This window comes from Falco biarmicus, chromosome 2 (assembly GCF_023638135.1).
Source record: "Falco biarmicus isolate bFalBia1 chromosome 2, bFalBia1.pri, whole genome shotgun sequence".
Classification (NCBI taxonomy): domain Eukaryota; kingdom Metazoa; phylum Chordata; class Aves; order Falconiformes; family Falconidae; genus Falco; species Falco biarmicus.
This window is the reverse complement of record NC_079289.1, coordinates 52,178,707-52,250,795: the sequence shown is the minus strand read 5'-3', so window position 1 is coordinate 52,250,795 and position 72,089 is coordinate 52,178,707.

Sequence of the window (72,089 nt, the reverse complement as noted above, 5' to 3'; positions counted from 1 at the left end):
ATAAAATATGATTCAAAGTTTTTTTCATATTTTTACAATATACTCTGTTACTTCAGTGTTGTTAGCTTCTGGGTTTGTCTCTCTCTGTTTTATTTGTTTGGGGCGGAGAGCGGGGGTGTGCCGCACAACACTGACAGAGGTAAATTTCCAGTAATTAATTTTTTGAGAAAAGAGGAGAAAAAATCTTGAAAGAAACAGCAGTTACTAGTAATAAAGTAATGATACAGACTTGAAACTTTGGAAGGTCCAAAAAATGTTAAGACTGAAATAGTAAATCTGTATTCTATCTAGCACAAAATAAAGTCACTAATGAGTTCTCTGTTTCTTGCTCACATTACCAAACATACCCAGAGGAAAAAATGAGTGTATGCACTGCAGCCATCTCCAGGTCCCTCAGAGGTTCCTTTTTCTAAGTCAGCCTACTTATTTTTGTTCTGTTTAAAAGAGATCTAGTTTCTGTAGGTGCAAAAATTAATAGTGATATAATACTAGGAAACATTTGTAGTTAGACCACACTATATTGGTTGTAACAAGCACTGAAGACTTACCTGAGAGATTTTATTTCAGACTGATAGTCCTTTCATTACAGTATTATATTGAGCAAGAGAATTTTTTTTTTTAGCAATTTTATAAGGGGGTTGTTATTATTATTATTTATCATTATTCTTAACTGTTATTGTTATTATTTTAAGAAAACCCCAGCTTGTTTGGCGATGGGAAGTGGAAATGTTCTACCTTTTCCCTTTAATTTGGGCTGATGAAAAATACTGAAGGCATATTCAGAGGTAAACAGGTTAAGAACCCATATTTATTAAAAGACAACTTTTTATATAGAGAAAACTGAGAACTTCTGTATCAGACAGATTATATTGGAAAATCTTGAAAATATATTTCTCCCTTAATTTCTTTTTCTGTATTTTTTTCTTGTTAGAACTCTAGTTTTATTTCCTGTTCCAGCAACTTGTATACTCTCCATAGTCTTTTCTAAGTCCCCAGGAAAACATTTTTCTGTCTACCCTTTCTTAGGCTTGGCTATAAATCTGCTCCCTGCTGCAAGTAGTTCCCTTGTCATCTAGAGACTTTCCTTTTTTCCCTCTACATTTTAAGAATCTTTCTTTCTCTCTCTCTCTCTGTTTTTGGGGGGTTTCTTGGGTTTTTTGTTTTTATTTTTATTTTTTTTCAGAGCAATGCTAAGCAAATGAACTTGCAAAGTAAGAATTATATGTAGGATAAAGTTTAGTGTCATATGATCTAAAGGACAAGGGTGGCGTTGTCAATCTTACTGTCTTTTCAGCAACACTCTCAAATACAAGACAAAATTTTCACAAGGGCCAAAAAAGCAGTGAACAGTATTAATAGGTATCAAAACTCTCAGCCAGCCCCACAATGCTGTTTTTGAAAGTGGCTTTTTAACCTGTATTCTATTTCAGAAGTAAAAGGACTGAGGAAGTTCTCTTTCTTTTTAATACAGAGCAAGGGGATAACCATGGTTCCAACATGTGATTTAGTATGGTTTTTGACAGCTCATTGCCTTCATATTCTGAATCATCTCCCTACCATCAGCGTGAGAAGTACTTGCTATGCTGAAAGTGCCACATATAATTCGTGATAAAAAGTTTATTTAAAAGAAAAAATGATAAAATAAGGTGAAATTCAGTTACAGTATGTAATGAGTTCCCTTTGAAACAGAATGTGACAACAGAAACCTCCCACACCTACCTTTCTCTCTTTTGGCAAACTGCAAAAAATGTGAGAAAGCTGCTTTTGTTTACAGCTAAATTTGTAAAACTATGTTCAGTTATAGTGATTTCTTTTGTTAGCAAAAATAGTTGATAGCTTTCCCTTGAGATACAGATTCTTTTTTTCCCCTGCAACTCAATCTATTACCTCACCTGTTGAGGAATGTCCAAGGGCTTCCTTTATATTTTTCTTGCATTATTCATGTATGATCCTAAGCTGAATATTAATGTTTATACACTATATGAAGAACATGTTTCTCAGTCTGCCAAAGCTGAAGTGCAGAACACAATATGAAGCAAGGATCATCAATAAAGGGCAATGAACATGCTGATGCAAGAAACTAATTATTATTAAATTAATTCCCTTGGTGTAAATACTGCCTGGAAACTTGATTGTGGTATTCATACACAAATATTTCTACTGAAATTCCTAGAGCAAATACTGAAGAGAGGCGTATTTCAAGAGCCTGAATTTGCCTAAATTTTGAGTCAGAAGTTTGGTGTCTGAGTTAGGACAGTTAACCAGGCTGCTTCTTTCCTTATACTATCTACCTTTAAGGCATTTAAAATTCTATCTTTTTGCTGAGGCTTAAGTTCCTTAAACATTAAATGCTAAGCTTCTGATCATGTTTAGAAGCACCTAGTTTGAGAAGATGGAGGGCAAGTGGTAACACACATGTCCCTCTTGAACTGCAAGACATACTTAGGTAGACAGATACCCTGCAAAGTTCTCAGAGGAGCCCGGTCACGCTCAGTGTGAGACTAACAAAATTCAAATAGAATTAGATCATTACTAATGTCAAATCCTGGTTCTCTTTGTCCCATTGTTTTAACAACTGGAATATTCTGACTTTTTCACAGAAGTACAATTTTTTTTCTATGGTTCAGTGCAAAACCAATATTAAAAAGTTGAAGATTTTACCTTGCAAAATGGACTATTTCTTCCTGCTCCTGGGCCAGTCCTAAATCAGCATCTGACAGCAGACAAACATTGTGATTTTTTCCCAGGAATCAGACAATTACTTAGTAAGCCCTCTGTGAGAATATAAATTAGGGAATGAAATGATGAAATTGGGTTTTGAAGAACATCTATTTGAACTTTCTCTTTTGCATTAGTAAATCAATAGAGACTAGTCCTATTCATATATATTTTTTTTCTTTTACAAAAACATCTACAATTATTTTTTAATGGCTTTGCAATTTGTCTTCAGGCTGAAATGCAGCCACAATTTATTAGCTTGAATGAAAACATAACTCCATCTTGTAAAATATTATAAAATTCTTCAAAAGTTTCTATGCAATCTTATAAAGCTATCTGTGATGTATTATCAATAAACTTCACTTTTAAAACAATAGTCAACCTAAACATTTCTTCTGAGTCAGCAATAGAAAAACATTTATGCTTCTTGCAGTTATTATGATGACAACTCTGCACTAAGACTCCAGAGTACTCTCTATTTTGAAAATATAGTATAAGTGAATCAGAACTGATGCCTTTAAAGCCATATGTCTTAAAATACTATAGAATTGGATGCTTCTTCCGTAGTTGAAAGACTAGACTAGCAAAGAAGTATTGTGGCTTTGATTTGTGGCTGAACATATTTATCTTGGCATAAATAACTATGGATGTCTGAGGGTTATTAGTGAACATCATAGTTTATACTGGTTTGATGTAGTTTGATGTCCTCTTTCTATTAAGTCCAAGAATAAATGGATGAAGAACATATAGTAAGGAGACTAGTTTTCTAAGATTCTCTTCTCTTTTGAAATATATACCAGAATTTTTTCCTTTTTTTTTAATTCTTAAAGTTTTCAGTTTAATAAGATTTATTACTCTTAATTTAAATTAATTTTATTTCCTGCACATCAGTTAGGAAAAAAAGAAATTGATAGGAAAACAGGAATTAGTGAGAGGATGTGAAAGGGTTCCGTGGATGTTTTTGAGTTACATATTCTCATAATTGGTGAACTGCTATTGAAATGTGGTTTGGTTTGGTTTTGTTTTTATTGTTGTGCTAATGTGAAAGGAAAGATTGATAGTAAGTAATATTCTGTGGGAAATGGAAAAATCTGCCTCTGGAATGCCACTTAAGATGGGAACTAAGAAAGGTTTGGAGAATTTGCACAAATGAAAATATTTTCACTCTTTTTAATGTCTAAGGTTTGAGAAAAACAAAGCAAGCAAAACCAAAACAACGGAAACAGTAAAAAACAGTAGTATAGGTAATCTACAATTAGGTGCATCACAGAAGCTGTCTTTTCGAAGAGTAACAGTTATAAATCAAATCCTTGGGAGAAAATACAGATTTACAGTAGGCAGAAAATCCCAGTTATATTTCTGGAATAGAGAAATATGCTTCAATAAATGTTGCTTTCCCCTAGCAATATCTTTTATTCTCAAGCTGCATGAGACAATGCATAAGAACACATTGACAACATTTCTTGTTTATTGGTTTCCAGTACCTAAGGATGTTGTGAGTCCTGACTAATAAATGATATCAAAGCTTGTTGATCTGTTCTTTGATAGAATCATAGAATCATTTAGGTTGGAAAAGACCTTTAAGATCATCAAGTCCAACCATTAACCCAGGACTGCTAAGTCCATCACTAAACCATGTCACTAAGCATGACATCTATGCATTTTTTCAATACTTCCAGGGATGGTCATTCTACCACCTCCCTGGGCAGCCTGTCCCAATGCTTCACTACCCTTTCAGTGAAAAACTTTCGCTAATATCTAATCTAAACCTCTCCTGGCACAACTTGATGTAGTTTCTTCTTGTGTTGTCACTAGTTATCTGGGAGAAGAGACCTACCTCCATCTGCCTACAACTTGCTTTAAAGCGGTTGTAGAGAGTGATAAGAACCCCCTTGAGTCTCCTCCTCTCCAGGCTAAACAACCCCAGTTCCCTCAGCTGCTCCTTGTAAGACTCGTGCTCCAAACCCTTCATCAGCTTCATTGCCCTTCTCTGGACACGTTCCAGCACCTCCACATCCCTCTTGAAGTGAGGGGCTCAAAACAGAACAGAGTATTCGAGGTGTGGGCTCACCAGTGCTGAGTAAAGGTGTGCATAGTTCCCTTCTGCATAGTTTCCTCTTTTAACATACACAACTGCAAATTTTTCTGGCAAATGCATGTTAATATTAAGTGGTTTTCAAAGCCTGGAATCTGAGTCCCTGAGCTGAGATACTTTGGTTCTCTAAATGACTAAATTACTAAATTACTAAATTACAATGCTGTATTTTAGTGTCTCTTGCCTTTAATCCTTCATACACACAGGCATGTTCTTTCCTCTGCTTCAAGACAATTCCTGCCAATCTTTTTTTTTCCTCTAAAAAAGATTATGATAAGTGAATGCATTAGAAAAAATAAATATATAAATAACGATAGAAATTATTTGAAACAATAAATTGGTATTTGAGTAAAAGCATTATAAGGAGTAATAGAAATTCAGACTATGTCAATGTTGGTATGAGTCGTATGTGGAAAAAGTAGTGTTAAGACTGAATTAAACCTCAGAGTAATACAAATGATTCAGCATATCCTATTAGATGTTGTTTAGTCTAGATTTTAAAAATACCAGCCAGAGTGCACTACTAATGCCTTTAAAGTCCTAATCTTGAAAAACTGTTAATGAACAGTATGTTCTGTTCAATGCCATTATATATCGTCAACTTCTTTCAAAACAAAAATCTCTTCCACATAAACTTCAAGGCTGGTACACGTTCCACCTGATTCTCAGCTTCTCTGGAACTAATATTGCCGTAAGTGCTAATATAGACAACACTGAGAAAATCTGGTTATTTCCAGTTCAACCAGGCAGAGATTTTAAAAATAGTTTTTTATAATACAGAAAATGTCATTTATTTCTATTGTGAGGGTTTCTTTCTCTTCACTGACAATATTAAAATAAATACTACAAATTCATTTTACCATAATAAAGCTGTAAAATGAGATATGGTTGTGGTGACACATTTTTCAAAACAAATAAATGTATAAAATGCCAAATTGTATGATTAAAAACTATGACATTTTGAAATATCACTTTATGTCTTCAGAATGCTGTTTTTGCAAAGCAGTAAAAAACCCCATTTATTTCACTGCCAATTTTAATTCAGTTATATGAAATTTTAGTTTCATCCTATACAGACCAATCCTTTTGGAATAGTTGTTTATTCATTTTCAGTATTGATTGTTCATACTGATAGCATGTTTCAAACACTTAATAAGAATTGTAGTTTGTCTGAATTTTTATTTTTGAGGGAAACATTTAAAGGCTCTGTCAAGATTTTATCACTGAAAGTGTTACCAATTTTATTCTTTAATGTGCCATATAATACCGTTAGCATTCCCAAATTACAGCCAGAAAGGAAAATCTTAAAACTGGATTTTGTTTTTCTCCTTCTTGTAAGTCAGATATCTATACTGCTACTGGTTCATTTCAGCCTCAGAAATTTTTTACCAGCTGGTAATTAAATCACATTTCTAAACATTCAAGTCCTATGCATTTAATCCCTAGAGCTGCAATAATCTTCAGTAGGCAAATCCCCATAACTTTTACTGGGATGTTTTGAAGACCACGTAGTCTATTAGTTAGTTACAGGATAGGATTTTTAACAGCACTTATTTTCTGCTTTTGATTTGCAAGAGATGCATGGAAAAGAATTATGATTAGTTTATGTAGATAACTTACATGGTAGTACAGATAGTAGCAAAAGTTTATTTATTAAGGTGAAAATGTACTACACTCATATTTGCTCCCTGAGATCTGAAAATATCTTTATTTCAGGCACTGGTAGCTAATACAGCAGAACATTTTCTAGCAAACAAGGTGAGTATTTGGCTATGATGTAATGTTAATTCAACTGTTGTTTGAGGGCTGAACCAAAAATTAAAATAAATACTATCACAGTGGCTTGTGTATAAAGTTTGGTCTAATTCCTTTGGGGCAATTTTAAATTGTTTTCAACATTCAGAATTTTGTGCAAGATCAATTACATTTTCATCAGAAAAAAAAGTATTTTTACAGTAGTGGATTTGGAATTTACTCTCCCTCCTCCTGCACCCAGCATTGAGACATAAGGGGGATTTAAAGGCACAATACGCTGAATACCCCATTAAAACTGTTAATAAAGTTTATCCCAGTCTCTAAATACATTAATGTGTTGAAACTTCAATACTATTTCTGCTGCCTGATTTGTAACACTAACCGTCACAAATAATCCTTTCTGTCTTTCTGAAATGATACTCTTGTGGCAGACAGTGCAAATAGCTTAGTGCATTTTGTCAAGGTCAGTGGAAAAAGTAACGGCCATTGTGTTAGTGTGGAATTCTTTCTGAGATGCCTTTTGGCACTGGTGGTTGCTGGGATTCATGCCTGCCTGTACTTCATTTCAGCTGCTAATACTGATTTGACAGTCCTTGACCTGTGGGTAATATGTGGCCCATCATCTTCTTACTTTTCTTTGTCAACTTCTACTCTATTTCCTTGCCCCCCCCCCCCCCCCTTTTTTTTTTGGCAGTGTAGCATTCTATCATATATCTTGTTTCAATGGAAACAATACTGCTGTAAGTGTGGCAGATATATACGTCTATTTTGTGTGAAATACTTCTAGCTTGTCAAGAAAATTAAGTTGAATCCTTTTTTAATAAGACAGTTGAAAATGCTAAGACAAAATTAAAACTTTGCAGGTTGATGTTAGTTTTCAAACTCCACACGTATAAAATTAAAAGAAAAAAAATTGGGAATAGAAGATATTTTTTTTTCAGGTCAGAAATGGGTTTAATTTAAAAACTTTTAAATTTAAAAATAATTTGAGAAAATTTTAAGGAAGCTAGGAGGGATGTTCCAGCCCTCTGATCATTTTTGTGGCCCTCCTCTGGACCCATTCTGACAGGTACATATGCCTTTCTCATGGAGGCCGCAGAGTTGGATGCAGTACTCCAGGTGGAGTCTCACAAGAGAGGAAGGGGGCAACCACATCCCTCAATCTGCTTTGATGCAGCCCAGGACCCAGCTGTCTTTCTGGGCTGCAAGAACACTGCCATCTCATGTCCAGTCTTTCATCCACTAGTTTCCCAAGTCCTTCTCTGCAGAGATCTTCTCAATCAGTTCATCCCCCAGTCTGTATTGTTACTAGGGATTGCCCAGCCCAGGTGCAGGACCTTGTGCTTGGCCTTGCTGATCTTCATGAGATTCACATGGCCCCATTTTTCAAACCTGACAAGGTCTTTCTGGGTGGCACCTCTTCCCCCTGGTGAATCAGCTGCATCAGTCAGCTTGGTGTCATCTGCAAACTTACACTTAGTCCCACTGTCCATGTTATTAATAAAGATATCAGGGTATGAGCCCCTGTGGGACACCATTTGTTACATTTTAATTTTCCCAGTGCATAGAGGTATTTTATTTTTATAAAAAATAATGACACAATCTCTGTAAATGTGAAAAAGAATGTAGGAGTTATACACCTATACTACTTTCAGACAGTGTTAATGGATAAGAAGAAAACCTTCTTTATTTCATTCTCCTCCAATAAAATATTACATGAACTGAGAAGGAGTTAACTATAACTAACGAAAACATTTTGTATAAGCAATATAATTCAATCCCAACCACTGATGTTGTGGGTGGGTGGGTGTATATGTATATATATATCTCTAAAAGAAGTAAACTAAGCATTGACAAACTGTATTTTCAATGTACTTATATTTTATACTCATATACTTATTTAACAGTTCTGTGAACCAGTCATTGGTCAATTAGTGGACAACTATAAGTTAGATAAGTTAAATGCTATTTAGTTTGCATGAATAAATCTCTAATAATGATTAATGGAGATTTAATCAAGTACAAGTTGAAACTCAAAAGTACAGCAGAAAAGGAGTAACTTGAATGTTCCTCCAAAAGCAAACAGGATTTTTGTTTCTAAAATAAAAAAAATTGCATGTTTTATATTAGAAGTCAACATTGTGAAAGAATGACTTAGAGTTCTGAATCTATTTTGAACTTGCTATATTACAAGTAACATTTCTACTGAATGGACAGAGTGAAAAGATTTTTTTTTTTCCATAAAGAGCATAAATTAATATTATATAGAAGAAACAGAAGAAATGAAAAGTTTGTATAAAGAAACATTCCTATGTTTTCGTTCTTCATACTTATGTTACCACAGGAATATGAAGTGCTTTCCAATATAGAGTGCTTTCCATTTTGCTACAGGTGCTCCTTCCTAGAACAGAGATTTTTTGGTTTTGCACTAATTGCCACTCCTTCCTTCATGGAGTTTTAATGAATCATTATAATGACTGTAATCATTGCTTCTTTATAAAACGTAGACACTATTTGGATTTGAATAGACTGCTACTTCTAAAAAAATGTCAGGAAATGTTCCACAATGAAGGAAAGATTTGGAGACATATTAAGGACATAGTTGTATTAACACACAAAGTTAAATAGAAGAACATTGTGATACTGTTGAAATGTACACTTACAAAATCTTTTGACGTTTCTTTAACTTAACCTTGACAGGATCTATTTGCCTTCTGGTTCAAACACATGCTTTTGACCTGAGTCACTTTAGGTAATACTTCTACTCAAAACTGACTGAACTTTTTTAATCTATTAAATTTATTATTTATTTCTGTAGTTATCTTCTTGATTTTACTATTTCCAACTCTCCAGAGAAACTTTGTTATCAGAAGGAAATCCTAATATACAATTTCTCAAATAATCCAATTCAGAAAAGTGTATTCCATTTTCCCCCCATAAACAAAACAGCTATTCAAGATACTTCTAAAAAGCTTCATGAGTAGGAATGTAAAGTAAAACATATTGACATCATTCTTCTCCTCATGTGATTCTATGTGACCCATAGAAGTACTCTTGTAAATTTGTCCCCAACTCTAATACGATAGTGAAGCAGTTCATGTTTTTATACATATATATTTTTAGTTTTGCTTTCATCATGTAGGCAATGGAGGGAGTGAAGTGCCTTCCCAGAATTTCAGAGGGACATTGGGTCTTTCTAAGTTCAGGTACCTAAACCAAGTGAACAGGTACCTAAACCAAGTGAACAGGATGATCCTGCAGAATAATTTGAAAGCATTTCTCTCTGTCTCCACTCTTTGGGATATTTAGGAAATGACTTTGGGAAGATTTAGTCACTTTGACCGAGCAGATTCTCTGTTAATAAACTTAATAATAACTTAAGTAGAATGTATTCCCACCAACCCTTCCCATCTTCAGACTTGGTAACTAAAGCATTACACTGGATTTAGAAGTACTAGCTTGCTTTGCCTTAAAAGCAGGAAACAACAAACTCATTCTTTCTCAACAGGATCAGAAGAAGGATTAAGCAGGACCAAAGATATATTTTATATTGCAACTGAAATACTGTAATCATATCTAAGCAAATTTCAAAGAGATGTGAAATCATTTGGGCCCACAAAAAACCACAAACAAAACCTACACCTTTTTAAACTTGAAATGTGGTAAACTACATTACAAATTTAAATTTATTTCTTAGATTTTTATGAAAATGGTAAAAGTATTTTCATAGTTGTTGTGAATTATTGGGATTTTTTAAATTATTTTTCTGTTTAGATTTTCATTCCTCTTATACAGTATTGAAGTATCTTTTCTCCTCAAATTAAACTGCATATTGGGACTAGTAGATTTTATTGCTGCAATATCTGAGTAGCAAAATATATTTCTAAGAGACAGGTTTCCATTTCTGTGTTTGTACATGTATTTATTACAACAAGCACTTGAGTGTTCCATGCAGTTAAAGGTGCAGAACTCTGTCAAGTACAACAATGTTACATGTTTTCACATCATAAAAATTCTCTAAAATGCTACCTCTGAACAGAATATTCCCTGCCTGAAAATTATCTAGTTACTTGACAAAATATTTAAGGAATTTAAAAGACCTTTTGATACGTTTGAGTGTGAAACAGGAAAGCAATAACATGTATAAATTCAGAAGAGCTGTACAATCATGAGTTGTATATTTATATGCACTGTCTTTAAAAATGTCATAAGAAGTTTTGTTAAAATAAGAAAGACATCACTTCCTTATTTCTCCTGGCATAACTGCGGACTACTATCTTATATCTTTCTCAGGATTTTCTTTCCAACTACCATTTGTTGTGTACAGCTCTTTGACACTGTGATCAAAACTAAAAAGCTCTATTTGAAAAGATTTCCTGATGAATGTTCTGTGATAAATTTTGGTTTGAATGTTATTAATTGGTGTTTTCAAATAAAATGCCTTTTCACTGACAGAATTCTAGTGTACATTTTTGTGTGGTTTCTCATAATTCAGTGCTGTGAATGTGAAATCACAGCTGAGTCTTCCATAATGCATATTCTACACTATGATAGGTACTATAAAGAATATCTAACCTTTATGAGGTTATCTTGTACTTTGTTTTTTTAATAAAAGCTCAAGAGGGTACTACTTTGTTAAGACGATGTTATATATCTTATGAACTCTGATATATATATATCTTATGAACTGCAAATATCTTCTGGCCATTCTGTACACTCAACACTGATATATCTCCCTACTTAGTGATTTAAATTTTTCTGGAATGTGTGTGATAGGATATCCTTGGCTAACAGCCAAATGCCCACCCAGTTGCATGTTCACTTCCCTCTTTTAGTGGGATATGGGAGGAATATAGTATGATAAAGCTCATGTGTCAAAATAAAAACAGGGAGATTCCTTGTCAATTTATGTGGCAGGAAAAACTAATACAACATATGGAAAAGTAATTGAATTTATTGCTAGTTAAAATAGATTCAAGTAGTGACAAACAAAGTCAAACACTGAAATAAAACATTAGTTCCTTCCCCACGCTCAACTTCACTCCTCTGTAGTCCTCTGTCCATCCCTGAGTAGCACAAGGATTATGTTCTTTGCACAGTGGTTTCTCTCTAACGCTCCTTGCTTCTCACACTTTTCCTCTGCCCTAGCATAGATTCTCTACTGGCTGCATTTGTTTCAGGAAATATCCATCTGTTCTGGTGTATGTCCTCTGCAGGCTGCAGCGTGTAAATCTGCTCCCGCACCATGAAGCCCCTTCTCCTTGGTGTTCCCTCTGTTGTTCCTCACTCTTTTCTGTTGCATCCTCCTCTCTCTGTCCACCATTTTCTGCCTTTCCTCAAATACATTTTCACAGAAGTGTCACACACTTGGACAATTGACTCATCCATGCCTTGCAGTGGATTTGTGGCAGAGCTTGCTGGAAGCAGCTGTGTCCAGCAAGGTTAGCCCTTGACCCCTTTCCACAGAGGCCACCACTTCAGCATTCTACCACCACTACTAAGACCTTGCCACCTACACCTAATACAATGTGTTATATATGCTTTTGACTTTCCTGACTTACTTTTCATTCTTTTTCTATTTGTGAAGTGTGTGTCCTAAAACTGATCTAAAGTTTGCAGTAATTTATCTTGTTCTTCATTTAAATGTAATCCATTTTATATTAAGAAAACACATAAACCAAAAAGGAACAAAAGAGGTAAATTTATTATTTTCAAGTTATGTGGAAAAAAGTGGGAAATCATGGAGTATTGCATTCATTTAATGTAACCTCATTTTCCACAAAATTGCTGTTGTTGCATAAGTGAAATATTAGGAGAAAAAAGAAGAAAAACAACCAACCCTTAAATAAACCCTAAAACAGCAAACCACAAACAAACAAAGGGAAACAAAGCAAAGAGTATGAACATAATTAATTTATGTGCATTTCTGGTAGTAGTTAAAGATGTCCCAGACTGTTCTGGCCAGTATGCTTAAGTCAGCACTGAGGCCAGCAAACCCATAATGTCCCATATCAGTGTTATTAAATACTCAAAGCCTCACAATACAGTGATCATATCTGAAGTACTTATTGCTAAAGGTCTCTAGCCATTGCTAATTCCTGCATCAAATTCAGGAATCATACAAATATCAGCTGGCACAAGGCAAAATATGTTAGAGTCAGTTTAAAGATTTCTGAGCACAGCAGTTAATTTCCAGTTCTGAGAAGCAGTTCAGCATCAAATTTATAGTCCTTCCAAAGTTGACTAATACGTTGGTTATGTAGTTCTTTTACATACTAAGCATTACAGGAAATATATTTTTCTTGTGTTCTTAAATACTTTCCAATGTTCTTTGTATGTATTTCTTTTTCAAAATCATGTTCTTATGTTTTTCTGTTTTACGGCTTCAAGAAATTTTCTGTTTCAGATGTATAATGATGCTGCTTTAGTAAAAATGAAGAGAGGGGTTTTTGCTATACAGTGGTAAGAGTTAGTCTCTTCTGTTAGGCAGAGCCAAACTGTATTTGGATTTGTGAACATTACAGTATGTGCTTTAAATAATGGAACTATTCCTATCCACCAAGTTAAATTTGAGTAAAAGCACTGACAGAAGTGGTGATGTTTCTCCCTTAGCAGACACAGCTTGAAATTAATTGTCGTGTGTTTTTTGACACACAGTTTAAATGGGTAGGAAGCATACAATATTGTTCAGAATGTAAGTGAACATTTGATAATGGAAATTTGATATATTTTTAAATTCAGCATGTCATAGATGTTGCTAAAAGACTTTTTAAAGTTATGTGGCATTAATCTACTTTGTAAAACAGTAAGTAAAGTGTTAATATTGTGATTGTTCTGCCTGGTTTTGATCTCTGCTAAAAGGATTTTACTAAATACATTGCTCTAAAATCATCTATTGCTTTATCTTTATTCTTTATTTAATATTTTGGAATCAAAATGGCACTTTAGTGTTTGTAGTCATTGAGGTGAAAGATAAACATCTGTTTCTAATCCAGATAACATTAGATGATTGGCATCTTATTATTTTAGGAAATAGTAAGGGACAGTAATTTAAGACAATAAGGATGATATCTGTGAGGAAAAAACTGTGTTGGTTGAATTATAGAACACTTTTATTGGTAATATCAATTTCCAATTATCAACTTAAAAGGTTTTGAGAGTAATAGTAATTACATTGAACTTACAGGAAGAAGTTTTGTTACAAATGAACATACTACTAATCATGACATAAGTATCCAGCACTTAGTATCTGAGAATAAACAGAAAATGGTTTGGGTTTTTTTCCTTTGTTTGAGGGTTTGTGTGTGTGTGTCTGTGCTCAAAAACCTCAAAGTTCTTTGGAGAAGTACTGAGGCTAGTGATACAAAATTCCCAAGTCTTCCTACTTAGACACAAATCAATATATTTAATCTCTCAATCAGTTTGGTTTTTCTCTCATACAAAAGGCCAAATGCTCTGCCCTCATCCTGTGAACCATGTAAAAAACATACAGAACTTATTTTTGGTGTATTGAAGTTTGAAATGTGAAAAATCCTGAATGTTGTCTGTCAAATAACATGAAGTGGATTAGTCAGTCCCCAGACAAAATACATCTAATGACCACTCCAAGAAGACAGAGATAAAAATAAGTTCCCCTGTTTGCCTGAGACTTCCAAATGTGTCCTGTAAAGTTTTGCATTCACTGACATCCCCTTCTGTTCCAGCTGTACACACACACACGCATATATATATATGTGTATATCGTGCATCCTTACTGTCATGCTGCAAAGGTTTTTTCAAGTATTATGAATAGTATGCCCAGACAATGCAGAGAGAATTATATGCAAAAACCTTTTGGTAAGTAAAAACTCACCTCAAGTATGGATGTGATCAGTATGCACTAGAAAGAATTAAATACAAAAACTGTTCATGTGAGGTCTCTTCCCTATACCAGTTGGGCTAAATAATATGAGTCACATCTTCTAAGTCATCACAATAACAATATAAACATAGTGATTGTAGTATTTAATATTAGATTAATACCTTATTGTAGGGATTCTATTTTCTATACTGTGCCAGGTATTTTTGACTCATATGTATGCTAAATTGACTTACAGTCTACTTCAAAATTATGTGCTTCAGAAGAAGATGGGTCAGATTCTTAGAAAGTGTTCTATACGTCAGAGAGGTGAAGGACAAGGAACTTCTTCTAACAAGGACAACTGCTTCTAACTGTAGGGAGCAATGCAAATCTTCCAGCTCATCTTCACTGATTCACCTGCACTGCAAGATATAACTAATATTTCAACTAATTTTGTGGATTCTTTACTATGATCTCAAATGGGTGTTGGATCTGGCACATGATAGTTTGCAAGTGCCATTTACTTATATGGCTCTTTCTGAATTTCAATTTGAATTATTTTGTGCTTTTTATTCTAGATAGCCATTATCACATTTTTGTCAAATGTGTTTTTTAACAGTTAAATAAAATACCAAGTCAATTTATATATTATCTTTTTCCATAAAACTGAAATTTTAAGTTTCATAATTATTAATTGTATAAACTACTTAATACAGTATGAATAATCAAGCATAGTAGAGAAATGAACCATAATGAACTGAGCAGTCTGAACATGTTTTCGTTAGTTTGATTTAGCTTTTATGATTTATATATATTCTGGATTAAGTTTTCAATTGTGTTTCATTTATTGATAAGACTGGGAGGGGCAGAACCCCATTTTTGCTGTATGATCAGCATTCTTAGGTTTCAGGACATTTCCTTAAAGATTTCATATTATCTTTTTAGTATGTAAAATAATTCTGAAACCGTCTGCTGAAATTTAACACTTAATAACTCCTCCTCCATATTTCATGAAGCCTAACAGTTATTGTGCTGCAAGTGTAAGAAAGAAATAAGGCAGGATTTCTAAAAAAGAGATTTTAAAAGTTGGTAAAGGAAAACCTGTTTGTTTTTTCATTTGTTTTGTAATTGGCTTGCTGATTTTGTTTTTATTTTTTTAAAAGTACATCTTCTTTGAATATTTGTCAACAAAAAAGTATTATGTATATCTTATCTACTGTTTGATAAATAATCCCATAAATAACTTAGTAGGCCATTCACAAATATATGTCATCACATGTTTAAATCCAAACAATATACTTAACATATAAAGACAAATGGTTAGATATAAGTAAATATGAAAATACTGCTGGTAAATACTACCATATTTATAAATAATATTTAGTGGAGTTTAGAGCCAAGATTTTCAGAAGGACTCTGTGCTAGTCTAACACACACTTAAGACCACTTGTTTTGATGTAATCTGAACATGTAAACTCACATTTCTAAGAAAGAAATAGAAAACACGTAGGTCTCATCATCACTGACTACAAAGTATCATGAGTCTATTGCATTGAACAAGTTTCAGAATCGTGATCTAAACCCCAGATGAATATTTGATTGGTAAAGTTTACATTTAAAATTTTACAGTTACATTTAGTCATGCTCCCTCCTGATGGTTAGAAATCTGATGGTGATCACTAAAAAGCCCCAAAAGATATTATATATGTTATACTTCTATTGGTGGAACTATAAGACTGCATGACCTTGTCTTTGTTCTAGCATGCCCTCCCTGGAAAGTAAATTTTAAAAGTGTTATTAATTTTAATGCATATCTAGAAAAAGCAGAGAAAATTACCAGAATTTTTGACACCATAAAAATTGTCTATTTTGGATTTGGGGTCATTGCTAAGACTGAGTACAGCCAGATGAGGACATCAAAGATTGCCTTTTTAATCACTTATACATTTAATGGTGTAGTGTATTTGCAGGGTGTAAATGTGAGGGTAGTTAGGGGGTTTTTAGATTGGTAAAAAGCCTTTGTATGTCTTCTGAAATTACAGTTGGGATTTATCTCACCTAATGTAAATGCTGCAAAGTTAAATATCTACATCTTAATTAGTCATCCTACATTTCTTTTATATTCAATGGAGAGAAAGAAGCACCTCCATAGCACAACTTCTGTGTCCCAATTTAGACACTTTTCTTGGAATTACAGGAATCTCACTGAAAAGCTATTTCTTTGACAAAATGGTTTGTTCAGACTGAGAAATAAGAACTTCTAGATGGCTATGTTATAGCCAAATCACTTGAATAAATTATTTTATCTTACGTGGGTGACAATGCATAACACTGTATGCTAAACTCAACAAATAGATCTTGTCCTAATGGAAGAACAGATATTTCTGAAGTTGATGTGGAATGAAAAGAAAAGTAAACCCAGCTGCCTTCCTCTCTACTGATCCATGCAGTTGTGAGCATGGCTAGAAGAAAAATGAGAAGCTTCCTCCTCCCCAACTCATTGTTTTGCATCCAGTTTCAGATACTGATTAACACACTACAGAAAGGATGAATGATTTAATGAAGATGGTATCTATTCGTTATGCATCAAAATAGATAAACAATAGGATTAGAGATCAAATTATGAGAAATAGTGCTTATTTGCTAGACATAGCACAATTTTTGTCTTTTTACAAATTAATATTTCAGTAGTTATTTAAGTGTTCTGTTCCACTCTACTGTTATGAGCTAGGAGCCAATCTCCTTTCCTACATAAACATGGAGAAAAAATTATGAAGATGATAAGGCATAATTAACTAAGATAAGAAGAAGAAAATATTTTTCACTTCCGAAATGCATCACAAACAGAAAAAGCTGCAACACATATTGTAGTCAGTGTTTGTTAGACATACAAGAGTTCCTTAGTTTACATAAAAACATACAAATGTGTGTGCCCACATATGCATCCGTGCACACATAAAGTATGTCTACTCACTCAGGTTTGCTCTAATAGTAATGTACAAGAAAACAGGAGGGAGTTGGATGAAGACAATTCCATCTGCAATAAAGTTTTTGCGATTTACATTTTTTTCCACAAAATGGAAAGGGAGAAGGAACTAGTAAATTTTTTTATGGAAAGTTAAGGAAACCCCCTCAAGAACAGGCAATAATTAAGAGTCAACATTACTAAAGCCTCAGGTCTCTGTGGTTAGCAATGTATATCTATACTATTAAACACAGCAGCAAGTGAGCTTGAGCAAGACTGCTGGTTGCCTACACTGCTTGGTTATTGTCTCACTTCCTCACTCTGTTTTGGACAACATTACGTAGCACTCTTTAGGATAAAGGGATAGGGTATTTAGGAGGCCCTGTGCAGCAATTATCTCATCCAGTTACTGACAACTGGTCTTGGGGCATGGATCAGTCCTTGGACTCTCTATTTAATAGTCTAACTAGTCCAGGAGACACTGCTACCACTTTTGCTCTGCCTGATACTGACAGCCCTTGAATTGTTACATCCTAACTGAATGGCTTGACCTTCAAACTATGGTCTTCATAGAGACTTTATAGAGACTCTGATGCCCTTCTACTTAAATAAATTATTTACTGGATCTGAAACTGAACAGGAATCTGCATCTTTACCTAAGTGGTTAGGGTAGATTCAAGGCATCTTCCACACCCCTGCTGAAATGAGTCATCCATTAACAGCTGGCTTTTTGCAGTCAGTCTGTCCCCATCTCTCTCTCACCAGATAATTTTTCCAATGAATAAAATAAGTTTTATGTAAAATACGTATTTCCATTTATAGTTTTTGCTTTGGTACATCAGTGTAATACTATGAAAGAAAAGGTAATTTTTAAAAATTCCTAAGAAACTCTAATGTTAAGAAAAGGTCTGACTGACCACTATATTCTTGAAATTCAGTATTTATTTATAAAAGGTCAGACTCTGCACAATATATTCACTTTTTTCATGATGGGCATTAATCTTTAAGTACAAAAAATGTACTGTCAAAACACACAGACATATTACTACCAGAAACTAATTTCCTAGTTGAAGAAGAATTATGTTAGTGGTTAGTTTTAACAGAGGGAGGGGACTACAACATTGCATCTGTGGTGAGTTTAAATGCAAGGGAATCAATAGCAAACCTCAGAAAAACATCTCAGGGTAGAATAGAAAATAATTTTCCTGAACAAATTAAAGTGATCAGACCAAGAGTATTTTTGACTGAAATCCTGAATGAAAAGGCTTGAGTCTCTGAGAAACTAATATTTTTCTCGTTGCTTGATTTCCCCTATATTCAAGATGTGTATGTTATTTGGAAGTATCAAAGAATTATGAAGTCTTCATCAGCTTAGTGGAAACAGCTGTAGTACACCAATTATTTTCAATTACTTTGGGTAAAAGACAATTATAAAAACAATTTTGATATCTCAGATGTCAGCAATAAAATGTATACAGTTCACAGCAGAAAATGAAATTGTTATATAACTTAGCCATACTGAAATGCTTAGTTTAACAAAGGGTTGGCTGAATTTTATGTTGACTTTACTTAGATTACATTTAGATCTATCTGAATAGATTTAAAATATAGCCCTTCATTCAGCCTACAGTAGAGCAGTGCAGCAGAAAAACAATATGGAAATGAGCTGTAGATCAAGCACTGATAGAGTAACTAGTAATACCTGATCCACCTGAATAAAAACTAGAATTTGAAGGCCTTCCCAGTCACTGCTCATAGTGATTCAGCAGTATTTGAAAAACTGTGTGGCACATCATAGGTAAAATTGAAAGAATTTGCCAATATGAAACTAACCTTATTACGCTTTAGCCTGTTGCAGGTCTATCTAACAAATCTATTTTAAATGATTGGCAGTTACCTTAAACTAGAGCAGAAAAAATAACTGCACTGTTTCTTCTAGGTAGGGTTTTCTATCACATGAATTGGCAGAAGGCATAGACATAGATGCCTTCAATATATTGTCACCTATAGATATTCCTTGCTAGTTCTCTGATTGCTCCTTTGACTTTAATAATGACTTAAGCATTAAATAGAATGAGACAAGAAATTTCTAAGCTGAAGCTTACTTCTTGAAGTATTCAGCGTGAACTCAGCCTGCAGGCAAAACTCGTGCTTTATTTTAAAGGTAATTTGGTCTGAATAAAGACAGAAAATTTCCACATTTAGTCTGACTCCAGAGTCATGTTAGGGATATAACTTTACGGAAATAGCACTATTAATTAAACATATGTATTTCTTAAACTCTCAAATAAAATTAAATGCTTTCAAACCCTTTTATGAGTAAAAAAAAAATAATATCTTCCACAGGAAAATTTCAGTGCTTCATTATGTGCAAATACAAGACAAAATCACATCATAATAGACATATGTGTGTAGGTGTTCAATATTGAAATAAAACTCCTCCTTGACCTGAAGAGAAATTTTACCTCTATAGTTATGGGAAAAAAACGTGAAGGTCTACAAATGTAGTGAAAGAAGTTCTTGTTCCTTTCTGACAAACAGCCTAAAGGAAATGGACTCTTCCTTTCATATAGGTAACTCAGTAGAAACTGAGGAGCACTTTTGGTTTGAACTAATATTCTGTTATTAGTTCTTTTTACTATGTTTCTATTACATTAATGGAAAAATGTGTGAGTATTCAAGTAGCTGAATAATATGTCTATACTTCTATGGCTAACATTATCTAAAGACCATGTAGTTTGGCAGACAAAATGTTTACCTTGTAATTCAAAAGGCATTGAATTTCAGTCCTAATAAAGTTATACTTCTACTAAAATTTATATTAAATTTACTCACATCAGCATAATTATAGCTATATTAGTCCTTTAATAATGAAAACAAATCGAAGGCAGCCAACTGGGATAAGATATTTCAGCTACAGAACTGACTTGTGGAAAAAATACCATTCTCTAACAAACTGTTTTGGTACCTGTAGCACAAGATTAAGTACATAATACATGGATGATCCGGGTTAAAGTCCTAACAAAAAAGAAATAAAAACTGCAAATTTATTTTATTGTCAACTTTACATTTTTATATGCTAAGGAACTAAATGAGATTTATCTGACTGGGTGATCAAATAAATAAGATACTGATAGCAGCTATTTGGCTACTTGTAACCAATTTTGAGTATTAGTCTTTGCAAGTGGGAGGAACAAGATAAATTTCACATAATTCATTCACATGTGATTCCTTTATTATAAGCAACAGTCCTTTCTTCCTAAAGAGACTATATCAGTTAAAGAATTTTGAATATGAGTAAAGTTCATCAGTGAGCTGAAATGTCAACACCTACCCTGAAAGACTTAAAAGTGATTTGACATTTACTTGGTAAGTATTGAATTATTTTGCATAATCAAATAAATTTATCAGGCTTCAATATTATGTCCATATACTGATACATGAAATCAGTTGCCACTAAGTGAAAATATTTGTCACTGATTAAGTCATGATTTAAATTGTGAATTAAATTCTACTATGATCTACTGATTATAGTGGATTAAATTTATTTAGAGGTAAATGTTGTACCTGATATGACAGTCTGACAGAGGCAAGGTTTCAAGCCATAGGTTCATGCCCCCATGTCCAACCTGTAACAAGGCTGATCCTATATTCTTAGCAGGCATATGTGTGTAGAGCACAGGTGTAAAACATATACATAGACCTGTACATGTCCGGCCACATAGATAACAGACAAACACACAGATAAATCACACAAATGCAGGCAGTACCAACTGTCTCATCCTGCTCCCCTCTCTGGCTGAACAAGGCAGATATCTGCTGGTAAGGCTATACATACATATGTATGTACAAGGTGGATCCTTCCGGCAGCTGGGCTCAGACATTCAATTTGCCCATTAGCTGCCCCTGGATCTGTCTCCCTAATTGCTGGAACCTGGATATAGGAGCCTCCGAGGCTACAACCCCACTCCAGTTGCTCATACACTACATCTCATTCACGCCCAAACACACACACACACACACAGAGCCCCATAGACCAAGAGCTGGCTGGGACTCCTTAGGTCTCCAATGGCCAACTCCCCTGTGCTCTCCCAGTCAGAGACATACATACCAAGGGGTCTTGTCCCTAAGGATCCCCAGGTGCCATGGTCCCTCTGGCAGCTGGTTGGGACTCCCTTGGTGACTAAAACCGCCAGAATTTCCTGTACTCTAGCTCTCAGGGAAACACAGAGGCCCCTGGCTCCCAGGCCATTGCCGGTTGTACCATGGACACATGTACCCCTATGACCCTGGTCCCAGCCCAGTGGCTGGATTTGGTTTCACTCACGCTGCCCCCTACAGGCCACTGACCCCATCCAGCAGCTGGCACCCAGACCCTCACTCACTCCAGGTGCTGCATCGTGGACATATGGGTCCCTGTGACCTCAGGTCCCACTCCAGTTGTTGGCACTTAAATCCACTTAAATCTCTCCAGTTCCTGGCACTACGGGCACACAGGCCCTCTGACCCCTGGTCTGATTCCAGTGGCTGGCACTCAGACCCCTGTACATATACATAAATACAAAACAGAGGGTCCCTCACCCAGGAATGAGCTAGAAAAGTGTTAAGCAGACAGGACAGAATTTGCTGATCAGGCAAAGGGCATAGCCAGACAAGCATACCAACCAGCAAACTATTTGCACGTGATTAACCCTTTTTATCCTTTTGCTCTTCTACTTTCCACACGTGTTCCTCCCTAAATTACCTAAACCCATTCTTTTCCCTGCCTATGGTTCCTCACCTAATCACCCATAATAAATTGTATGCACTCCGGAAATATTCTTCCCCTGCATAACGTAATGTGTCCTATATTCCTTGGCAGCAACCATCCTCAGTTCAAAAGATGTTCTGGAGAGCTGCTCCCTTTGAGTCATCTTAGAAGGTTTCAAGGTGGTGTACTGGGGCTGAGGTTTTCTTGGAACAGGCATGAGAGGGGCATGAACAGAGTGATTTTTCCTCCGAGTCCTTAATTTGTGATCCTGCCGGCCATTGGACCCCTGTGCTCCTCTGTGCTTGTGGAGATGGGCCTTTGAAGAGGTGATGGACCATGTGATGATCTGGAAGAAGATGGTGCAGGGTATTATTTGTACTCCTCCCCAAGGCCATCACCACTATTTACTATCTTTGCTCTTTTGTAAGTGTGCAGATGAGCTTTTGTCACATAACTGGATGTAATACTGCTACAATCAGTGCAATCATGAAGATCATGAGTGTCATATCTCCTAGTCTGTCATGAAGATCTCCAATGGTATACAGCACCTAGAAAGACAGTAGAGGTCTATGTTCAGGATATTTATCCCAGGTGATGGGATCTAGATATTTAAAGCCTCTACATGTGAACTAGGTATCAATAACATTTCCAGACAACGGATCAGTTGAGTAGATCAATATAGTTAAGGGATCACTTGGGTCTTGTATACACACATGTGGCATGGAGGTTTAAGAGAACCATACCATACAAAAAATATATTGTATACATACATTAATCATAGGTTTTATAGTTGTGGTAGGAAAGGACTGCATTATGCCCCAAGTAACAGTTTCTCTTGCCTGTCTGAAAGGTAAACCCAAATACTTATAGATATCTGAATCTACATGTTGACAGTTCGAAGCTGAATACCGTGTTTAGTCTGATGTAGTTGCTTAAGCTTCTTTTCAAGTTATTAATACAGTTCATTCTTTATAAAGTTGATTTTCACCTTCCTGCAATACACAGAATGAACTGACCTCTTTAATTTCCCTATACATACAGTGATCCTAAACAACTTAGCTAAGATTCAGATGGCTAAACTTAGCACACACTCATTCCGTGGTTTTATATCTGGTACATATAAAACAAGATAATAAGGGGATTCTGGGCTGGATAACACACATTAGGTCATAGTTTCATTTTTAATCTTTCCTTGAACACAAAGTTTTAATTTTTTTCTTTGATGTTTGATACACAAAATCAGCCAACTTGCTGTTAAAGATTAGTTTATCAGATTATTAAAATGGATAAGCAGATAGTTATTATAATATTATAATTTATAGAGAGTTTTTTGCATTCTTGTTTATCTATAGCACACTACATTCTACAGCTGCAGAAGTGCAGCTATTTCATAGGCTGTCTTCATGATTTTTTTAAAAATATTTCATTAGTTCTTATTCTTTCCTGATCTTATTTTGGAAATTGAAAAATATGATCTTGTCCCTTCACTTCAGGTTCACTCTTCTGGTGAAAACATGCTGTTAATGCAGTGAACTGTAACTTGAAATGTGTTTAAGGAAATTATAAACCAGAAAAGAAGAGGGATCAGCTTACCTGATTTGAGTTTTTTCATTGCTATTTATAACAACTGTGAAAAAGTTCAACTTGCATTCTGAGTGTGGTTGTTTCATTTGGAATTTTGCACTGAGAAAAATAGTCCTTTTCCTTTAAAGAAAATCCTTTTTCTTAAAATCAATACATCACATTCATATTAAATATTATCAATGAAATATTAATAGATTAAATACTTAATATTTAGTTTAATGTACATATGCATTATGCAACTAAAATGTTTCATAAAAAATTTCTAGTTCTAGTTACATTTGTAGTATAGTGATAAGTGTTAAATTGCTAAAAAAAAAACCAACAAAAACAAACAAAAAACTTTCCACTCAAACAGGTGGAATAAAACAGTTTCAAATGCCTCATCAAAACTAATGAACCAAAAAAAAAGTAATTTGCTAGATCGAAACAGAAACTAACCTTTGGAGAAGGGAAAAAGTAAAGTTGTATATACAGTTTTGGCTTTAATCTACCCTGCAGCCTGTTGCCCCCAGAAGCAAAAAGACATAAGGGCAGACTGAATATACACAGCATATGCTGCTACTGGCAAAGTTATGTCTCTGCTAATAAACAGGGTTAAACATCATGATATTCTGGAAAAGATTGTGTATACATGCTTCATTTCTATTTCAACAAAACAAATTCAAACACAATATTGTACTGGAATGACATCATTAAAGCTGAAAACAGTTCACTTCACATACATAAAAACAGAATGGCATCACACAGTTGGATTGAATGCCCCATCTTATGCCCTGGGGGAAGATGAACATGATTACATCTGTGAACTTGCATATATACTTACTATACCTCCACGTATGCACCATTAAAAGAGTGGTGATATTTGGATTTAAAATACTGTAATTCAATGTCTTTGAGGTGAGCAAGAAAGTGATTTGTGACAGAGCAGGCTTTATAGGTCAGTGAAAGAATCTTAAATATCACCCAATTAGGAAAGAATTGGTATTCATACTTGTGGGGTGAGAATACAGAATCCTTTGTATCAATCAAAGGAAAGTGTGAAATAGGAGATTCTGGAATACTGATGATTTGAGATATGAGAGCCTAGGACAGGAACAAAACCTTACAGTTAGAAGAGCAAAAATGTCTAGCAACCTGATATTGGGCACAGAACCTCCAACAAGCTTAATGGACAGCTAGAAAACAAAAGAAAAAGAAAAAATAATAAATGAAAGCTGAGGGTATCAGTCATTTTCAGGGCTCAAACAAAGCAAAACAAAAGGGCTGGGAGCAGGGAAAATAACATCTGATCTGTGATAGTTTTTTATTGACCTAATGGTAGTATCAAGGTTTATGTGCTGGGTGTAAAATGAATGTTATCTAGCTGACATGACAGGAATGTACAGGGTTATAAATAGAAACCATGAACTACAGTTTTGCACTAAAAATATGGGATACAGAAAGTAAATTCAACATTCTTTTTTTTCTGGGGAAAGATAAACCCTTCAGATCACATTTACAAGGATGATTCTGAAGAGAGCAGCCATCTGGAAGCAGAAGTCATGCAAATTTATTGGTAGGTATTCCAGCTCATGAAGCATGGGGCCTGCAAATCACTGGGAATGAAAGGATGTACTTAGTGATTTCTTTATCACCATTAACACTTTAATGTTAAGAGTCAGAAGAAGCAACAGCCAGACTTCTGAGAAGGCAAAAAGCAAAGTAACATCTCAGACAATTAGACCCACTGTCAAGCAACCAAAGAGCTATCAAGTCAGTTGTCTGACTCCCATAATTATTAAATGTATATGTAATTTTACTGAGGATGCTTCTGCATATGTCCCAGAAATTATGGTAACCATGTGGATTAAAGGCTGTAAGAGATACCCAGACCTTAATAACTGTAGCAAGGCAGTTTTAAACTTATATTAATTACTCAAAGGATTTTCCTAAAGAAGAGAGGATGATGGCCACATTATAGCCAGTAGTAATTGTGCTATGTATCTGTGTTTAGAAAGACCTGGTGAATTGCTTTCTGTTTCAAATCTTCCTTCACTGTTTGCAATTACTGAAAGAAATTGTAACAGGACAGCAAGAGTTAATCTGGAATCCATCTATAATTTAATGACAAATTCCAAAATAAAAATATTTTTCAAATGGATAGCTTGTGTCAACATAAATTATTAATTCTATCAGTTTTATTAGTAATGCAGGAATAAAGTAATGATTGGATAATGGTCTTTATTGTGGATGACTTTATATCCCAAATAGTTTATTCTTAGAATGATTTTTTTCCTTGAAGGATGGGTAGCGCTATAACTCTTTTCTGCAAGTTAATTAGGTACTACTGAATCCACTTTTATATCACTTTTCACGAGTGATAGAAAGTATAAATAAGGTTGTTAAAAGGTAGTATAAACTATTTTCTTCCAAATTCCAGGACTAGCATAGGAAGGAGAACCATCTGGCTGAACCGCATATTTTAATGGGACAAAAAATCCTCCTATTTCAGTTTATTCACTCTTAATCCGTTGGTTAATTTTTTCAGTAGCAAATTAAATATTAATTACAGTAAATTGAAACCTTTGGTAATTTTTTCCATTAAACTCATTAAGTTTTAGTCAACACATTACACAAGCATATGCAATAAAACAATGTTCTTAATTTTATTATTCTATAAAGAACAATAACAAGGACAAACCTCTCCATTCAGTTATTTGGTTACCTTCTTTTTCTTTTGAACAACTAACATTAAACTGCCTTTTGTAATTATGATAATAAAATTCACAAAAAATATTTTCAAGGTATTTTGAGATAACATGCCAGTGATACCAGCACAATATAACTGTTAGTGCTGAAGTTTTTTCTTCAGTCCTGTAGATTCAATAGATAACACATTTTATTTTATAACCCTAAACTAATTCATCTAATGCTATCCACAAAATATCTGTGCTTCTTTTAGGAGCATTTTCAGTCAGATTCCAGTTGTTTCCAGCTCTATGCTTTTCTTCCCCCTACCTACCACTGATAATGCCTCAATATTATGTAAGAGCTGCGCAAGCCAAAAGGGTGTCAGAGCCAAACAAAAAAGGCCATGTCCTCATCCAGATTCTGTTTTATTTCATACATTACAAAATCTGAGGAGCAAGTTAGATGACTACAGTCAAATCTGCAAGGGAGAAACCTTTCTAGTCTTTATGAATCCAGTTCATTTTTTCTAATGTTACACAAACCTTAAGGTCTTTTCAATGCTTTGTTCATAGAATTATATCATTATTTACTTGGAAAAGAACCTTTGCATGTCATTTTTTTCTAATATTGTGGTCAAAGAAAGGCCAATATAAAAGTTACATTAGGTTGTTCAATGATTTGTGCCGTCAAATACTGCAGACACAGCCTTGTTAGTGTTGAGTAGAGAAAAATTAGTACTTCCCTTGGTCCACTGGATACATTCCTTTTTACCTAGCTCACTAAACACTTAACCTTTATTTCCAGGAAGAATGCTGACTGATGGTGACCAGGTTTCTTTAGGCCCAGCTCTCCAGTTTGCTGAGATCCTTCTGAATGGCAGCCCTATCCTCCAGAATATCAGCAACATTCCAAACACTCCCCCTGCTTCAATGCAGTGTCAGTCACAAACCTGCCAAGGATGCAGTTCATCCCAATGATGAGCTTATTGATAAGGACATTAAAGAGTTTTGGCCCCATTATTAACTTCTGAGAATAATTCTGGTAAATAGTTACCAGATAGACTAAGATGTTTTCACACTGAGTGTAGTGGGCCATCCATTCAGTCTACATCCCTCCTACATGAAACTGCATCTACAACCTTAAAAAACTCAAAATAAATGACATTTAATATTCTCCCCTCATCCATGGAGCCAGAGACCTGGGGGTGTCAGAATAGACTTTGCCAGTAAAGACTTCTGTCGGTTTTGGATGGGATAGAGTTCATAGTATACAGTATGGGGCTGTGTTTTGGATTTGTGCTGAAAACAGTGTTGATAATACAGAGATGTTTCTGTTATTGCTGAGCAGTGCTTACACAGAGCCACAGTGTTTTCTGCATCACACCCCACCCTGCCAGTGAGCAGGCTGGGGGTGCACAGGAAGTGGGGAGGAGACAGCTGGGACAGCTGACCCCAAATGACCAAATGGATATGCCATACCATATGATGTCGTGCTCAGTGTATAAAGCTGGGAGAAGAAGAAGGAAGGGGGGACATTTGGAGTGACAGCATTTGTCTTCCCAAGTATCTGTTACATGTGATGGGGACCTGCTTTCCCAAAGATGGCTGAACACCTGCCTGTTGATGGGAAGTGGTGAATTAATTCCTATTTTTGCTTTCTTCATGTGTACAGTTTCTGCTTTAGGTATTAAACTGTCCTTAACTCAACCCATGAGGTTTCTCACTTTCACTCCTCTGATCCCCTCCAGCATCCCACCAGGGCTGGAGGGAGGAGCCAGCAAGTGGCAATGTGTGGTGCTTAGTTGCCAGCTGGGGTTAAACCACGACAAGACTCAAGCAAAATCATTACCTCTTCTGACAAAAGACAGGGGTTTTGTTCCCTTAGGTCACCCACTTCATCCAACATTGGGTTAACAGCTTTGTTTTCTTTTTGCTGTCAGTGTACACAGAAGCCATTCTTCTTGCCTATCAGGTGCCATATGATTTTCAAATGCTTTCCTAATTCCATCTTTGCATTTCCAGAGACACTTCTTCCAAGTCCCATTCACTTCCTTTATACATTCAAGCTTGGTCCTTTTTTGGATAGAGCACTGCCTGCAATCGCTGCCTGTTTTGTTGTATGTCAGCATCAATGGTTCTTGTGCAGAATGGATGCTGACCTTGAAGACCAAACAGCTCTACTGAGCAACCTTGGCCTTCAAAATAGTCTTGTACAGGATTCTGCCTAACATGTCAGAATGGAATCTGCTCTACTGAAGGTCAGGGTTTATTCTGCTACTTGTTTTCCTCACTTCCCTAAAGCTCTTGGAACTTACCCTCTGTTAAAAACATCCTTAAAAACTGCACTGACCAGTTTTCCTACACTGTTCAGTAGCAGGTTCAGCAGACTGCTCCTTTCTATCATGCCAACACTTACTGCAGAAAATTGTTGTCAGTGCTTTATAGATATATGGACTATTTGCATCCCAACATATTGTCCTTTGAGCAGATGTTAAAGTGGTTAGAGTTCCACATTAGAATCACCATTTGCCATTGGGGAACTTCTTCCAGTTGTTTAAACAAGACTTGTCTGCTTCTTCTTCTGGATTGGGCTGTCTGTGTCTGTATCCCCTCTGATCCCAACTGACAAACTCTCAAGTCAACTCCATTTCATAAAAGAGTTCTTGCATGTGAGCTGCTCCTTTGGGTAGAGTACAACTTGCCTTGTCTTCTATAAAGAGTTTAGGAGTCTATAGCCATTCATCACCTCATTCCAGAAGGACAAGCATTTGTCCCACCATGTTGCTGTAACTCCTATGACATCATAGTTCTGTAACTGAACAGACATGGTTACCACAAGTTCTACTCTTTCTATTTCTCTACTCAGACTTTTTCCTTTCTTCCTTAGCTGTCAGCTCATTCAACACTGATCTCCTTCAATGTCTGTTTGTTGTTCGTCTCCTCACTTGGTTGCTTCCTGCTGAGGGCTATTCTGTCATCTCAGAGTCCTGTTTGCTGTATAGATTGTGCATGTTTATGTACAGATGCTTCAGATGGGCCCTCAATAATGCCACTTTCTCAAGCAGCATGAAAGTGCTCCCCCATTGTCTTCTGGGTGCTTCCCCATTATGTGCAAGCTTTGGTGTCTCTCCTTGTCAAATTAGCTTCTTGAGCCTAGCCCTGGCATATATCTAATTAAAAGGCAGAATCAGAAGACCATGAAGCGCAGCTGTTCTTTCCATCCTTAGCACAGAAGGCAAAAGTACTCATGGTACAAAAATGGAGAATACAAGATTTCTTCAGGATTTGTTTTGTTCACTGAAGCTTTACTGTTAGACTGTAATGATAAAATTCATCAAACTTGTGGTGATATCATCCCCAGATTTTAAAACATATGAATTTCTGGAAATGGTAAGAAAATATACTCAATTCTTATTGACTTGTTATTGTAAGTAATCTACAAGTCTTGACTTGACCTAACTTAAAAATCTACTTCTCTCCTTAGAATTTATAATGTTTTTCCTCCTTTTTTTCTTCCTTGCATCTTTTGGTTGCACAGAAGCAACTTCTTCAGAGCTGACAGTTCCAAAGTTTAATTAGGATCATCCAAGGGAGTTTTAATTCCATCCTTGCTTGAAGATAACTAATTGCCATCCATCTCTTTAGGATAGCAGGGTATGAAACATTTTCTTATCAACTATAATAAATAAGCAATCCTTCCTTCTAACTACACAAATTGTCCTTTAAATTTAGATACCTACAAATTTAATTTGAGTGCAGTAAGCCTAATCTACCTAAACAGTTAATAAATAAGGAAAGTCACATTCATAGGAACAATTATTACAATCCCTGATTCTGAATGTCCAGGGAGATTACATTCTTAAATTATGGTGCTTAAAGTTAGGCATAAAACTAGAACTCAGTATTACACAATTAGATAATGGTAAATTTGTTTTTAAAACAGCAGAATTTAACAAAAAAAGTAAACAAGACAGCTAAAAGCATCAGTACATCATGAGGAAAATAACCTTATATATAGTTAAAAAGCAAACTCATCATCTTATTGCATGAGAAATAGATTAGAAATATAAATTCTCATATAATAGAAATAATCTGTCTGGACAAGTGTTCTATGCAGAATGAAGACCATTTCTACTGTTGTGGTGTAATGGGGTGTTATAGCGTAAGTAAATTGCATTTTACTCTTCTTTTAAGACATCTTAAGGCTTATTCAATAAGGCTAAATGATACTGCTAAAGTGCTAATATTTACAGAACAGTATAAAGAAATCAGAGTCTCAAAGACAAGTGTAACATTGAAGTTATTTGCAGTAAGTAATTTTGCTACCATTAGCTAGGTATTTCCTCAGTTCAATATTGTTGTATTCCTGTTTTATGCCAGTAAGCCCATTCTAAATTGCTAGTATAAATCTAATGTAGTGGTAAGTTTTGAATCAAGGTTAGAATTCATATATTTATGTAGGTTTTCTCATTTCCATGCAAGTGGTCCTGATCTGTTTCAAGTTTATTGGAGTACAAAGAATACAAACTACGCACTGGGTTTCTATCTGATAGATTATATTTTTTATTCATATGCTTTATTGAAAAACATACATATGTATTACACTGCATCCATTATTCATTTTATTTCAACACATAATATTAATTCTTTTAATTACTCAGGTGAATTTTTAATGTTTTAATTTTATATTGCTGACATAAAATATTGGTGTAACTTTTTATTTATTTGATGTGAAGAAAAATACAAATTCATTTATTAATTTTTATAAACTTTAAGACTAGCTTATTGACTTATTAACAAATGTCTCCAATAAAGTTATCACAGAATTTCTGAGTCTCTGGGATTCTGTTTGGCTTTGTAAGTTAAGAAAAAACCTCAGAGGAAGAGATATTATAGCACTTGTCTATGCTGTTTGCAAGGAATAAACCACAGTTTTCACAGCATATTCAATCTACATTATTTTCATATATGACATCACAAGCCTTCTTCAGAAAAAAATTTTGCTCATTTACCTTGTAGTGAAAACATTGTCCAGGACTTTTTCTCTGCTAGTCAGCACGTATCAAAAAAGCAAATTGACTGAAAAATTTCTAATAATAAGACTTAAAATTAAGTAATTTTTCTGAGCCTTGGAGCACTTTTAAAATTAAATAATCCACACAATAACATCATTGCTTAGTTTATTTCAGTATCTTTTTTGCAGTAAAGCAGAGTCTAACTTTAAATCATGTAAGTAGCCAATAATAAATCCTAGCTTGAAAAAAAAAGTAGACTTTTATTCATATGATTTGTTACAAGGAAATATCTGAACTCTTGACTATTTTCATTATCATTGAGGTAGCCCAAGGAGAAAATATGATTCAAGGTGAAAGTAAAAAACAGAGATTTAACTTAAACCTTTTGCTTTACCTTAGTGGTAAAATGCAGCTTCAGCCTTCTTGGAATTTCATGAAGGCCAGAAGAAATACTACAGTCCCACAGCAGTCCAGGGGGCAAATTTGTCTGACAGCCAAAATGCTTGACTGATCAGGGTCTTTCTGGTTACAGCAGCTGCTTACAACAAGGTTTTCCTTGTCTCACCCCATCTCTATCTAATAGTGCCTCTATTTCTGAAATTCGTCACAAACAGAGCAATAAAAAATGGTATATCCATGTAAGATGTCTGTCTATCAAAAAAGGGAAAGGTTTTTGGTCATGGTGATTATTTTTTTATTATTTTTTTTTTATTTTTTTTTACTGTTTTTTGCTATTTATCACATAGACTTCTGTTTAATGTTAGGGTATGTGGAAGGAGAGAGGAACTCCCTTGCAGTTATCTGATCAAGGACCTTGTCAAATGGAATGATAAGGGAGAGGAGGAAGTCAGAGAGAGGCACAAACCTGACCATGAAACAGAGATGATATTGGAGGGGAGTGGGGGAAAGCTGGTCAGTTACACTGATTCATGAAGTTGGAGTGTGAGAACATTTAGTTTGGTAAGATCACCTGACTGAGGACATTTGCCAAAATGAGATGACAGGGGGCTAGGGAAAGGCAGTAAGAAAAACATAGAGACATGGACCTGCCAGACAAGCAACAAGGGTGATAATGAGAAGAAATAAACCTCATCAGTCACACTAGTTGATGGACTCTCAAGGAACTGCAGGAGTCACTTCAGAAAAAAACAACCTGGATTTTGCAACTGGTAAGGCTGCAAACCTAAAAATCCAGAATGTTGGAAGGGGTCTGTGGGACTGTGTCAACAGACAAGGCAGCATGCAGGGGAAGGGGGCTGGTGAGAAACAGAGAAGGGGTTAAGGCAGAAAGAGGTCAGTTGTGTAAAACAGGACTGGTCACCATGCTTGTCTGGCTGAGCCCAGCACATGATCACTGCTGTCTGTCCTGTCATCTCATATCATGTTATTAATTCCTCTTGTAACTCTCTCTCTCTGTGTAATCTCACTCCCTATCCTGTATGTATTCTTGCTGCAAGGATTGACACTGGGGTTGTGGGTGCCCCTGGCCTGTAGCACCAGCTACTGGAGCCAGTGGGGTCTCAGCATCAACTACTGGAGTCAGTGGGGGTCTTTAACCTCCAGCCACTGGAGCAGGAACAGTGTGTGTCACCAAAAGCAGCTGCTGGAGGGACTGGGGTGAGTGAGGGCCTCAGCACTGGCAGCTGGAGTGGGGCTGCAGGTCACAGCCCCTGTGCTTGGTGCTGGCTGGTGGGGGTAAGTGCCTGTATCCTCCCCAGACTGGATGTGCCTGGTTTGTGCATGTGTATCCACTAGCAAATATCAAGCTGGATCACCTGTCAAGTAGGGATCTTCAGGTCTGAGATAGGGTATCGGGTGAGTGGAGCGTCCATACTTGTATTTGGGGGACCCATGAGTGTGGGATGTCTGTGGGATTTGTGTGTGTATGTGTGTATGTGTGTGTGTCAGTGTGTGTGTCACTGGGACACATGCTCAGCTAACAGGAAAGCAGCAGCTGCATCCCTCAGCCTGGACAGAGACCTCAGGTTCCCAGGCACTGAACTGGGCTCCAGGTCCTGGGCTGGAGCTGCTGTAGGACATCCCTTAACACTACATCTCTGACTCATGATTAAAGATAGAGAGCAAGCTCTGCAGGTCATGACTGCAAACATGGGCTGCAGCTTTAAAAAAGACAGAAACCTCGTGCAGGCTTGTACTGGAGATCTCGTTTCCCTGCAGTACTCTTACTATAAATTTTATGCTTAATAAAACCTTTTTCAAACATATTGTCTAAAGCTAAAACTGTGTATAAGAAGACACATCAAAGTTTTTCAAGGATCTGTAAGTAGTGATTACCCCTAGACTACTTCTTTATATGTAATAATGATCTTTTCCAAAGAAAAGAAATGCTGCCATCATGGCTAAAGTGCTACAGCTGTCTTATTCATTGTAATGAACTACTTTAAATGAAAGGACTAATTTGTATGAATAAAGAAGTGTGTTTCAAGTGGCTCAGTAATTTGTAGGTTTTCATTCTGGAATTAAATATTTCCTTCCTGTTGTACATAATTTGTGTCCCTTGAGAACCCTTGTTTTCTCCTGGTAGATCATGTTCCTGAGAATATGAAATCCCTTGAGATACAGTAATGATACTGTTTTTATTAAATCAATTTGAAGAAATAGCAAAGAGTGATGTGATAGAACAGGAAAGAATCGTAATATATATTGTGTCATACCTGAAGGTAAAGGCTGATATTTCAGCGACGACCATTCTAAACTCAAGAGCCTCTGTGATATTGTTACAACTACTAAATAAATGCTTAATTAATTTTTTATAAGTCAGAGAGAAAAAAATATTTTAAATGTAAGCACAAGGGTATAACATGGACATGTGCATTTTGGTCTTCTTCGGTTCCTTTTTTTAAAATTTTATTTTAATTTTCCTAATGCTGTATGTGGCTTTTGATCAAAGGATGAAATCTGTTTTCTTCCAGTATCTTGACAGTATGGTTTCTATACCATGTTAAAAACAAACAAATACATAGGCAAGCCACTTCCCCCCTCAAAGTCCTCACATTCTGCTTAACACAAATGCTTTACTCTTTTTCCCTTTGGGAGAAACTCCATACAAAAATATCCTAATGAAAAAGGCAGTTTGAAGTGGTACTGAGAACGGACGTAATGATTAATGTAGCAAATCCACCTCTCATCCACAGCGATTCAAGAAACAAACAAACAAACAGATGTATGTCTAAAATGCTATGTAAGTGCAAAGCACTAGCTGTAATTTTCAGTGTGGTATGGCAAGAAAGAGAAGTGTGTTATCTTAAAATCTACTTCACTTACCAGATGCTGGTGAATCTCTAAAAACAGAGCCCAAGGCTCACAGCGCACAGACAAAGAGAGCTACACTTGGTGATTATCCAGGCTGTAGAGATCATGTTTGTAAAATGTATAATGTTGCTCCCCTTGCAGAAATACCTGGTTTGCATGTTCTGTAAACCATTGTAACAGTATGGAGATCAGCAATGAACTGATAAACAGTATTGGTGTACAAATTGACTTTTCAATGCTATGAGAAGCCATCACTGGAAAAGGGGGTGGGGGGGTGGGCGGCGGGAATAATCCACTGGAAAAAGTGCATTCATTCATTTTCTTTGGCAGCATAAGGAATAGGATCTGGGCTTCCACTTTGTTGCTGACTGTATCTCTGTTCACTTAATCTGTTAAAATTTAAGCATACTTCAACAGTATTATATAATATTCTTATGTCTCTGTAAAGGAGACTAGGAAGTCAAAAAAAGGTGCAATTAGAAGGGGAAAGGAACAATGAGATTAAAATGGAGCATTTCCAATGCCCTTTGGTTTATAAATAATATTGAAATCTGAAAATATTTGACGAAAATATTTTGTTTAGTATTTATTTCTGGTTATTCTTCCAAAAATCTCTCTAATAGAAATCTTTCTTTTTGATGAAAGATCATGATGATAATAATTAAAAAAAAAAAAAAAAAGAAAGAAACCAGAACAAACATGAGGTTACTACTTGAAGAGAACTGAAGCTGATTTTCTTCCTTACTGTTAATGGACAGATGTTTGACTCCCTAAAAAGACCAACCTAGTTCTCATTGATTTGTGTGCCTGTTGGTAAGCCTCAGGAAAATGACCAGGGCAGACTGAGCATGGAGAGTGACCTAGCTCTTACATCCTGGCTGGAATCACTCTGATTTAGTGTTAAGATAAGTTGGCAGAGCAAACTGGAGAAATCTAGTACTCTTAGATGTTATATGTAATGTGGATATAAGACTCCAGTCCCTAGATTCCTGAAAACATCAAAGAAATGAAGCAAAAGAAAAAAATAACTGACTTTAATTTTATGTATATAGATATGTAAGCCTAACATAACTGATTGGTAATGGTGGACTCATTCTTCCTCATCCTTTTTTGTTAATTATTTTATTTTTCTTTAATTGCAGTGGAAGGAAATAACTTCAATGTAATGTATTTCTTGTATTTCTATGTCTTTACACACACAAAATAAATGGATATGGCTGATTCCATTTTTATAGACCTTATGGGAAATAGTAATTCTGTCAGCAAATCATGTACATTCCATTAAGAGCATCCTAGTGAAGTTTAGTTGCAATTATTTTCAGTGTTATTAGAATAAAATTAACTTTGTTCATGTTTGTAAACTGCCTACAATGATCTGTCATGAAATTATTCTGATGGTACCTTTAGTAACTTGGCTAAACTTGATGATCAGTCAATATCTTTCCAAAGCTGTAATGAGTTTTCTAAGCAATTCTATAGCAATAATATATTTTAATTCCTTTTCAGTACATTTATTAGCCCTTTGTGTTGCCTTTAGCTTCTAAAAGTATTTAGGGACCTATTCATGAAATGTCTAGCTCTAAAGATTAGTGTGAAATGTGCTAAGAGGGAGCACAAATATTGCATAATTAAATTGTTATTCTACTGCTGTATTACATGAGATTTACTTTTCTGTAATTTATAATTTTTTCTGAAGTTGAAAACACTGTGTAAAGAAAGAAACAAGGAAAAGTTTAATAACTATGACTCAAATACTAAAGAATGTCAGCAATAGCAGCATTCAAATATAAGAAATGTAATAAAAAAAGATAATATGATATAGACTTGAAATTAAAAAAGGGCATGCTTCCTTTTGTGGATAAAATTTCTAAACTCATTTTTGCCACTATTATTTGAATTTAAGATTGCAGTTGTGATTCTCCTTTACCTCATTTAGATTATAAAATTTGTCAAAGTGCTTTTCTATGTCTCAGAAAATATATATGTGTGTGACAGTTTTTTGAACTCTGGACTGTATTATCTATAGTATCAGAAAAACCAGCTGTGTTTTACTGTCAGAATGTAACTCCAATTACTTTCTCACTTCATTCTTATACTTTCTCACTTCATTCTTATTCTCCATTACATAGTATACATAAGCTTTTATGTTATACATAGAACCTTGTTGCAAAAAGATTAAAACAAAAGTTTTAAAAATAAATTAAGATGGTATGTTTAGTATCTTTTGTACATTGCTATGAAAAAGTTTTTAATTAAAAGATCAGACTAACCATTTTTCTCTTTCCTGAAACACCCCACAATTTATAGGATACAGAGGGTTGAGTTATTATACACTACCACTTTGTTTTATTTACTGTTAAATTTGTATGCCTTTGAATGCACAGACCACGAACACTGAAGGTGGAGTTAGTAATTTACTCTTGAGCTTTGGTATCGTGGTCTGCTATATTAATTAAGAAAAACTCTGACTTTATATCTGACATGACAATGATGATAAGTACAATAATAGGTAAATAATAAGAATTTTAAGAAAGAATGTGTGAGAGAGGGAAATAGATCTATGCTATTTGTTTCCAAGACTAATTTAACTTGAGCCACCACTTGAAACTAGACTGTTTAAAAGTTTCAGAAAATTAAACTTCTTTCTAAGGAAAAATAATCTGAAATAAAGACATGAAACCACACAATAACAGAGTCATAGAATGGTTGAGACTGGAAGGGACCTCTGGAGATCATCTTGCCCAACCCTCCTGTTCAAGTACAGCCACCTAGAGCCAGTTGCCCAGAGCAATGTCCAGACCAATTTTGAGTATCTCAAAGAAGGGAGGCTCCACAGCCTTCCTGGGCTACCTGTGCCGATTGTCAGTCACCCTTAGAGTGAAAAACTGTTCCCTGATATTCAGAGGGAACTTCCTGTGTTTCAGTTTCTGCCCATTGCCTCTGGTCCTTTTACTGGACACCACTGAAAAGAACCTGGCTTCATCATCTTTGCACCCTCCCTTCAGGTATTTATATACATTGGTGAGATCCCCTTGATCCAGGGTAAACAATCTCAGATCTCCCAGGTTTTCCTCATATGCAGCATGCTCCTTACTCTTAAGCATCTTTGTGGCCCTTCACTGGACTCTCTCCATTATGTCCATGTCTCCCTTGTACTGGGGGGCCCAGAACTATACACAATACTCCAGGTGTGGCCTCACCAGTGCTGAGCAGAGGGGAGGAATCACCTCCTTCAGTCTGCTGGCAATACTCTGCTAATGCAGACCAGGATTCCATTAGACTTCTTTGCTGCAAAGGCACATTGCTGGCTAACGTTCAATTTGGGGGTCCACAGGAGCCCCAGGTCCTTTCCTGAAAAGCCAGGTTTTAGAAGATTGGCCCCGAACTTATACTGGTGCCTGGCGTTATTCCTTTCCAGGTGCAGGACTTGTTGAACTGCATGGGCTTTCTTTCAGCCCTTTTCTCCAGACTAAGGTTCCTCTGGATAGCAGCGCCACCCTCTGGTTTATCAATCATTCCTCCAGGTTTGGTGTCATCTGCAAACTTGATGAGGGTACAGTCTGCCCTATTACACAGATCATTAATGAAGATGTTAAATAGGACTGAACCCAGTATTGGCTTCTGGGATACCCTGCTAGCCTCCAACTAGACCTCTGGTCTTATCCATTCAAACAGTTTTTAATCCACTTCGATGTCCAGCCCATACTTCTTCAGCTTCTCTATGAAGATCCTATGGGAGACAGTGTTAAAGGCCTTAGTGAAGTCTAGGTATACAATATTCACTGTTCTCTGTCATCACCTACCTTGTCAGCCATTTTTTTGTAGAAGTTTACCAAGTTTGTCAAGCATGGCTTCTGCTGGGTGAATCCATGCTGACTATTCCTGATGACTTTCTTGTCCCTTATAATAAAACTGATAACAACATAATGAAACACTGATAGCATAGAAATGTTATACAAATGTTTTGTATGGTATTATGACACAATGATCATCCTGTCTACCTATTCATCAGCACATCTAACATCATATGCTTATATACATTATTACTATAACTATACAGGGTTCTTGACCTCTCTCAATTATACCAACTTGGAATAATTTCAGCAATTGATCATATAATCCATTTCTCAAAAGAATAAGCATATTTTCAATATTTAATGTTATTTTTGCATCTCTTTCACATATACCTACTGTAAGAAAGCCTTTTTATCCTGCCATTAGAGTGTCGGTTACCTGTTTTCAAAATAGCTTTTTTTCTTCAAACCATTTACTGTAACTCAAGACATTACATTACATTATGTACTTGTGTAGAGCTCAGAAGTAGTAACATGTCCCCCGTGTGAACTAAAGATTCCATCCAGCTGATACACCTGTGATTTCAGCAATTCCAAACAATATTTATTCTCTAATACTGCTACTCTACAGAGTAGTGCCGAAATCTTTTTTACTGTGCAAAGTATTTTTTATTAGATCCCCTTCCTCTTGGCAGTTTCTGCAAACTAGCTCTGTTTCCTGAAAATACAGATATCCACAGATAAGATATTCATAAGACATAGAATTGCTTTTGTAATTTGGCATTTGTAAACTTTCCTTCACAATTTTGAGGTTTATCTTTTCTGCAGCTTCTTCCTGTTATTCTGATAATTGCTAACCCAGTGCACTGGGAAATCACTTAGTTTTACCTTTGCTTATTTTACCTTGAATCACTGTCTCATCTGCTTTTGTCTTGCAGCTTGGCAAATTCAATTTGCTTTTTTGGTTTTTATTTCAAAACCTTTAGAAGTCTTGTTTCTTGTTTTAATCTGATCTTTTCTACGGCCTGGTTTTGGCAAAGTGAGCACATGCTCTCCAGAATTTCATGTTTGACTCAATTTCCTCATATTCTGCTAAAAACTATTCTCCTTTACAAATTCTTGACAATTTAGAGTGATGTTTTCCAGAGATTGCATTCTCACTATCATCTACAAATCTCATCAGGACATGTTCATAAATGGCTTGTCCTTCTTCACTTTGCTTTAAGTTTTTAAACAAGTCTGATCCATAAATATAGATATTTTTTTTTTTTTTTTATAAACTGCCCTTTTGCTCACTGTTCTTTCTAGCATTCTGCTTGCTATTACAGAAAGAACAAAATTTATCCTGGAACTTGCAGTAACATTTCGAGAAGCCTATGTGCGTTATTTTATCGCCTTGTTTCCACTCACTAACCTTTCTTACCTATTCTTGTATTTCTAGGTGTTGTCTTCAGTTTCTTCCTGCCTTCCTAATGACATGTGACATTCATATGATAATTTTTGAGAATCTGAACTGCAAAGACTACCACTGAAATAAAAAGTAGCAGACAATGCCTATATAGTATTTCTGTAAGACAAGTGGCAAATAATGCCTAAGTAGTACTTCCGTGATAAAACACTAGGCCCTAATTCAAGGATAAGCCATGTTAGCATCAACTTAGCAATTAGAATTGTTGCACAGTATAGGAAGTTTCATATTTGAGCTTTTCTCAGTTCTCAGGGGATATTAAGATACTCCAACAAAATGCACTGACTCAATATATATGACGGGATGGTTATTCTTTGGAATGTTTTTCCACCCTTTCCTGTGTCTAGTAAAAAACAACCTCATCTAGTGGACACTATCCACAATACTCTGCCAGTATCATTAGTATTCTCTGAGAACTTTAACAGAACATCTTTTTCCTCTGCCCTGCCTCATATGAATAACTTAATATACAATTATACCCTGACTACAGAAATCTGATGAATGGCCAGTCATTCACGGCCCAGTACTCAGAGTGATAGTGAATATGGATCTTAGGGGAATCTTACATCTTGGGAAAGTCATGCTTATTGGTTTCTAAATACATATGAATCATAAACTAAAGACATAACTTTCTGGCCAAATATGGAGTATTTCACAGAGATTACAGAAGACATATGTCTGAAAAAGATGCCACTGTCTTAAACCCATTTCAGATTAGAAGGGTGTCAGATCTCCACCAGGGTTGTCAGTTTGGTTTTCTGTTTGCTTTCTTTTTTACTGATTTCTTTTTTGCTAAGAACAAAAGCCTCAGGCCTTTTTCTCAAATCAGATGTGCCATTTTTTATTTTTTTTTTCTCCTTTCATTCCCTATGCTACAACTGAAAGCACAAAACCAACAAAAAGTCACTTATTGAGGGACACATGTCTCGAAGGATTTCAGATTTGAGAGACAGTTTTAAAATTACAAGACTTTGAGCATTTTCTTAACATGAGAAACACATGGGAACCCTGGTAACTGTCAGCATTACAAGCTCTGTGAAATTATTTTAAAGGTGTTAGGTAGAATAGTCAATTAAGAAATTAATTAAAATATGCTTTCATTGCTTTCCTATAATCATAGAATGGTTGGAAGGGACCTTTAAAGATCATCTACTTTCAACTGCTCTGCCATGGGCAAGGACATTCTTCACTTGATCAGGTTGCTCAAAGCCCCATCCACCCTGACTTTGAACATTTCCAGCAATGGGAGAGCCTCAGCTTCTCTGGTCAAGCTGTTCCAATGTCTTAGTACGCTCATCATAAGCAATTTCTTCCTAATATCTAAACCAAACCTACCCTCTTTTAGTTTAAAACCATTACTCCATGTCCTATCACTACAGACCCTAGTAAAAAGTTTTTCTCCATATTTCTTATAGGCCTCCTTTAAGTATTGAAAGGCTGCAATAAGGTTTCTCTAGAGCTGCCTTTTCTCCAGGTTGAACAACACCAACTCTCTCAGCCTTTCTTCATAGGAGACGTGCTCCAGCCCTCTGATCATTTGTAAAGGTCCACTCCTCAAGCCTGTCAAGGTCCCTCTGGATAGCACCCTTCTCTCTAGTAAATCAGCTGCACCACTCAGTTTGGTTTCATCTGTAAACTTGATTAAGGTGCACTCAATCCCACTATGTCCTTAATAAAGATATTGAATAGTAACAGTTCTAGTACAGATCCCTGAAGGACACCACTTTTTACTGATCTCCATTTGGACATTATGCCATTGACTGCAAGTCTTCTGATGTGGCCATCCAGACAATTCCATCAAACCATATCTCTCCAATTTAATGACAAGGAATGTTGTGTGGCACTGTGTCAAAGGCCTTACAGAAGTCAAGATAGATGGAGATGGCATCAGTATTTCTTTCCTTACCCACCAACAAAGTCACTCCATTATAGAAGGCCACTAGATTAGTCAGGCATGATTTGCCTTTGGTGAAGCCATGTTGACTGTCTCTAATCACCTCCTTGTCATCCATGTGCTTTGAAATAGCTTCCAGGAGGATCTCTTCCACGATCTTACTGGGCACTGAGGTGACACTGACTGGTCAATAGCTCTCAGGGTCCTCGTTTTTACCCTTTTTAGAAGTGGGTGTGACCTTTTCCCCCTTTTCCAGCCACTGGGGAATATGCCTGACTTCTCAAATATGAAGGAAAGTGGCTTAGCAACTACATCTGCCAGTTCCCTCAGAACCTTGGGATGTATCTCATTGGGTCCCATGAACTAATTTATGTCCATTGGACTTGTGTCTGCTTATCAAGTAAGTACAATATAAATATATTCTTTTTTTAAAGTATCCATTTAACTTCGGCTTGGTTACCAACATCATATAGAAAGCCACATAGTATTAACAAATACAACATTAATGACTGTGTAGAATTCAGTGTAAACCTTACACAGTATAATCACACAAAAATTTGATTTCTCATTAAAAATACTAAGTAGTGAAATCCAGTTAGTATAACACCACTTAAGAAAGTTTTAAGTGGGGTGAATAATGGAAAAAAATCAATTTTATTATAATATGATAAAATAGCTTGAAGACTTATTTAACAGTTTCTCACAGTTTCAGATCATGAGGTTGTGGTAGTTTAATATTGGCTAACAGCCAAACGCCCACCCAGCTGCTCACTCATTTACCCTCCTCAGTAGGACTGCGGGAGAAAATAAGGTGAGAAAGGTCATGGTCAAGAAAAAGACAGCGAGATTGTTTATCAGTTACTGTCGTGGCAAACCAGACTTGATTTGGGGAAAACAAATTTAATTTCTTGCTAATAAAATAGTTTCAGGTAGTGAGAAACAAAAAGACAAACATTAAAAGAACACCTTTCCTCTCTCTTTTCCCATACCCAACTTTGCTCTTTCATTCACACCTCCTTTTTCCGCCTGAGCAGCACAAGAAGAAGGGGAGTTATGGTGTAGTACATAGCAGTTTTTCTTTGTTACTCTTTCCTCCTCACACTTTTCCCCTGTTCTGGTGTGGGTTTCCCACAGTCTGCAGTCCTTCAGGGGGGAAAAAAAAAACAATCAGCCAGTCTGAGCTCTTGCACAGGCTGCTATTCCTGTCAGGAAAACAGCTCCAGCGTGGGCTCTCTACTACAGAGAAATATCTGCTCCAGCACCACGGAGCAGATATTTCCTCTTCCTCCTTATTTGACCTTCATATTCCCTCTGACACTTCTCACTCTGTTCCTTCTTCCTCTCCCTGTACAGATTTTTTTACTCTTTCTTAAATACCTGTTCCCTAAGGCGATCCCCCTGCTGTTTCTCACTCTCTACCTTGGCTCCAAATGAAAATATGAAGAATATAAAGAAAATGAAAATATTCTTTAGAAACGCAGATTCTCACATCAATTCTTCCAGGTGACATAATGAGTCACAAAGAAGACTGTTCACTTTCCTTTTGTTTTATATAGGAACATATTTCAAATTATTTTTTTTTTTCATTTCCCCATGGTAAGTATTAGAAAGAGAGTCAGTAAACAGTCAGTAAAATGGGATTTTAATTCACACAATACTGATGTAACTGCAACAGTTCCTGAGAGAGAAAGGAGATAAAGAAGTATACATATTACTCGTCAAAACAAATAGTGTTTAATTTCCTCCTTTGTCACAGTTTGAGAAGCATAGAAAAGAACAGTGTTATTTTACTCTGAATTTTTTATAACCTATCACCTGAAAGTCTTTAAAAATCACAAAAGTATGGTACATTACTGGTGCAGAACAACTCTATTTTCAAAATAAAGTATTCCAGAGAAAAAAGAAAAATTATTTTAAAGCTATGAATGGAAAATGCAGTTTATGTTATGGTTTAGATGAGCATAGTTTTTAAAGACAATAATGCTGTGACTGTATGAACAGCAAGGGACAGTGTACAAAAGGGAATGTGATCAGTTAATTACAAGAGATGCTGAGGATCTGAGTACAAGCTTCACTATTGTCATGCAAGTTTTCAAAACAAATAAGGAACTGGAAGCATATAAAACATAGCATAGTTTCTTCTACCTTTTGCATTTGATGGCTTGGTCTGCCACATTTTGCTTACTTGATAGATAATTTAATCTGCTAAATCTTCAAATAGCTATTCCTGTATGTAGCAGGTGAACAACAGTAGCCAGTGATAGTGATGCTAAAACAATGATCAGTTGCTGTGTAGTTAAGAAGTTCACACAGCTGGTACTGAGTGACTGCCCCCTTCAGAGTTAATCAATGGCTGAAAACTCAAGTTCTTATTTAATCCCCCTTGCAAGGTAGTCATGATTATGACTTCAATGTAGCAGGGCTATGGGAACCTGAAGTATGATGTCTGGTGTAAAACTAGCTACAATAGAATATTAGGAGAATTCACTTGCATCTTTTTTTAAGTGGATGAAAAGGAATGGCACTGTAAAGAGGCAGCAGACAAACAGTGGTGTATGCTAGTGAAGCACACATGAAGATATCAGTTTGATGAGAGGACTAAAGGTTTGAAAGTCTTAGGAACAGAGGAGAAAGAGGTAGTATATACTAGAAATAAGATATCAGGTTTAGGAAATAAGTTATATTTTTGTGGAGATTACGTATGGGGCATGGTGTTCCTAGCTTATAATCTTTAGTAACCCATGCAGTTGTTTGTGCTTGTACTTATCAGGAGAAGATGTCATCCTGAAATACCATACTTCACAAAAAGCTTGAAGAAACAAAGAACTTGAAACTGGAGTATACTATGCAAGAACACTAACTAACTTGTCAGGCATGTAGATATTTCCTGAATTCTTTGGGAAGTATATATTGCTAATTTGCTTTAAGATTAAAATAACACACAAGGATGAATTCTACAATTGTGTATTTTAGGTTAGGAATAAACCAGATTATTTTAGTACCTGTTACTTTTCCTAAGGGCTTACAATGAAAGGCAAGCATTTGCTGTTACTACTTTGGAGGCCAGAACACTTACCATTACAAAGGAATACGATATATGAAAGGGAATTCCATCAAATATTTGTACTTTTTATGATGGAATCCATCCATTTCTAATCACTACTTTCTTTGTTAGGGTATGCTATACCAAATGTTCTGCATATATAAGCATGGTTTTACTTGTGACAAAAGGTCAAGTTATTTCTAAGGTTTCTAAGAAAATTTATGGCTTAGGAAACACTTCCATCTTCCTTCTCCAATGTTCAGTTAACAAATAATCCTCCTCTTCACTCACAGTTGTGCACTATTCAACAGTTTTCAAAGCCAAACTGCTCTTTTCAGAGTAGTCAAAATACAAACTGAGAATCCCAGGTGTAGTTTTTTATTGGTAAAATTTTTATCATAATTGGTGTACTTGTATATATTTTCATAAGTGCAGCAATAACTTCATGTACTGTTTTGTCTTGTATGTGTCAAGACAGTTTGCATAGCAGAATGATTTATATTGACTAGTTTTATCAGGTTGGCGTTTTTTTACACTATTTAAAAGTAAGATTTTGTAACCAAAACTCAAGCTAAATGAAATACAAACATAAAAATCTGTTGAGCTTAATAAAGCAGATTGCGTTGGTACACTTACACATGGAATCAACATCTCAGCATAGTATTAATATTCATTTAAGAATTCTTTGAAAGGAAGAAATTTTAGTTTTATTTTAATTTCTTTGTTTGATTCTTTCTTTTTCTCCCAAAAGTGCTTGTAACTTACCTTCTCAGCTTCACACAGAGATAGCATAAATTGTAGTTGTATCCTTTGTAGGCTGATATTATCAAGTCATTGTTTGCTCTTAATTAACTGAAGATTCTGATAGTATCTTTTCTAGGAGAAAATTAAAATATGAGTAAAAATCCTGGTATTGTTGTTGATTTTAATACATAACAAAAATGCAAATAGGTAATGAGAAGTTAAAAAAGGCAGAAAGATGAAATAAGCTATATGTTCATAAGCATCTAAAAATTATAAGATTTCTTCACCTTGCTACAGTCAGAACTGCATTTTACAGCATCTACTTAACCTCTGTAATTGAAATTATTTTAGATTATAAATCATGGATTTGTTTTGGCCAGGATATTGGCAAACTTTATAAATGAGATAGCCTGATAATTACTGCTGGAGCTGGGATTTGTATTCGACTTCTTAATCATTGATCATTGCTTCAAAGAATGATTCATGGACTCTACCTCTAGAATACAGTTTCTCAAGGGAAAGTTCAAGTCTTGTCAAGAGTTTATTGAACTATCCAATGAAACTTACAGTGTTTCTTAAGCAAGAGGAATTTTAGCTTTTCAGGCCCTCAAGCTTCAGGATCTTGACACTGTCAAACCTGATCACATATTCCCGTTAGGGTTAATATTGTTATTAGAAATGCTTTTTTTAGGCTTTTGCTCTGTTTTGGAGTGAGGAGAAAGGGAAGGGATTTCTCATTCCATTTCCCTATTTGTTTGTTATCACAGTTTCAAAATTTATGAATTGTCAGATAACTTAAGAATTCACTCTTTCTATTAAGGAAGTATGTCTGGCATTAAAAGATCCTCCCAGCACCAAAAAAACTGTGTTTCAGTCATTTTAAGGACACAAGCAGATATTACTTGACTGAAGTTATATTGGAAAAGTATCTAACTGGCAGAAACAAAGTCCTCAGTGTTATCAAGACACCGGTAGTACAAATATGTTTCTGTTATTTGCCATAATACTACATGCATAGGAATATTACTAATAAGTAAAATTAATAGTCTACTTCTTTTAAGTTATCCGACACCATTAGAAGTGAAAATCCTGGCATGATTGTAATAAGAATATATGATTAATATAAGCATAAAGGCAATTAATAATAAGTTCTATGACTATAGAGGAAAAGATGATTATGGCAGAAAGCATGATAAAAAGTTTTGTGTTGCACCTAAGGTAAAACTATTATTTCCAAAAGGAAGTAAGGTTCAGAATTTGCACACTGATGAAACCTGGAGCACTCTGTGTTTAGAAAATAAATAGTCCAATAATAAGAAGAAATGAGAAAACGGCATAATGAAAAGGTAATTAGCACTGGTAACATTTTAGGTAAAAGTGGGCCCATGTGAACCTCATGAACTTCAACAAGGCCAGCCAAGTGCAAGGTCCTGCAACTGGGTCATGGAAATAACCAGTATCAAAACAGACTGGGAGATGAATGAATTGACAGCAGCCCTGCAGTGAAGGACTTGGGGATACTGGTGGATGGAAAATTAACATGAGCCAGCAATATGCATTTGGAGCCTGGAAAGGCGATCACATCCTGTGCTCTATTAAAAGTGTGGCCAGCAGGCTGAGGGAGGTGACTCTGTCCTTTCTATTCCATTCTTGTGAGACCCCACCTGGAGTATTGCACCCAGCTGTGAGGCCACCAGAACAAGAAAGACCTGGATCTGTTGGAGCAGGTCCAGAGGAGGGCTGTGGAAATGATCAGAGGGCTGGAACACCTCTCCTATGAAGAAAAGTTGAGAAAGTTGGGGTTGTTCAGCCTGGAAAAGAGAAGGCTCTGGAGGCATCTTCTTGCAGCATTTCAATACTTAAAGGCATGTAAGAAAGATGGAGATAGACTTTTTACCAAGGCCTGTAGTAACAGGACACAGTAAAATGGTTTTAAACTAATAGAGGATTGATTTAGATTAGATAAAAGGAAGAAATATTTTACTATGAGGGTAGTAAGATACTAGAACAGGTTGCCCAGAGAAACTGTGGATGTCACATCCCTGAAAGTGTTTAAGGACAGGTTGGATGGAGCTTTGAGCAACTACAGCAGTGGGGTTGGAACTAGATGATCTTTAAGGTCCCTTCCAACCCAAACCCTTCTATGCTTCAGTAATAATTTAATATGTGATAATACCACATAATTTAATTAGAAATAGATTAAAAATGTAAATTTGTGAGTGCAGAAGAGCTTACAAAAAGTTCTGCCCAACTGTGCAGAATCAAACTAACCAGTGTCTTGATGTTAATATATTTTGCTTTTAGGTACATAAGAGTGTACATATTATTCCCTCACTGTTCATATTCTCTCCTGTTTTTAATAGCATAGGTTATTAATTATTTATTAAATATTGATTTAACAGATTCTGTTTACATTGAAATTCTACCCCCTAGTAATTAAAATTCCAAGTGTAATCTCTGTTTAGAAGTGGATAGTAAACATTCTTTGTATATCATGAAACTGACTTAGGAGTAAGATGTGTAGGTTCAACAAACAGAAATAGAGGTTATTATGGATGAATGCCTTCATATCTTAAGGTACAGTACTTGTTTTTGCCAAATTACCTTTTTAGCAGAAAAAAAAAAATATTTTTGGAAGATCAGCTATTCAATATTTGTTTTCTTTAATTAGTGCTACCGTTTACAGTACATATAAATTCAGTTACACAGTTAATGAAATTTTATCTACTATTAATTCCTCCTTTACTTCATGCATTCATGGCATTCTAATTTCAAATACCAAAACACAGTCTGTTTCTGTCTTTTATTTCTTAGATCTGTTTATGTTCACACCTTAAGTTTATTCATTTTTTTCCAACTAAATTGCAAATTTTTCACTTTCAGGAGGAAGCTTTTATTTCATTACCAGTGAATGGATATCTGACAATTAAGCACCTAACATGTGACTTGTCTCATAGAAATTTAAGAACAATAGGTTCCGTTGCCTCTTAGATAGTTATTTTTATCTTATTCTTGAGTATATGAGGAGACTTGAACATTAGCTTATACTAGAAAACTAGCTTTTAAGCAGTAGAATTTAAGAAATTATATTTATTAATATCCTTTATTAATTTAGATTAATTTAGAATATTATTTTGTCTCACTATGCAATACAAATTATGTATGTATCTATGTATTTCCTGAAGTAATATCAGTTACTTTATTGTATTAACAAGCTACTTAGTGAAAGGATAGATTTTTTTAAAAAAATGATAGCTTAGACATTCTGCTTGCTAATCAGAATGGGTAATGCAATCCCTTCATGACAGTCAAGGAGACTATGCAAATATATTAGATCACACGTGTCAGTGCTGTTTGGTATTAGTACTAAAAGAAAATTAAAAATCATATTACTTCAAGACACAGGAAACACCACAGCTTTAGCTGACTTGCACATCTTACCTTTACTGTAAGGGGTTGACAACTTCTCTGACCTTGTACCTTTGGTATTTTTTGCTATCTAGGTGTTCAGTATTAATCAAAGTGTAGAGTACATAAGGTTGGGGTTATATCTATTTTAAGAACACTCACTGTGAATTTAGAAAAAGGACAATCAAAATCTCTGAAGATTAATTGGGCTTGAGGGATATTTTTATTTCTTCAAAATGAGCTGTAAAATATTTTCTAGGCTATAAGCATCATTTGAAACTATAAACAAAAACTGTCAGTGGTGAAAAATTTGTCTGTTGTAGTCATTCACATAAAAATACTGGCCTTCCTATCATTTATATTCTATATCATAGTGAAGTTGATGTTTTGGGCTGAAACAGAATAATCACAGAACAGAACAAGGTTGCTAAATTATAAATATGAAAAATAATCAAAGACTGAATACAGTTAAAACCCAACATTCTTTGTTTGCAGGTCTATCATTGTCAAAGGAAAGCTTTCTATGTTATACTGTGTAAATAAAATAAAATTAAGCACACAATATTTTTCTGCCAATAGTTTCCATGACTTTTTTTTTTTTCGGGGGGGGGGGGGGGGGGGGGGCGGGCCAAGCATTTAAAGTTAACTTTTTTTCTTTATGACAAGTCCCATCACACAGAGCTAGACTAATGATGAATAATGATGCTAAACTTCCATGGAATCTGAATAGAAAATATTTGTTCTGAGCAGGATAATGAAAATATTATGTGAATAGTTTCTGAAAAGATTGGGTTTGTTTTTTTTTTTAAGAATTGTACTGGTGAATGACCATGTTGTGTGGAATACTGTAAGCTGTAGTAAATCATATGACATACTAAAACATTAAATGGTTTGTTCACACTCAGTTATAGGCCTTTCTTTTGTATTTAGTCTGGTAAAATTGTGCTGAAACATAGTAATGTTCCTAAGACTCTCATACTGATTCAGTGGGAAGACTGTTTAATTGTGAATTCCAACAGGCAGAAGACAACCATTTTTAATACTACTTGTCTTTCAAGGAGATAAAATTTGATTTTGATCTATAGCCTTTTCAAGAATTTACACTTCATTACCCATGGCCTGCATTTATTACTCATAAAAGTAAAGCTGAAATGTCAGATGGTCTTCAAGTAACCATATCCAAATAACTGTTTCTATTCTCATGTCCTGTAAAAATATGCAATTACTTTAAAGAATGGGATATTTTGGTAGATATTTCATATATGAAAATCCTCACACGTGAAAGAAACACCAGATAAAATTACAGTGGGAGTAGCATAAGCACATAAATTGATTTAATTAACCCACAGTATTGGTGGAGAAATAGGTAGAATGCAGTCCAGCTGTTTTCTATAATGTATCTAATTTATAGCAACTTGATGCTTCCTTTTGGATCAGTGGATCACCTGAAAAATGTCATTTTCATGGTCAGAAATAATACGCATTTATCAGCACAAGTACTGCTGGTGGTCTGATTAAGCTGGAGAGGGGAGAAAAATTTTAAGAGGCAGACTTTGGTAAGTTGTCCCTTTTGTGTGATTATAGATGTCTGTCTGATCTTTGGGTAAAATAAATAGACATTTGATAAAAGTAAAATAAATAAACCCCCAGAATATTGGTATTTCATTAGACCTTTACTACCACAACTGACAGGAAAATGTGTCAGAAGAAGGGAAATTTACATTCTAACTATTTAGGATAATGGAAGAAAGGGGAAGAAAAAAACACCAACCCAAATCAAAACCCCAACCTTGAGATATTTCATTAAGATAAAAAAAAATAATATTATTTGCCCAGAATAGCTACAATTTCCAAACCTAGCTGAAATCCCTGTCAATGGTGCTGAATTTTGGAAAACATTAACATACAGTGGCTTGCACACTGCTTTTCTTTTTAAAAACTTTAATATTCTTTTTTGGAAATGATAACTAAAGATCAGTTAAAGTGAGGGTATCACTACATTCAAAAGAGTTGTTCTGTGCTGTTGTCGCTTTTATTTTCCTTCTCTTTCTTCAAACACATTTCTATTTAGAGTACGATTCCAGTCTAAGAAGTGAAAATGTAGAAATGACACATTTAACAGATTTACCCCTTTTGCTTGTTCAGAGTATTTTAGACAATAAAACATAGTCTGTTGCTCTTACACCTGTCACTCTACAAAACAAATACTTATTAATTGGGGTTTTTTTTACTTTTCATGTATCTCATGAACAGGCAGGGAAATCAAGTCTACCTTAAACAAAATATGGTCTGACATCCTTTATATTTGGTAATTTTATTATAGGGACTGGAGAATAGAACCAACATCTTAGACTCTAGATTAAAGGTTTGAGGTCTTGTGGATGGCTTCCTTATGGAAATATAAAGGAATTAAATTCAAACGATTTCTTTGTTTTGCAAAGTCTGCTCAAAGTAACACTATACTTGAATTATAATTTCCAGACCCTGAGTCGATATAGTGTGCAGCAGGGGTTTGAATATTTACAACCACAGAGCCATAACAAATTATTAAAATACATACAAGAACTAGAAGAAATATTCTAGGAAATTGTCAACATTTATATTAATGCAGAAACGAATGCTGAGTACTTACATATTTTGAAGTAAAATTTCAATATTCCTTCCCAATAAAGAACACACATTGTGCAACTTTGTTATTAGGGTCTTTTTTGCTGAAAACATCAATGAAGCTGCATAATTTTGTTCTTTAATATTGATAATAAATTGTTTGGTATGTCTCCTCAAAGGGAAAGTATGGCCAGCTTTCTTCCACAGAAAGTTTTGGAATGATCTAATACCCTATATATTGTTTCCATTATTGTAAATGCAGATGATAGTTCAACACAGAGGTAAAATATCATTATATTCCTTCTGACCCAGAGTATGAAACAGATTGTGCAGTAATGCTTTCAGACCAGCTTCTGTTATAATGACTTTCAGATTCATTTAGTTAGGTTAAGAATTAATCCCTTTGAGCTAAGTGTTTAAGTCGTTACAAAATGCTCTATAGAGAACAGACCTACAGGGAGATGAGCTGGTCAAGCTACAAACTATGTTGTGTTTATTTTTCCCTATTATATTCACTGAATTCTGCAGATTTAACTTTTTATTACAGGCTTACTTGTCCTTTCATTGATATTTCCAGGGAAGGAATTTGTATGTCCATGCATACACATATACAGAGAGAGAGAGAGAGAGAGAGAGAGAAACTATATGTGTGTGTGTGTGTCTATACATATATATATATATATGTAGTTTTACAGTTATGCATAAATATTTGATATACACATGTATGTGGAAATCCAGAACTCCTTGAATTCCAGAAAAAATTACCATCGAATTCACTGATGATGGATAATCACATGTAATATGACGGATAATATAATTTTCATATGAGAAATGTCATGAGATAGGTTTAATTAATTATGACATTATGGGCTATTTAGCTACTCAGTAAGTTAATTTTGTATTTCCTGTTGTAAGTCATGGGAAAAAGATATGAGGAGTCATTTCAACCAGCTTCTTCAAGAGCTATGCTAATGTAATATATTATGGTGCTTCACACATCCTGAGGCTATTACCACTGTGGCTTAGATGTTGGCACGTGCCCATAATCATGGGTATGTACATCTGTGTGACAATTACAGTCACAAAGCAACATAAAAGAGAGCACTGAAGATGTGTTGTATGAGAAGCTGGTAACTCATTTTTCACCAGCAGCACTGTTTTATTATTATGGTTCATGCAGCTTGAATAATGATAGCACACTGCCAAATTCAGTACCTAATGTTAATTGTCATGTTCTTTTCTTTCTATAGTAACATAATTTTTCAGTTTTCAGGGAAATGTCAGTCATTACAAGCCTTCAAAACAACAAACAAAAAACCTCTCTCCAAAACTCCATAAAAAAAGGAGTACTGGTATCTATTTGATATTTTTTTGTTGAAACTTTTTTCCAAGATTTTGAACGGCATATATCTGTAACCTTGGGATACTTTTCAGGCAAGTAACAACAATGTTTCCATTTTTAATTTTTTATATTACTACTGATTTTCACACTTGTAAACAAAAACATCCACAAGAAAGTTAAGATTGTCATTAAGTGAGAAGCTACTGGATTTCTGCTTAGTAATTGCAAATTCTTCGTATACTTCTAAACCTAGCTTTTCTCCTGAAATTTGGATTAAGATAATAAACGTTGATATTAGTTTACAATTTTCTTTTAATACCTCAGAACCACTGAAGTCAGTGGTGAAGCTCTCAATAATTTAATGGTGTTTTAGTAGAGTTTTCAGTTTTAAGCTTTTGCCTTTTATTTTCCCATTGCACAAAGATCTTTTGCAAGGTTATAATAACTCTGTCTTTTAACCTGTTTTAACCTGGTCACACAAATCCACGCACAGTCTGGACCTATGTGTATCCTAGAAGTGAAGTGTAATCTTGACTGGAGTTCTGGAAGGTTACAGCCAGTTGCTAGTGATTAAAGATCTGGTAGTTAGAGAGGAAAAATGTACCTGCAGTAATAAATCTTTGAACTTTCTCAAATTATGTTTTCAATTTTTTTATCTAAAAAAGATATCACTGCATTTCTGTATTTTTATATTGACTCTAGCACATCACTTTCAAAATATTTCACTGATTCTGCAGCTCGCAGAATGTAATAGTATTTTCAGCCAGAAAATTAGTACCATGGTCTTTTAATTTTCAAATCGCAAATGGACTTGCTTCCAGAATTATTGGTTTGCCTTTCCTTTCTGGCAAAATAGCCTGAAAAATACTGTCCTAAAATTTAAGGCATATGGATAGATCACATAGGGATGTCCTATAACGAGGTGCTGTGGTTTAACCCTGGCCAGTGACCAAGCACTGCACAGCCGCTCGCTCACTCCCCCTCACCCAAAGGGATGGGGAGGAGAATCGGAAAGGAATGTAGAACTCGGGTTGAGATAAGAACAATTTAATAGGTAAAGAAAAAGCCGTGCGCGCAAGCAAAGCTAAGCAAGGAATTAATTCACTACTTCCCATGGGCAGGCAGGTGCTCAGCCATCCCCAGGAAAGCCAGGCTCCATCACGCAGAAAGGTTACTCGGGAAGACAAACGCCATAATGCCAAATGTCCCCCCTTCCTTCTTCTTCCCCCAGTTTATGTACTGAGCATGACATCATCTGGTATGGAATATCCCTTTGGCTAGTCTGGGTCACCTGTCCTGGCTGTGTCCCCTCCCAATTTCCCATGCCCCTCCAGCCCTCTCGCTGGCAGGCCCCAGGAAACCAAAAATTCCTTGATTTAATATAAACATCACCCAGCAACAACTAAAAACATCAGTGTGCTATCAACACTGTTCTCACACTAAATCCAAAACACAATACTGCACCAGCTACTAAGAAAAAAATTTACTCTATCCCAGCTGAAACCAGGACACAAGGCAGCACTACTCTCATATGCTAAGATCAGATTTGGATCAGTTCTGCCTAATGCATAACTTCAATTTGCACCTACAGTGTTTTGCTTACTGTACTGGCCCTCCTGACTTTTCCTAGAGTAAAGAGATTATTGTAGTGTGGTTAGTATCTTTGAGGATTTCTTGAGGTGCTACTCACTTAGTCTCAAGCCTAAAGTTAGCCAGACAAGATCTTCTAAAACTCTGTGTTATAGGCTGCAGCTATCATTTAATCCTGATGATATAAACCAGGGGTCCTCAAACTTTTTAAACAGGGGGCTGGCACGTGGATTAAGTGGCGGGAAGTCATCTGCGGCTGCTTGGTTTCCCCCCCAACCCCTGGTGGGGAGGGGGGGGGGGGGGTGGGGAGCGGGGAGCGTTCTGTAAATACCAGGGGCCGGATTGAGGACCCTGGGAGGCCGTATCCAGCCCACACGATGTAGTTTGAGGACCCCTGATATAAACAGTTAACAGAGAAGAGTCATGAATATTTTTAAAGTGGAAAAAACATGTGAAGACTAAATGGTTCTTTTGTAAGTGTACAGTGGTCATTTCCTTTGAAGGGTTAAAGGCAGAGAGCTTGAAGAGATTTCATCTCTCCTGATTTAGATGTCCCTGATGCAGACATCTGCTTCTTAGCTGGTCACCCTACCAGTTGTGTATAGTTGAAGGGTAAAAGTAGTCAGTCACACTGAAGATATGATTCCTCTGATTCACTTTATGTCTGTTTCTGTTTCCTGATGAAATGAATTATACTATAAAACTACCTTCCCCTCCTCCCAAGGGTTGAGCTGTCAGTGATCCGAGGCCTAGTTTTGATAAAGTCTGCTGAGTAGAGACAGGCAAGATAAGAAATAGAAAACTGCAGACAGAAGCAAGATTGCTAGTATGGGGATAGTCCGCAGCTGAATGATTCCAGAAAAAAGAAACAAAAAACCTGAAGCCTCCTCACCAAAAAACCCCACAACAAACCCACCAAACCTCAACATGGACATCAAAAGATAATGAGGAATCCTGAAGATGGTGACCAAGCAACACTGAGAATCAGGCTGATGCAAGAGCAACTAAGGCTGAAACTTCCACCGCTTGCTGACAGGTGCCCAGCTAGTGAACATTCCTTGGACACGGAGTTCAGTATCATTTAACCTAGTAGTTTATTGATTCTAACCAAACAATGGCTCTGTCTTTTAAAATTGTGTCTTTCAGAGCCCCTTCAAATACATAAAAGTTGCTCAGGGCCACTGACCCGAAAAACTAATGAGAGTCCAAGGTGGTTAGTATAGACTTCTCTTTACCTTGTCCAGTAAAATTTCAAGAAAAGATACAGGGACAAAGGAAAAAACAAACAAAAAATATAAAACACCAGAAGTACATATCAGAAAATGCTCCTGAATAATTAGTCCATTGCTATGCAGACAGGATTCAAGTGTAATCTCCTCTAGGTCTGACAAAATATTTGAATTAAGTTTTTAAAAATAAAAATAAAGAAAAATCCTTTTAAACTGGTGATATTCAGGATTGTTCAATACAAACATGGTGATGGATGACTGAAAATGAAACATCCAATGAGCAGGTTAACCTCAATGGTCTCAATTGCTTATGTCAGAAAACCAGATATTTCTTCATTGCAGAATTCTGAGATAATTGCTACATGAACTCATGGGATCAGTATGTACAGTAATGCAACAAAAGCAAACATTATTCCTTTTTATAAACAAACAGAAAATGTACTAGCTGTGTTATATAAAGATTAAAATTTGAGGGAAGCTGTGAGTGCAATGGCTAAATTTGGAAATAAAAGTTGCTTAATGACATTGAAGACAGTGAATTAAATAAAAATCAGATAAAAAGTAGAAGGGATATATCAAAGTAACAGATTAACATCATATGTTACTTTGTTAAGAAAACTTCTAATTATTTTTTTTTCTTTAAACAAAGGCAACTCTTTATCTAAACTACTTTATCTGGACTTCAGTAGAGGAGTTGATATATTGCCAGGGGAGATGTTATTAATTAAGATGAAAGAGATGGCGATTAATGTAAGAATAGCTGGACCAATCAGTCTGTACTGAAAAGGAAACAACTGCTAAGGAAGTTTCTAGATACTAGTTATGGTTACTTTAGGCTTACTAGTTACTAGTAGGGTTTCACAAGACTTGTTCATGGATTTGATTTTGCTTAATATTTTGCTCATATGTTATTTAGTGAGCCGTGCAAGAAAGAGAAATATGCTGATGACACGGAACTGGAATGCACCAACGTACAGGAAATACGAAGCAGGTCATCTAGACAGCAATAATACAACTGAGTTAAAAGCAATATGATGCAGTACAAAATCAGATGTTTGGGAATAAACAGTAAAAAAAAAATTATAGAAAGGTGGGAGCTCCTCAGGAATAAAGAAGGAAAATCTAAATATTAGTAGATGACAGAATAATGGATTCTTTCATCCCATAAATTTCTTAGAGACAGAAGAAAATATTTATAGTTTTGTTCCCTTAGAATTTTTGCCTTCAGGTCTGATCACCTTTGTTCAGGCAAGATACCTTCAAAACTGGAAAGTATAGAGAAATTCCAATTCTGATGAATTGAGGAATTAAATTGGCTTATATTTAAAGATTAAAACAACATCACCTAGCAGAGCAAATACTGTAGATAGATATGTTTATATTCTCTGTATTGTATTTATTAGGGGAACATAAAAAAATGAAACAAAAAAGCTATTCAAGCTAAAGACAATAATGGTAAAATACAAAATAGTTTATAAGGTAGTCATGAATTTAGGCAGGGAATTCAGAAAATATTTGTATTGAAGATACTGGTTTCTGGCATGCTATTTGAAATCTGGCTTTTGATTAAATTATATGCAATGTTTCTTTGAAACAAAAGTAGGCTAGATTTTTTTGACCTGAGAATCTTATTTTATATACCCCATCAGCTGGCACCAGGCAGAGGGGCTGTGACCCACAGTCCTGCTCCAGCTGCTGGTGCTGAGACACTCACTCACCTCACTCACCCCAGTCCCCCCAGTAGCTGCTTTTGGTGACACACACTGTTCCCACCCCAGTGGCTGGAGGATAGACCCCCACTGGTTCCAGTAGCTGACACCACAGGTCAGGGGCACCTGCACTCCTGGTCTGACCCCAGTAGCTGGCCCCAGACTTCACCCACACATATACAGGTCTCACCAACAGCTGGCACTGAGTCCTTGCAGCAGACACATACACAGGACAGAGTGTGAGATCACAGATAGAGAAACTTAAGAAAAGATTTAATAAGAAGATAAAATAAAACATGACAGACTGTGGTGATCAGGTGCAGGGCTCAGCCAGACTAGCATGCTTACACAAGACCAGCCCCTTTTATACCCTTTTTTGCCTTTCTCACTTACTGTTCCTCCCTGTTCCCCTTCTCCCTGCACATTACCTCATCAGTTGGCACAGTCCCGCTGACCTCCTCCAACAAACAGAACTCCTGGATTTGCACCCTCCTCTGTTGTCAAGTCCCCTTTGCCTACTTTTCTTGATAGCCCATCACTTAGTGTGACTGACCAGACTTGTTTCTTGTTATTGTTTGTTAACACTAATGGGTCAGGTTTTATGTCTCCCTGTGTTTTTCTCCCTTTCCTTATCATCCCAAATAAAAAGATAAACTTTTTCACACCACGATTCATACCACTGACCAGATTTTGTTCTTATCACAAGCTCCCTTATTACATGTTGGTCAGGTCCTTATGGCTCCTTTGAACATACAACCTTAAAGAAGCACTCTCCTTCCACATACCCTTACTTATGCCTAAATCAGATTTAACACTCCTATGACTGGATTAATCTTATCTAGCTAAAATGACTAGTGTCAATAACTACATTTGAGTTATGTCTTGGTAGTTGATTTTGAGAAATCAGTATACACCTGTTGTAATCCTTCTTTTCCATTGCCAACATGTACTTCAAGCTGAGCTGGGTTGTACTCATGTGTACACACACCTCAGACACAGACAGTTACACTTCAGATGTCTGAATTTAGGTGGAATGCATCAGCCTTTCATGCAAGATTAACAAAATTATTTTTGATACGATGCAGTGTGTCTGTTATAAATTAACTCACCAGTTTTTACATTTGTTAAAACATGAGGACAGATACTTGAGCCACTAATTTTAAGCATGGTTTATGCTGCTTTCTTCTAGTTAACTTAAAGTGAATAAACTAGCACCATTTTTACCTAAACTCAATATTGCGTTCTTGATTGAATTAATAGAAACTTGATTTTGTGTTTACGCTTAATCTTGATCATACCAGTACTGCTATGCTAGCAAGTAGTTACTAGATAATTTACATGTCCATATTAATGACTGTGGAACTATCATACAAGTGGAAACTGAGGATTTCAGTCATCAGTTCTGATTGCTGTAATCTGTCTTCTCCTAGTTGAAAATCAGCTCCATAGGGTGGCATTGGTACATCATCCTTTTAACACTTCTGTATTAGTTCTCCTCAGCTGCAAATTGTGAAATTCAAGGCTAAGATTAAACTGCATAGGATGTGCAGGTATTTTCCATAGAATTATTCAATTAAAATTATGCTACTAATCCAATTTAAAATGTGGCTGCATAGTACCTTGAATCAAAACAAAAGAAAAGGAACTTTTGTATGCTAATAGTAAGAAGGGGCCCTGATAGAAATTTCTTCAGGTGGTTTTGCTGACAGAAAATGTTTCTGTTAATTCTATCCTCAGCCAGCACCTCTGTAAAAACAGATTTTTATGATCCATTCCTCCTCTGCAGGAACTATCCAGTTTCATGCTAGCTCAAGACTTCAGAAATTCAGTAAGAGCTTTTCAGTCATTTCTGCTTGTGGCCTGATGTAGTTGTAGAAGTTATTCACTCTGCATAGGTCAGGGACTAATTGTTTTCCTAATACAAATACATTCTTTTATTTGCAATTATATATATATATACACGTATATAAACGATATAATTAATTAATATTTTTATCGTATTTTATTTCATTGTACTCTATTGTATTGCATTGTATCATATTAAACATATTTATAACAAGTAGGATTAAAAAATCACTCTTTACATTATATTGAATAATCTATAAGTATACATCTCAGACTGCATTATTTTCTCATTAACATCCTTAGCTTCTAAGGTAAAGGAATTCCCTCCTCCTTTTATTTTCATTTTCTTTGATTCATCAGTAATTTTTGAAAGCTAATTTGATAGTTACTCAATCAAAATGTATAACAGATTTGGCAGTTCTCTGTTACTCCATTTCTTCCTTGAAGTATTTCCATGTACTTACAGTAATTAGAAGAGCTATCCATAAGATAGATTCTTCTAATGGAACAACCTGCACGTATATATATATATATATGCATGTTCACATGTTATTTGAGGAAAAGTCGAGGAAAACCAACAACCTATTTCATAGTAGAATTTGTGTTACATCTGTCATTTGGGCTTTTCCTTCTATTATTTGTGGAATGAGCTACATGCACTCATATATGACAGTGGTTGGCTTTTTTTTTTTTTAATTTGCACTGAACAATTTCTGTTACCGATATTCTTAAGACATAAAGACAATCTAATACTTTTTAATTAAAATATATTTAAAAATTATATATAAAAAGTATTACAAACTTTCTGCCAAAGAACCACTTCTATTCATGTTGTCTGTGTCAATGGAAGCTGTTGTGGAATTAGTCTTATAGAAATGAGTTAAAATGCCTACACAAAAAAGGTTATACTGTAATTTTACAGCAGGTCCCAAGGAAGATTACACTTAACTACCCAGGTTTCAAAAGCAGACCAAGGATTATATTTTGACTCAGTTGATCTGAATGGTGTACCACAGGGGTCCTCAAACTTTTTAAACAGGGGGCCGACACACGGATGAAGTGGCAGGCAGTCATCTGCGGCTGCTTGGTTCCCCCCCCCCAACCCCTGGCGGGGGGGGGGGGGGGGGGAGCAGGGGGGTTCTGTAAATACCAGGGGCCAGACTGGGGACCCTGGGGGGGCCATACCCAGCCTGTGGGCTGTAGTTTGAGGACCCCTGGTGCACCATGTGACAGAGAAGCTAAAATCTATGCTCATTCTCTCAGGCTTTCCCCCTTGCATTACCTACTCACTTAAAAATATCAGAAAGAAATAGTTCCATGTACTTCTACAATGTGGTCTGCTACAGATCACGGTGTTACTCGGTAATGAAAACCATAGTATAAATAAAAGACTTAATGTTCCATCATCCATTTCAAAATTAACTCAAAGGAACAGTAAGAAAACTGGTGGGCTGAAGAATGATTGATTTGCTTTTGGTTTACAGTAAATCCAATTTATGGTAGGAATGAATAGCTGAAAGTTTGCTAGTTATGATGTTCAAACAGCCTGAAATGTGTCAATGGGAAAATAAATGAATGCACTAGTTACATGGTTCAGGTGATGGATTTATACTTATGTAATTGTATGGCTATGTACTTGCATAGTTATTTTGTCAACTAAGTTTCCTCAGAATTACACAGAATTTCACTAATTTTCCAAAAATGGCCATCATTGTAATATAAAAATTCACCAAAAGTCTGTGTAGCTTTCACTCCATAGGTACCTACATTTTTGTGTAAATGTACAAATGTACATTTGTATTTCTTACAAATGTAAGAAACTTAACTAACAACCAGAAAATTCAGAGATGTCACCACCATGACCACACTTGTCAAGGCTTCTTTTCTTTAATCTTTGTGGCATTCACAAGCTGAACAATTTTGCATCTGAATTTTCTAAGAAGTCTTACATAAAAGGCATTCTATGAGCATTCTTAATGTATGTAGTAATAATTAAACTCACTAAGCAGAATACCCACGATTAAATCTATGAAATTGTACAGGCAAAGCAAAGCTATACTATCTTGAATCTTTTATATAATATTATATTGGTTAAAGCAATCAACCAGAAAATGAACTATTTTTAGCTATTCTTTGTTCTTCCTTCTGAATTTTTTTGTGCCTGTTTTTGGTACTGTTTGTACATTTTATTTGATGGCTTTTTAATTATAAATGTGGAAGCAGTATCCCAGTAAAAAGTTATGTTACAGGATTCCTTTTTCCTTTCCCTGCATGCAGGGGTTACTTAGGTCTGAGGTTCAGGGTCAGTGCTTTTCTTGATTGATTTCTCTCTTGTTGGCCCCATCAGTCATTCTTTTCTTTTGGCACAATGATCAAGGTGCAAAAGGAAGGGTAGGAAATTACCAAATTATATAACTTTTTGTTAGAGCTCTGCTTGAAAAGTCTTTTTGGTGTCTGTAAGAGACAATGCCTCCTTCACCCCTTATTAAATTTGCAAAAGAAAAGTCAATCAATCACAAGCATACTTTAAGCCTATGTAATATGATCTCAGTTAAGTAGTGAAATGAAGAAATACGAATATGCCAAGGAATGAAAAGCAAGGTATCTGTATCAAGCCTCTTACATTCAGTATCTTGTTCAGCCAATCTTTACACTTCTTACACTGAGGTTAGCAGTGTCTGAAGTGTAATTTAAAGTGTTAAAAAACCCAACAGTATCTCTGCCCTGTACCAGAATTACAAATGAGTAAACAACTTCAGATGTCAAATCTTTTGCAGTATTCTCATTTCAATACAAAACTCAATTCTGGGTCATGCAACATTGTTACACAGTGACAGTGAATTCTTTAGGACTTAGTAGAAGCTGTTTGTCTCTTGTTTTGCACAATGAGAATATTAAGACAATACTTTGTATTACTCCTACAGCTATACTTAATGAAACATTCATTCCTGATTTCAGTGTGTAAAGGACTAAGTATACTTACTATTTATTTGTAGTGCATTTTTTGCACATTATCAGGACTGCCTGGAATGGAGGTTAAGAAGATTAAGGTGATGAGTAGGCACATGGCAACAAAAATGAATCTTGTGACTAACAAATTCAGTATAGATTTATTTTTTCATTTGTTTATTTGGTTTTTTGATTGTGAAAATGACTAATGTGTGCTAGTCCACCTAGCACCCAAACCTGTGCAACTTTGTATTAATTGCAATATCTCGTATTTTTACTTTTTCTTTGATTTTGCACATTGGGTAGCAAACTTACCTTTGAGTTCACATGACCATGACATTTCATATGATCTCTATTTTGCCAGTTTCAGACATACATCCTGATCATAAATTCATAATTAGATAATATTGTAGCTAGTACTGAAACCTCTCCTTCATACATCTCTTTTCATAAACACTTTTCCTTTTTTTTTTTTTTCTCTCACGCATGTACAATATCCAGAGGACTAGAATATGGTCCAAGAGATTATGGACCTGAAGGACCAGAGATTCAAATTGTCCTGTGTCAGACATCAGCAGGTAAATCTAGATATAGGCTGTGCGTACAGTCACAGTGTCATTTTGAACCACTTCCTATGTCCCTCCCATTTTTTATTCAGATGGCATATTTTCTCGGTTGCTTATATGAACCATTCCAGGGAAAAGCAGGTAGGTATGTTCAATGGTACTATAAGCTATAGTATTACTACCAGCTATAAATGAGCTGATTTGTGAGGCAGTCCTCTTACTATCTTTGGCACAAGTACATTTCAACTCTTTCAGAGCCTTCAGACCTATAATTTATTCATCTTTCAGTTGCAGGAATGTTCCCCAGTCACACAGAGACCTGGCAAGGTTGTTTCATGCAGAAGGTTTTAAATAACTCTCAGCACTACTTCTTGAAATTAAAAAACAGTGGGGTAAAATAAAGATGTGAAGAACTGCATCAGAAAGGCTAAGATTGGTGTGAATATAGAATGAATGGGAATGTCTGGGTGCGGAGGCACCACCAGGAACATGCAGCAGGGAAAGTACTCTCAGTGCCTGTGTTAATGGCATCCAGATTAGCAGGTCATCAGCACCCCAGCACATCTATATGTAGTTTCATAAAACAGCCATATTTGAAGACAGGGACAGTACTGCCTCACAGTTGTGTACCAAGATAGATACACTGTCAGCTCCAGAAGGGTAAAAAAAGCCACATCTGCAATCTGAATGTGATTGCTAACCCAGGAGACATGAATAGGACTTTATAATTATCTTCCCCTCTTCCAAATGATTGCAAAAGAGGCATCTTAACACGCGGACATGAGCACCGAGGTGGCTGACTGCTGGCCAGCCAGCCTGAGAACTCCTACCTTGGTTTCTGACCACTAGGCAGACCTCCTGGTCATTGTACTTGCTAGTGCTCTTGTGGCAAGACAGTGGAAGTAAGTGAAGCAAGTTTTGTTTTGGGTGGGGTTTTTGTTTGTTTGTTTGTAATAAAAGCATTTTTCCCTCCTATGTCTTGCAGATATATATTGACTGCGTTATAGATACAGTGCAACAGTATTTCCTACAAAGATGTGTAAGAGTATCCACAAAATTATAGAGAGCAGGTTAAAGGTATGTGTAGTAGGAATAAGGTACTACAGCCATGTGGGCGCGTGACGAAGTAAGCCTCTAGCATAGTACTGAACACCACTCCATACGCTATACAGCATGGATCAGGCCAGTCTGCATCAATAAGCTGTGTAAATGCCAACCACTTTGCACCCGATGCCCAGGAAGAGAGTATTACTCCCTGGCTGTTTTCCAGGACCTTTAAAAAGAGCATTTTTAAGGACAATGATAAACAGGTTAATAATGTTATGAGATAAGTATAAATAGCACAGGAACTCAAGCGGTAGCTTACTGGCCCATTTCACAAAAGGAAGGCTTTGGATTATATATATGTAAATGAATATAGAGCATTTTTAAGGCAGAGAGCCTGTTCTTGTCACTTCTAATCTGCAATAAAAATTCATCATCTGAGAAATATGCATGAGGATTTGAATGGGCATGCATCCAGTGTATTATCATAACACAAGCATTGGAAATCATCTTTCTTAAGTAAGGAAGGACTGTCTGCAAATAGCTGACATAGGAAATGTCTCCATATTGGCACTTGAATACAGTAGTCCTTTCAGAAGAATTAAAATGGAGATGAATGGGGACTGACGTGCTATCTGATCAACTTCTTCAAGTCTCTCACATCTATTGTAAGCTTTCTTTGGTACTCTGGACACCGTCATGCTCCATGCTGCTTCTAAATTGCTGAAAAAGAAATAATATGAGAAAGAGAATATTGGAGGACTTCCATATGCAATATTCTTTCCAACTTTACATCAACTGTAGTTTCCTTACTTACAAACTTACTTTACAAAAATAGCTCAGACGTTGCTTTTCTCACCATTCCAATCAGAATTTATCAATTCACTCATTTTCCTTGATCAAAAAAAACCCCTTAGATACTGTTCATTCTAGAAATCTAGAATGGTTTTTGGGTTTTGTTTGTTTCTAATTTGGGAGCGTGGAAGAAATTTTTCACATTTCTTTATTAACTGTGTCAATTTAGGTAACGTTTCCACTAAGAGTGCTGGGAATGTTCAAGGTCTGAGCACATACTTCTGCTGAAACCCAAAGCTATCTCAAGAACAAGACTTGAGCAAGAGCAAGAGTGCGCTCTGCTTTCTGCAGAAAAGAACTGCAGATGCACATCCCAGATGAGATATGTGGCGCACTAAATTGGATGACCTATCTAAACAACCAGGAGATCAGGATCCCAAGTGTTCGGTGCTATACACTAGCATGTAAACACTGCCTTATAATGCAGTTTTAACAGTTTTCCTTGCAGATACACTCCTCTAATAAAAAAAATAATCACACTGATATCAGTAAGATTGAGCAAAGTTCTGCTCCAAATTGTAGGCATCAATATTGAGTGGCGTTTTTACCAGTTACATTTGCAGGTTTAGGTCATTATTTCCTAAACACCTCTATATCTCATTACAGTCATTGGAAGTTTAATTTCTATATTCCCACTTTCTGTAATGAAAAAAATTGTAAATACAGTTCTTTTTATAGCAAATCAATATCCATCTTACAACACAGGGACAACTATACTTCTTCAGTGTCTATTTAACAGAGTTCTTTTTATTGTCCATAAAAAATGTTAATAATTAAAATCTAGTGAAATGAAAGGAGAAAGGACAAAATCCTTTGAGAAAGGTATAGAAGGAAGATATGGGAGCTTAGAAAATTTTTATGGATATGCTACTTTAATGGGTAAAGAAAAGTAATGATATTTCTCAGAAATGTCTTTTCATGAAATACCACACCAACAGAAAGATTAACAGACATACTGAAATCAATGCAGAATGACCAGTAAACTTAATTTGAATACATTAAAGAGGAAGCATAGATACGGAAAAAATAATAATTAAATTGCACATTAATGATACTGCTTAGCAGGACAGCAGTTCTGAAGACAAAGTTTCACAATCAAAGCTAATTTCAGACCATAAAAATCACTCTCACCCCATCTTCAATATGATTTTTCTGCTTCCTCCTGTTATCAGCCTGGAATATCTGAAAATTAATCTCCTCCCCCCAAAAATAAGAAAATTCAGTCAATCAGTGTGTTAGTGCCAATGCAGGGAAGGCAGTATGACCACCAGATACAGTAGTAGATCATGAGTGCTGCTTCTAGTGCAGTGTGGTCTTAATTAATCTTGCAAGACCAAAACTCAGATTAGTCAGATTTTTATTTTTTTTTTAACTAAGCATTCCTATCAAATATTCCTAGCCAATCAAAAATTTTTGTCCTAGATGAACATCTCAAGTTTATGAGTTAAGGAGAATTATAGGTAGCAGAAAATTGGAATTGTTTTCTGATGGAAATTCTGGGACTTTAAAAATGGGCTGAAGTAGAAGCAAAAACATCAGTCACTGATGGAGCAAAAGGAGGAAAATGAACTAGAATGTTTTGTTTTCACACCACTGAGCCACTTTTTTATAAGATCAAAACTTTTTTTTGCATTCTATTGTTTGAATTTTTTTATCCTACATTATATAAAATATGCATTGCTGTTCTATGAAGAAATTTTGATCTTAGTGAAACAAAACAATTTTATAATATTGCACTGAAATTCTCTTTTAAATCGTACATCCCATAAAAACCTTTGACAATGCAGTTAGTGTTTCTTTTTAAAAACTTCCAGTGGCAAATATTGCATTAGCTCTAAATGGAATAGCATATAATGTATAATGAAAATTCAGAATATGTATTTTAAAAGCACAGCAAATGATACACAATTAATTAGAACACATTTTAATGCCTAAAGACACGATGCCTTAAGCCATTGAGAAGCTGTTTTGATATAATTCTTGCAGTTTGAATTTGTCTTTTAAGTAAATTATTTAATTTCTTAGCATATTAGAAAAGTAGGCTAGGAAACAATATTTACTGCAAGTAAACATGCAAGTTTTAATGATACTCTGATATTTAGAAACCTGTAAAAATCAACCAGTGGAGCTAGTAGGAAATAGGATAGCTTTTGCCACAGTTCTTTAATCATTAATTGAATTTTTCTTGATTCACTACTTAACCAGATAAAATGCAATTTGCCTGGGTAGGGAAAAGGGAAAAGGAAAGGGAGGAAGGGGGGAAAAGGGGGAAAGGGGGGAAAGGGGGGAAAGGGGAGAAAGGGGGGAAAGATAAGTCTGTACTATAAGCCAAAAATTGAGCTTTTTTTATCTTTTGGGCTGTCTATTTGAACAGCTAATAGGAGAGAGAGAGGCAGCATGGAGTGCTATACCTACACCCACTCTCCTACCTGCAGCTCAGGTTGCTGTGCTCTTATTTTGCCTCTCCATGGATGAGGACAGTACTGATGAGCAACCTAAAAATTTATGATATCCTTATGCACTAGAAGACAATTCTAGGGGTCTACCCTCTCTGTATCCTCATCTTTTATTATTTTTCTTGTCGTTTGTTTCTTATTGAGTATAGAGAAAGAGTTTTCAAACTTGTAAAATACATCATTATAAGATTCTTCTTCAGTTTTCTCTATATAGAAAGAAGCTTTTTAAAGGCAGAAATTGTTGAAATACAGTATTTCTTTGATGGGATACATTTCTTTCACAGTAAGTTCCATGAAAAAGGAGTTATGAATTAATGTAATGAATAGACACCTATGTCAATCCTGTATGAGGTTCACCTGCCTTGTACAAAACAGCTCAACTTCATTGAATTTGTTTGCCTGGATGGTCTGATGTCTCATAATTGTTTTAGGAAGAAAAAATTAGCTCTGAAGGAGACAGAGACGAAACTTAAACTTAGCTAATAAAGTTTGGTATTACCTTATTTTAAAAATTATAGGTAGCATAGAGCGCAATGGTGTGTGACACTGAGGACTTCAAACTCAATACAGTGTAAAGAATCAAATTCAGGCTTTCCACATTTTTACTCTTTAGTTCAGAGAATAAAATTAAATTATAAACTTAGATTTATTTTTTTTTCTCACTAAGTCATTTTAAAGCCACTTTAGCGTGAGATTATTAGAATCCACACAGGCTAAGTATGGGAAAGAAAACACACATATGAATTTGAGAGTTAATTGATTTTGCCCATAAGTAATTAAAAGTTTGAGCTTTCGTTTTGGACTTGGATCATATGGCAAGCTGGATGGAAAATTCCATAAGCTTACTCAAATAGTGTGAACAATGCCCTCGAAGTTTAATATCACTACTGTCTATCCTTATTACGCCCTAATAAATTTCAGTCTTCTGTGACCTTATAATCAGAATGGATTAATTTTAAGCCAATATTTTCTTAATCAGAACAAAACACTGATTCTGTTATTTCTTTCTCTTAGTGTTACTTTGTTCATAAGTCATACAAATAAGTTTTACCTCTGTATATATTGAGTTGGGATGACGGTTACTGATTCATAGCCTCTCTGCTGAAGCTAGAAGTACAGTAACCTTCTGTCATTCTGTGAAGACAGCATCTCAGTGTATATTGTGAGTAAAGTTAACCCTTAGCACCAACGTTAATGTATCAAAATCGGGTACCTGTTTGGCTGAGTTCTGTCAAATATTCTTGAGCTGCTATAACCCTTTCAGGCTGCAGATGGAATGAAATGGAAAACAATTTAATTAAATGTGCTAGGAATGTAATTTGGGACATTATGTATTTATTAAAGAAATCTGGTTTTGAGCAACTGCATTATACTGGGAAATTATAATTATTAGTAAATAGAACGTGTCAGCACAACTTAACAGGGCAAGTATAAAGGCAATATATAGACATTTAACCCAAACACAAATTAAAGATCTGGTACTAAATGTGAATATTTTTAAACAAAGTATATTAATTAGAATTTCATAGTATATAAAAGTAGGTTTCATTAACATAGTTTCATGACATTGTAGTTTCTTGAATGAAGTGTATCTGTGATTAATTTCAAACAGGGTTAATATCAGGTTAGCCTGCTAATCTGTCATGAAATCTTTGGAGTGAAAACCCTGTAGATTCATAAATTCATGTTTAAAATTCCTTAAATCACATAGAGGTTAAAAATTATGCTATATTATCTTTACTGAGAAGATTCCTTTTTTCTGTTTACCACCTTTTTATTACAAAATCATGATGGAAAAAAAAAATCTGATATTTTCACCTGGATATTTGGATATGAGAACAAATAGGTATTGTCCATGTTCTGCACACCTGAGTTTGCTTTCATGTATTCAGGTTTTTCGCTGTTGTTACCCCATATATTTGACTTCAGTTTTATTAGTCCCACAACATTAGCACCACACCACAGCAGAAAAACAGACAAACACTTCATCTGTATTATACCTTATATACCCTTCACTTCATGAGTTATTCCTTAGCTTAGTCCATAACTTACTCAACCAAACTGTTCTCTGACAGTTCTGACACCTAACTAGGAAAGGGTTGGGTTTTTTTTTTTTTTTTTCTAGAAAGGGAAGTCTTTCTGCCCAGACACTGCTATTTGCTTTGGACTCCCTGAACAGGTTTGTGTGAATAATTGTTTGTTGGGGTTTTTTTTTTTTTCAGTTAGTGATCAACCGGGAAAACAATAATACAAAAATTGAGAAAATAATAATACAGAAAGTGTTTACATGAAGAATCTTTTCTCCTATCCCTACTCCTCCTGAATCTGCGCTGCATAAAAACCAAGTTGTTTGGCTATTTACACTAAAGTGCTAAATAGATGCTGTTTGTAGAAACCCTTTTCATAGGTCTCCTCTTAGGATGTTTGACCAGTTTCAAATCATGTGAGATTCATCTGAATCAGGTATTTGACCACACCTTTCTCTATTCCCAGTATTAAAAAATACTGTAGTTCAGTATTTTTTAAGTGATGATATTGCAATGAAGTCAGTCACTTTTGGTCTCCTATTCTGAAGCTGTTTTGTTAAAAACAAAAACAAAAACAAAAACAAAAAACACGACCAACTGAGGGGGGGGGGGAAGAGCACATGTAAGAATTATCTTTCAATTGCTTAAAAAAGCATTCAGTTTCTAAACAAATACATCCAGGTGGTTTGGGTTTTTGTTCCAATAAATGTGCATGTAATGTTTACTCCTGGGGTGTGATACTCTGTTTTGATGGCTACTTAAAGAATTTTTGAAGCTAAGGTACAAAAAGGAATTCAAACTCAGTACTGTGATATGCAAAACATGTTACTTAAAAAGTAGACCATCAGAAAAAAAAAGATATTCTAGTTTCTGTTCTTTCAGTAGGTGACACTGATTTTCTTTGTACACCAAGGAATAAGTAAAAAAAAAAAAAACATCCTGCCACTTCCATCCTTCTCAGTTTTCCTTGATGATACAAATATTTCCTTGACCATTTTCTAGTTTTCTTTCACATTAAAGCCAGAAGTTTCAAAAAAAGTGTTTAGTGACCTTTTCAGAGTAAAGAAAAAAAAAAAAAAAAAAGCAAAAAAAAGCTCACATTATGCAATGTGTGAGATGCATTTTGAGATATGACATCAAGTGCCTACTATAGACTTTACTTCTGTAGGGAAAACTTGCAAACATTTAGGTATATCTCAATCATAATCGCATTTACTATTCATGGCTCAATTAAATTGATATTCAAATAGATTTGACGAGTCAATCTGATTTCCTACAGGATCCTGTCCTCAGAATAAAAGTGTCTTCTTTCGCTATACAACTGTGGGGACAGTAAGTACACATTTTTCCTTTAGATACTTATTCTGAACAATCTTGCTTTGAAAGAAACAGGCTGTTAAAGTTGACATTACACTGTATCTTTTTATCCCTTTGGCCTGGATGTCAGTTACCTAAAATATCAGGTTATTCCTTTTATAATGTAAGTCTAATTGTGCATAGATTTTTAATTTCTTTTTTAAAGATTCTGTATTGGTAGTTAGAAACACAACCTATAAAAGATATAAGCCATATTGTGAGATTTGTAAGTATTTAGATCTCAAGTGCTATTTAAGGATTCATCTTGAAGAAAATTAGGTCACTATGTGTCTAGGTCTTCAAAATTAAATAAATATGTTTAAAAAGGTTTATTTCAATCTAGAGTTCATTAATAAAAATCAGATGTTGTTCCAGAGTAGCCACTTTTGTCTGAGGAGAGGATAAACCATAGACTAGTTCCAGATTAACCTGGATACCTTGCATACTGTGCTGCAATGAGAAGGCACACATTATAAAGCTCAGGAGAAAAAAAAAATATATTTTTTTTGTTTCTTCTTCCCTTTCAGTAAGCTGAAATTAAAGGGTGGAAATGCACGTTGGAAGATAATTCACATGCTTGATACTAAGTACAGTGTGAACATTTGGGCGGTACAAATAACAATATGGATCAAAATTTGTGTTATTGAAATTTAGATCAGATTTATAGCTTAAAAACACAAAATTAATCTATCACTGAATGTAGGATTTTTTGTTTGTGGTTTGGGGTTTTTTTTGGTTTTTTGTTTTTGTTATTTTTTAACCTGGTACAGAACAGTGTGGATTAACATATATACTATTTCCTAATTTTTTTTGTCCCACATATTGGGAAGTATAATGCAAAGCAATCAAATTCCAATTTTGTCAGTAAGTTGGCTTTTATTACATTAAAATTTCCTTGTACTTGTTATCACTAGTCACATTCTCATTCCACTTTCTATTACTTTGTCTTTTCTTTAAAATAATTCAAAACCTTTTTTTGTTCTTTGATACAGATTGTTATACTGTAAATACAAATACTTCACTGAAATTGAAGGTATATAATGGTCACACTTTGAAAATGTGTTGCCAAGACAGTGAAAGCTGGTGCTAAAGTAATTATGTGTTAGTAGAAGCAGGATAAAATGTTTGACCTGTATCAGCAGAAGGAAAGGGACATAAAGGTACATGTAAACATACGTATTTTATAAAAAATAATGTGTTCTTTTTCTAGGAGATAAGCCCCACTTCCCTCAGACACTCATTGATCATAATGTTCCATGTTCATTTCTATTTTTTTTTCTTTACATATCAGTCTAGGCAATTGTGTAGCCATCAATATAATAATCATTGCAAGAGAAGGAAACCAGGTAAAATGAAGATTAATTGGATTTTTTTTGCTCTCACCTTCAAAGAGGCAAAGATAGAGTTCTGATCTTTAATTCCCATTATCTTTATGCATTTTTCACTACACAGTTATTGTATTGAAAATAACATAACTAGCTATTTAGCTAGATGAGTCC